This window comes from Malania oleifera, chromosome 2 (assembly GCF_029873635.1).
Source record: "Malania oleifera isolate guangnan ecotype guangnan chromosome 2, ASM2987363v1, whole genome shotgun sequence".
Taxonomy (NCBI): Eukaryota; Viridiplantae; Streptophyta; class Magnoliopsida; order Santalales; family Ximeniaceae; genus Malania; species Malania oleifera.
The window spans coordinates 119,094,260-119,164,352 of NC_080418.1; the positions used below are offsets into that span (position 1 = coordinate 119,094,260).

Below are 70,093 nucleotides of genomic sequence, written 5' to 3' on the forward strand. Positions count from 1 at the left end.
GTCGGTTTTTATTTCCATATGGTAGGACTAGACCTTAAATTAGTGATAGGTGGTATGAGGATATCTTAGTTAGATTAATGTAAGAATAGCATTATTAGGTTTGGATTCTCAGAATAATTTGGTATTATTACAGGATGGACCCTGGAGGTAGTAGTGCTCACGCTAGCGGGGATGATGTTGCAAGACCTTCTAGCATAGGTAGTGGGGATTCAGATGTTTTTTTGCACAACGTAACTCAGTAGGTTATGGGTGAGATTGCACTGAGCTCCAAGGAACAGGGAGGCACGTATGCAGCCCAGGGGTGTACGATAGAGAAGTTTACCAAGATGAACCCTCCAGCGTTTTTAGGAGGAGCTGATCCTATGGTTGTTGAGAACTGGATGCAGAAGATTGAGAAAGTACTAGCAGTGCTACACTGCACCAATGAGCAGAGGGTCCTTTATGCCACGTACAAATTGATAGACGAGGGCGAAAGATGGTGGACGACTATGAAATTATTGGAGGAGCAGAGACCCATACCAGTGACTATGACTTGGAGCTAGTTCAAGGAGGTATTTTTCGACAGACATTTTCCTGCTACTATCAAAAAGGCTAAAGTGCAAGAGTTTTTGAGTTTGACCCAGGGGCCGATGAAAGTTCAGTAGTATGCGGCAAAGTTCATCGAGCTGTCACGATTTGCTCCTTACATAGTACCAGACGAGGGTAAGAAGACAAGGATGTTTGAAAGGGGCTTGAGCCAGGACATCTATAAATAGGCAGCAGCAACTCTAAAGGTACAAGATTTTTATGAATTAGTAAACAAGGCTGCAATAGCAAAGGAGAGAAATCAGAGGGATGTGGGAACAATGAGCCTGAGAAAGAGGCCCACGCATCCGGGTTTTCAGGCGGGTTCCAACCGGGGCTCATGGAGAGGAGATCGGTACAGTAGTGGCCAGAGGCAGATGACGGGACATCGTGGTTTTTAGGGCAAGCAGATTTATCCCACCTGCCCCGGGTGTGTTCAGAGACATACGAGAGAATGTCATTTAGGAGAGAACGTTTGCTATCGGTGTGGGAGACCCGGCCATATGGCACAATCATGTCAGGGACCGGCGACCCACACACTAGCTCTCAGACCATTTCGAGGAGGTTATCAGGCACCCTGAGGAGGCCAGCAGAGGAACACAACTCAGGCGAGGGTTTATGCACTGACGCCGGGAGATGCTGAGGCTGTCGAAGACATTGTGAAAGGTATTCTTACTACTTTACCATATAAAGTTGTTGTCTTGTTTGACTCAGGTGCCACTCATTCTTTTGTGTCATCGGGATATGTTAAATTATTTGGGATTAAGGCACAATTGTTAGATATTGAGTTTTCAGTAGTCACACCGACTGGATCAGTGTTAAGGTGTAGGAGGGTACTTAAAAACTATTAAATGGGTATTCAGGAGAAAGTATTACCAATCGATCTTGTGGAATCAGACATGCAGGGGTTTGATGTGATATTGGGTATAGACTGGCTGGCAGCTAATTACACCAGCATTGATTGCCATAAAAAAAGAAGTGATTTTCAGACCCCTAGATTAGCAGGAATTCATATTTTTGGAATCCCGTGTGTACGCCTCGCCATAGTTAGTGTCAGCTATTTAGGTGAGGAGGCTGCTTCAGGGTGCTTGCTAGGGGTATGTTTCTTAAATAAAAGAGATGCCAAAAGAAGAATTGAAACATATTGTTATTTAAATAGTTAGAGAATTTCTAGATGTTTTTCCAGAGGAATTATCTAGTTTACCCCCAGATAGAGAGATTGAATTTTCTGTGGATTTACTACTAGGGTCAGCACTAATATCTAAAGAGCCCTACAGAATGACTCCAATTGAACTGAAAGAATTGAAAGACCAGTTGTAGAAGTTGTTGGATAAAGGATTTATTAGGCCTAGCGTGTCACCTTGGGGAGCACCAGTCCTACTCGTGAAGAAGAAAGATGGGACTATGAGAATGTGCATTGATTATAGAGAGATAAATAAAGTAACAGTCAAAAATAAATATCCACTTGTAATGACCTGACCCTTTATATGGACCCAGGTGTCACTCATTCATACAAAATACCTATACTTGTTCAAGATACATAGACAACCCGCCCTAAACAGGGACATACGGGTGTAACTCATACATAACAGGAATGTAAATGTTGCGGAAAAACATAAACATTCATCGGGATTTCTAATAGACGTATACCAGAGTTTACTGTTGTATCCTCAATACATTTATGCAGACTTAGAACATATCCTATTAATACATCCTCAAAAAGATATTCCAACTAAGTTCAATATACACATAAACCACTTACATATGCTACAATCAAAAACAATTCTCCAAGTCCCTTAAGAACCTAAGACCGACGTCCTGATGGACCTGAAAACAAAGGTTGTATAACGAGGTGAGACACTTCTTAGTAAGGAAGAAGGTGTTACAACAGTGTGTGACCACATACGCATATTTGAATAAAAACTCATATCTATATATAAAGCATTTCTTTACAATACTGTAATATACATAAGATTTATTTGCATGTTCTAGTATTTAAATCATGCATATGAATATTAGAACAACGACCAGCTTGTTATAACATGTTTTGCCTATTTACCCCGTGGCACGGGTTGTGCACAGATATCTCTAACAATGCCCTATTCATGCAAGCATTTGTCAAGCATCTAATACATAGTCCGACCGCCCCCATCTGGTTTATTATTTCACCAGTGGTTTCGTTACTCCTGTAAGTCGACTATTTATGTACCCACACTGATTTACATGTGTGGTTGCACTGTACCCTTCCATCTGAAGAATTCCATGCCATTAGGAGTATCTTTCACCTCCACTAATGAAGCTTTTTCAACTTCTCACACTGGAGTATCTTTCAACTCCTTTTACGGGAGTATCTTTCAACTCCTTTGGTAGCAAGTTGTAGTTCCATTTATCATATATACAACTTATGATGAAAACATAATAATTTGTGCAATTCTAGTATTTTCACAACTCATACAATCACATCATGTATAAACTGGAACACACCCTCTCGGTTTACCCTTTTTAGGTATGAATCTCGGTATATAACTGGCACCTGTTTTCCACATTTCAGTATAGCAAAATGGAACTCCAGTTCCCATATCTCATATATATATATATAGCATAGAAGGTTCATACATTTCCTTTTCAATATATATCACACAAGTTTAATCCAAAACCCGCTAAATGAGAAAAAAGTCAAGTAAACACCATTTAAATGGAAAAGTAAAGGATTCAAGCATCTCCTACTACAATATAAACGCAAATAGGCGATTTTTGTAAAGTTTGGAGATCATACGCCAAAATCCTCATTTTTACCAAAAACTGTAAAATCGTAAAACCAACATTTCTACTCGGTGAAATTTAGCAAATAAGTAGTTAAATTATACATAATAACATAAACTAACTTTTTAGCGGTTTAGTTTTTCCTAAAATATTGTTGTAATTAAATTCCCCTTACCTTAAACCTGATAATGAATACACGTATGGAACGGTCCAAACCAACAATTCGGGATCCTCGAAACCTAAAAATCACAAAATATAACTTCTTTGAAATCTAGACTACTATGTAACTGCTTAATCAAAAACGGAATTAGATCCTTACCTTAGTTTTTGGGAAGACCCAAAAATCTCCAAAACAACGATCCGATCAGCTAAAGTTGTAGAGTTTCCTCCTCTGATCCATGCAGGAACCTTCATTTTTGGAAATGGACGTCGAACGGCGAAGGATCTTAGAAAAAGAGAGAGAGAGAGAGAGAGAGAGAAAGAGAGAGAGAGAGAGAGAGAGAGAGAGAGAGCTTTTAGGAGCAACCTTAGTCCTTAAGCAACCAAAATGGATATTTATAGGGCTTTTGACTGAATCAAACTCGTCGACGAGGTGATGCCTTCATCGACGAATCCGCCACACAGCTCGTCGACGAGGCCATACCTTCGTCGCTGAGCCTAGTTTGGTCGACAAGGCCATACCTTCGTCGCTGAGCCTAGTTTGGATATTTTTACTGACCCGCTCAGTATTTGCTCATCGAAGAGGCTCTAAAATTTGTCAACGAGACACTGAAGGGACCTCGTCGACGAACGTGACACCTTTGTTGACGAGCCCTGCTTAAAACGGGTTTGGGTCTCTACAGTCTCCCCTCCTTATAAGAATTTCGTCTTCGAAATTTATTAACCATTGCTAAATATAATCTTATCTTATAATTCCATTTTACTGAAAAGTCGGCAACCACCCACAAAGTGGCTCCGGCTTAATTTACTACATACCCTCACATATGGCAGAGGAATACCGTAATTACAATAATATACTTTGAAAAATTACATACACATACAAGCTTTCCCAAAATCTAAACTACGTACTATAAAAATAATTGCGGGTACTTCTGGCGTATTTCGGACTCTAGCTCCCAAGAAGCTTCTTCCACTGCATGGTTATGCCATAATAGCTTTACTAACGGTATTTCCTTAGTCTGTAACTGATGAACCTTCCGATCCAATACCTGTACTGGTACCTCCTCATATGATAAAGCATCACTGATCTCTAGAGGCTCGTAACTCAGTACGTGTGATGGATTTGGTACGTACTTCCTCAGTACAGATACATGAAATACATCATGGACTCTGGATAGTGCTGGGGGTAAAGTCACTCGATAAGCAACCGAACCTATCTTTTCCAGGATCTTAAAAGGCCCGATACACTGAGGACTTAGCTTCCCCTTCTTTCCAAACCTCATCACCCCTTTCATCGGAGCGATCCTTAGGAATACCATATTTCCTACCTCAAATTCCAACTCTCGTCGATGAGTATCAGCATAACTCTTCTATCGACTCTGAGATGCCTTGATTCTTTCCCTGATCTGTTCGACCTTGGCAGAGGTCTTCTGAACCAGTTTCGGACCCAATATCTGCCGCTCACCTACCTGATCCCAAAACAAAGGAGATCAACACTGACGACCATATAGAGCCTCATAAGGTGCCATCTCAATGCTAGCCTGGTACTGTTGTTATACGCAAACTCAACAAACAGTAGATAATATATCCAACTATCACTGAAATCCAATACACAAGCCTGCAACATGTCTTCTAATGTCTGAATAGTCCTCTCAGATTGTCCATCCATCTGCAAGCGAAAAGACGTACTGAATGTCAGTTGTGATCCCAAGGCATCATGTAGACTCTTCCAAAAACGAGATGTAAAATGCGGATCTCGATTTGAAACAATAGAAACAAGAACACAGTGGAGTCTTACAATCTCCTGCACATATAACTCAACCAGCCTATTCAAAGAGTAGCTGACTCTAATTGGAATAAAATGTGCAGTCTTAGTCAATCGATCTACAATAACCCAAATAACATTCCCATGCACCGTCGCAGGTAAACCCGTCACAAAATCCATCAAGACGTTCTCCCACTTCCACTCAAGGATGCCAAGTGGCTGAAGTGGTCTTGCTGACCTCTGATGCTCCGCTTTGATCCGCTGACATGTTAGGCACTACTCTACAAAACGGGCAAACTCTCTTTTCATGTTGGACCGCCAGAAAGATTCCCTCAAATCCCGGTACATTTTTGTACTACCAGGATGTACAGTGTAGAGTGAACGGTGTGCCTTCTCCAGAATGACCCGTTTAATCATGGCATCATTCGGTATACAAACTCTGCCACGAAATCTCAATATCCCATTGCCAGAGATACTAAAATTTGGTTTCAACCCATTCTAAACTCCTTTCCTTACCTTAACTAACTCTGTATCCTTCTTTTGTGCAACGCGGATCCTCCCCTCGAGAGTCGGCTGTAACAACCTGCTTAATTAACTAGGTAATAATTTTTTTTTATATATACTATGATATTCTATATGCTCTTATACCATACTGGGGGAAAAACCCCATCATAAACCTAAGCAGCGAGAAGCATAAATCATATAGACATTATCATTTAAACATATATATATACAATACCACACAATACCAGAGTACTACATGTTTCCCAAAATATGTACATATATTTGTTCCCCAAAAATACCCTCAACTAGCTAAGGTTATACATAAACATTCCCAAAATATACTCACTCTCTGACAGGGCACTACAGAAGCCCCTTTATTTACGAGTCTGGTCTGCTCACCTACCTGGATCACCTAAAAAATAATATAACACCAGGATGAGCCAACGCTAAGTAAGACAAAATACGCTATTACTAGTGCGTGGCAAATGAGCTACTATATCATGAAATCTATTTTCAAATCAACATGTATAACTAAATATATAAACAAAGTATAAGTGATAAAATCCACCACCCTAGTCCCTATCGCTTAACATGACAGTATTGGAGTTTATTATTCAAAATACTTCTAGTATAAGTAAGTATGTGCCCTGTTTCTGCAAATCTATACATATTTAATAATAACTGAAAATGTTCCCTGTGGCTATCTGTGTGTCATGACTTACCCCCTCATGATAGGGTTGTGCGGCCCATAGGTGGGATTTACCCTAACTAGACAACCAGGAATAAATTACTATACTCCATCGGTCGATCTGCCGTCTTCAACCCATATCTGGATGGGGAGCCTGTCCTCTTCAGGGCCTAGGTGATCGACCTTACCACATATTATCTAAATAGGTGGTTACACACATAAAGTAACATAATATCTGTAGCAACGGTACCGTGCTCTATAGCTGCAAGTCCAACATAGTGTAATACTATATAATATATTTCTATATACAACTATCTGAATTACCATGATTCTGAAATAATCGTAATAATCATGATGCTGCATAATTGTACTGTAATTCAAACGTCGTAATACTGAGAACTGTATGATCATAACACTGAAACTGCATAATCATAATACTGAAACTGCATAATCATAATACTGATATTCGTGTAATCATGGTACTGAGATTCATAAAATCATGGTACTGAAATATCGTAAAATCAAAATACTGAAATATCGTAAAACATACATTTGTACTATGTTCGTATTCACAAGCCACACGATACTGTAATACATAATTTTCATCATTTAATAAACTGTATAATATTTTAAAAATACCTAGCATAACATATTTCTTTTACCTGACTACTAGAAAGCCCCTATGGAGTACTAGCCTAACTCCCGCAGGGCCTCCTACACAACACCCCGAAACCAACATATGCCAGAACATAATATCAGTATTTCTCTGCCTACATCATTTCTTATAACTACCATAACGTCAAAAATAGGCTAAAAAGTCTTACCCTGAATTTGGGATGAAATCCAACTTTGTTTCCCCAACGATCTACTCTGGCAGACTTGTAGAGAATTTCGCTAGGAGCGTCGTGGCGGCTTTGGATCGTCGATTCGGTGGCTGGCGGGGCCAGAATTGAAGAGAGAAGGGAGAGAGTCGTGGAGAGAGAGAGAGAGAGAAGAGAGGCGTGAAAAATTGATAAAAATTCGATTTTTAGCTATTTATAGGGTCAGATTCGTCAACGAGACACGTCACCTCGTCGATGAGTCCTTCATTAAATTCATCGACGAGACCTTATATTCGTTGACGAAATTCAGAGCAGCCCAAAACTGTCTCTCGGTATTTTCTCATCGACAAAGCCTTGTATTCATCGACAAATTTCCTTATGCATTCGTCGACGAAGCCCTGTATTCGTCGACGAGTCTTGGCAGTCCCTCGAATTTATTATATTCTCCAAAATGCAATGTCATCGACGAAGTCTACGGCCTCTTTTTGTTTCTATTTCTCTCTCTCTTATTATTTAAATACTATTATTTTTTTCGGGTCACTACATCAGCTGTATCACCAAGCTGGCAAGAACAACCTGATGATTTCCTTCCACCACCTCTAAGCTCAACCTTCCGAGATCCATACAGATCTGATGCTGAACCTTCACTGCCGAGACCGACGCATCAACGGACTTTCGACTCAAGGCATCTGCTACCACATTAGCCTTTTCTCGGTGATAGCTAATGATACAATTGTAGTCTTTTATCAACTCAAGCCATCTGCGTTGTCTCATGTTCAACTCTTTCTAGGTGAAAAAGTATTTAAGACTTTTATAATCGGTAAAAATCTCACACCTTTCACCGTATAGGTAGTGCCTCCAATTTTCAATGTAAACACTATAGCTGCTAATTCCATATCATGTATCGGGTAGTTCTTCTCGTATTCTTTGAGTTAACAAGAAGCGTAAGCAACTACTCTGCCTTGCTGCATTAGAACATAGCCAAGATCCTTTTTAGAGGCGTCACTGTAAATAACAAAGCCGCCAACTCCGGATGGAATAGTCAGAACTGGAGCGGCAACTAGTCGTTGTTTCAGCTCCTAGAAACTCAACTCACATTCATCAGTCCAATCGTACCTCACATTCTTCCTCGTGAGTCGCATCAAAGGACCTATTAAACTGAAGAATCCTTCTACGAACCGACGGTAGTAACCTGCAAGACTCAGAAAACTTCTGACCTCCTGAACATTCTTCGGTCTCGCCCAGTCCACTACTGCTTCAATCTTACTCGGGTCCACAAACACCCCTTCTTTAGACACCACGTGCCCTAGCAATGCAATCTGTTCAAGCCAGAAATCGCACTTCTTTAGTTTAGCATACAACCTTTTATCCCTAAGAATTTGTAATACCGGCCCCAAATAAACTTCATGCTCTGCAACACTCCTAGAATACACTAGGATATCATCGATAAATTCCACAACGAACAGGTCTAAATATTCGTGAAAGACCCTGTTCATCAGATCCATAAATGTTGCAGGTGCATTAGTCAAACCAAAAGGCATAACCATAAATTCGTAATGGCCATATCGAGTTCGAAATGCTGTCTTCGGGACATCCTCTACTTTCACCTTCAACTAGTGATACCCAGATCGTACATCGATCTTAGAGAAGATCTGCGTGCCCTGAAGCTGATCAAACAAATCATCGATCTTGGGTAACGGGTATTTATTCTTGACCGTCACTTTGTTAAGCTCTCTATAGTCGATGCACAGTCTTATCGACCCATCCTTCTTCTTCACAAATAACACCGGTGCTCTCCAAGGAGAAACACTGGGTCGAATATACCCCTTGTCAAGTAGCTCCTGAAGTTGTTCTTTCAACTCTCTCAATTCGGCTGGAGCCATACGATAAGGAGCTTTCGATATAGGCGTCGTACTTGGAGTTAACTCAATAGCAAATTTCACTTCACGGTCTAGAGGTAATCCTGGCAAGTCCTCTGGAAACATGTCAGGGAACTCGCGTACTATCGAAATCATCTCCAGTTTTCGCTTTTTTGTTGGTGTGTCTTTCAAAAATGCCAGATACCCTTGGCACCTTTTAAGGAGTAGCCTTCTAACTTGCATAGCAGAAAGGATCTGTGGTGCAGAACGCACACACGATCCTTGGAACTGGAATTCTTGCTTTCCTAGTGGTCTGAACAACACCTCCCTCATGTGGCAATCAATACTGGCATAACTGGCAAACAACTAGTTCATCCCTAAGATGATATCAAAGTCATACATGTCAAACACCACAAGATCAACTGGTAGAACCCTTCCTTGAATTTCAACCAGGAAGTCATGAACTATCTTACTACACCCGACCACAGATCCAGACGGTGTAGCCACCCCCAGTTCATAATCTAACAATTGTACCTCTAATCCACAAAATTTAACAAAACCTCGGGAAACAAAAGAATGTGTTGCCCTATAATCAAATAATACAACAGTTTCATGAGAAAGCATGTAAATGATACTTGTGACTACATCACCCGCGTTCTCAACGTTACTAGGAGTTAGAGAATACACCCTAGCCTGGGTCGTACCCCCTACTGACCACCACGCTGTGTTGGAGCATTCCCTATGTATGGCTGCTGCAAGGCTCCACTGTTTCCTTGCATACCACAGTCTCTCGCCTAGTTCCCTTGCTTACCACACCGCATACAAGCCCATGTAGACAACCAACACTACCTAGAGTGTCTCCTTCCATACAAAGGACAACGTTGAAAACGTGCGGTGTTCTGAGACATACTGTAACGATCTCAAAATTCTTATCTTTTATATATATATATATATATATATATATATATATATACAATAAACATTCCTATGCAGCAGAAACACAAATCATAAAACCATTTATACATAAACTGTACAATACCAGAATCCAGAATATACAGACTATAGTCGTACAAAAATGCCCTTCTATCGTCATCTACTAAAAAATATACCCAATTCTGTCAAAAACTCACCCTAAACCAGGGTGACCAAACACTCTCCCTATCCGCGAGCCTGATCTGCTCGCCTCACTAGCTCACTTGAAAAATGTTAGAGTAATGGGGTGAGTCGACACTCAGTAAGTGGAAATATGCTATCACTAGTGTGTGACAACTAAGTTAAGGATACTTTAAAAAATAATAACTGAACTGCAATGTAATAAATCATCTGTAAAACATATCTTTCTTTCACAATTTAAAACATATTGTATCGTCTGTTTTTCTACTATTCATACTGGTAATATCATACTATACTCATCATTTACTATATATATAACTGTGCTTTTATCCCTGGGACTCTGTACGTTATGATTTGACCCCTCATAACAGGGTTGTGCGGCCCGTAGGCGGGACTCTATCTGGCCGGCCCTCCAGATAAGTCATCATACTCTACACTACCTCAGCCCGGCCAAACTGCATCCTCTCCTAAGCTCGGGACTGGCTACTACCTCGTCAAATTGGCCCCCTTCAAACCAGTGTACTGGGGAGCTGCATACTCTCCGAGCACAGCTGACGGTACCCACATACCATCTGAGATATGTGGTTGCACTCTATCTGTATCTAGTAACGGTACCGTGCTCTGTAATCTGTATTAGTCTGTGTATCTTTCCTCAGGGATCCGATACTATATACATATATACATATATACTCTTTTACTGTTTTCATCATGTTTCTAATATTACCGTAACTCCTTCTTTCTGTACTGTAAATGCTGTAATATCTGTATATATAACATTCTGTATAAAACTGTGATACACATATTGATCTGAATAAATATGCATACAAGTATATGTATATATATATATATATATATATAAATATCTGTTCATGAAACTACTCGTATAAAAACTGTATATGCATGTAAATTTCTCTGTATATGTATATCCTTCTCTGTATAATATGTATAATCTCTCACTAAGATTGAGGCGTTACGTATCGCCGTCTCTAAAATCAGTATAGTATGATATATTATGATAACTGTATAAATTTCTTCATCTCATAAAAGTCTACTCAGGCAACACAAGCATTTAAACTCATATTCTAAAACAAATACTGTTTCAAACTCATATTCTGAAAATTATGTATAGTAAAATGGTGTAGTTATGCATCTATAAAATCTCTAATATTATTACAAAAACTCCTAGCATATCATATTTCCCTTACCTCAACTTTGAAAAGCCCTTATAAAAATCTGACTCTACACCCACAGGATTCCTAACTCAACATCCTGCAAACACAATGTCCCAAAACAAAACATCAGTATTTCTTAGTATACATCATTTCCTATAACTGCCAGAAAGTCAAAAACTCAATAAAAGATCTTACCCTGAATTTGGGATGAAATCCAATTTCGTTTTCTCGACGATCCGCTCCGACAAACTTGTAGAGAATTCCACTAGGAGCGTCGTGGTAGCTTCGGATCGTCGATCCGGCGACTGGTGGGGCCGAAAATGAAGAGAGAAGGGAGAGGGAGACGTAGAGAGAGAGAGAGAGGAGAGAGAGAGCTCGGTGAAAAATGATAAAAATCCTGGATTTCTACTATTTATAGGGTCAGGTTTGTTGACGAGACACGTCACCTCATCGACAAGCCCTTCACAAAATTTGTCGACAAGACCCTGTGTTCATCGACGAAATTCAGAGCGGCCCGAACTGTCTCTTGGTATTTTCTCGTCTACAAAGCCCTGTGTTCGTCAACGAAATTCTGAAGACCTTTGTCAACAAAATTCTGAAGACCTTCGTCGACGAAGCTTGACAATTTTCTTGAAATTATGATTATTTAATATTATCTCCAAAATGCAATGTTGTCGACGAAGCCTACTGCCTCCTTCTATTTTTGTATCTATTTTCTCTCCCTCTTATTATTAAAATGTTATTATTCTTCGGGTCACTACATATACCACCACTGTTCTTCTTCCAATTACCCTGCTTTTCCCCAGACGAAGAACTAGGAGGTGCCGGCCTCTTCTTCAGAACCTGGACCTTTGCATCCTCAAGCAAACACTCATCTGCCATGGTGGCTTTGTCAACCAACGTAGCAAAGTCTTGCAACTGCAAAATCATCGTCTACCTATGGATCTCCTTCATTAGACCCCTTTGAAACTTCCAGGCCTTTTTCACTTCATCCGGTATCATGAATAGAGCGAATCGGGATAGCTCCTAGAATTTGGCAGCGTACTGCTGCACTGTCAACGATCCCTGAGTGAGATTCATGAATTCTTCCATCTTCGCATTTCTGACCGTGGCCGAAAAATACCGTTCAAAGAATAACTCTTTGAACTGGGCCCATGTCAATGCTACGGGTATTGGTCGGAGTTCCTCCATCTTCTTTATAGAAACCCACCATCTCTCAGCCTCTGTTGCCAACTTGAACGTGGCAAAGGTGACCTTTTGATTCTTTGTGCAGTTCAAGACCCAGGATTTTCTTGATCTCTTGAATCCAATTCTCAGCACAAACTAGATCTGCACTTCCAACGAAAGCTAAAGGCTTCAATCTGGTGAACTGATCAATGGAGCAACCCATCTCAGTTGTAGAATGGTCCTGACCTCTATTCATTCGCACCACCTCAGCCATAAGCTACTGTGTGAAATCACGCAATACACTAGTGGAGTCATTGCCAGCCTTAGGGCCGGCACCCTCACTACTACTGCCTCCCACGTTGGCAGTAATATCCCTAGATTCAATCCTGAAAAACAATTGAGAAATCCATTAGAAGGATAATAACCTAAACATCAGCCAACACTATTATACTATAAATTCAATCCCCTAAATTCATATCCTCAATATTGATGTACTCCATTAATTAGACATCCCCATTCTAACTCAATTTTTGGCCTTCTACTTGGAAATAAAACCGTCAATGGATTGCCATGATTTTCTTGAACCTTTCAATTGATCCAAAAAAAATACAGAAGTCTATCAATGGATTTACGTCTCTAGGTATACAAAGCAAAACTCAAGGTCTTATCCATGTCCTATACTCTGGTATATTCTAGACTATCAAAACTAGCAAATCCAAAGTTCTACACATATCCCTAATCAGGTAGCATAAATCAAATCATACTTCTGACTAACTAAGGCTCTAATACCAACTGTAATGACCCGGTCCTTTATATGGACCCAAGTGTCACTCACTCATGCAAAATACCTGTACTTGTTCAAGATACATAGACAACTCGCCCAAAACAGGGACATACGAGTGTAACTCATACATAACAGGAATGTAAATGTTGTAGAAAAACATAAACATTCATCGGGATTTCTAATAGACATATACCTGAGTTTATTGTTGTATCCTCAATACATTTATACATACTTATAACATATCCTATTAATACATCCCCCAAAAGATATTCCAACTAAGTTCAATATACACATAAACCACTTATGTATGCTATAATCAAAAACAATTCTCCAAGTCCCTTAAGCAACTAGGACCGACGTCCTCATGGACCTGAAAACCAAGGTTGTATAACGGGGTGAGACACTTCTCAGTAAGGAAGAAGGTGTTACAACAGTGTGTGACCACATACGTGTATTTGAATAAAAACCCATATCTATATATAAAGCATTTCTTTACAATACTACAATATACATAAGATTTATTTGCACATTCTAGTATTTAAATCATGCATATGAATATTAGAACAACGGCCAGCTTGTTATAACATGTTTTGCCTATTTACCTCGTGGCACGCGTTGTACACAGATATCTCTAACAATGCCCTGTTCGTGTAGGCATTTGTCAAGCATCTAATATATAGTCTGACTACCTCCATCTAGTCTATTATTTCACCAGTGGTTTCATTACTCCTGCAAGCCGACTATTTACGTACCCACACTGATTTACATGTGTGGTTGCACTGTATCCTTCCAGCTGAAGAATTCCACGCCATTGGGAGTATCTTTCACCTCCATTAATGAAACTTTTTCAACTTCTCACACTGGAGTATCTTTCAACTCCTTTTACTGGAGTATCTTTCAACTCCTTTGGTAGCAAGTTGTGGTTTCATTTATCATATATACAACTTATGATGAAAACACAATAACCTGTGCAATTCCAGTATTTTCACAACTTATACAATCACTTTGGGTATAAACCAACACACACCCTCTCGGTTTACCCTTTTTAGGTATAAAGCTCTATATATAGCCGGCACCTGTTTTCCACATTTCAGTATAGCAAAATGGAACTCCAGTTCCCATATCTCATATATATATATATATATCATAGAAGGTTCATACATTTCCTTTTCAATATATATCACACAAGTTTAATCCAAAACTTGCTAAATGATAAAAAGTTCAGTAAACACCATTTAAATGGAAAAGTAAAGGATTCAAGCATCTTCTACTACAGTATAAATGCAAATAGGTGATTTTTGTAAAGTTTGGAGATCATACGCCAAAATCCTCGTTTTTACCAAAAACTGTAAAATCGTAAAACCGGTATTTCTACTAGGTGAAATTTAGCAAATAAGCATTTAAATTATACAAAATAGCATAAACAAACTTTTTAGCGGTTTAGTTTTTCTAAAAATTCTATTGTAATCAAATTCCCCTTACCTTAAACTTGATAATGAATACACGTACAGAACGGTCCAAACCGACAACCCGGGATCCTCAAAACCTAAAAACCATAGAATATAACTTCTCTGAAATCTAGACTACTATATAACCGCTTAATCAAAAATGGAATCAAATCCTTACCTTGATTTTTGGGAAAACCCGAAAATCTCTGAAACAACGATCCGATCCGCTAAAGTTGTAGAGTTTCCTCCTCTGATCCACATAGGAACCTTCGTTTTTGGAAACGGACGTCTAATGACGAAGAATCTTAGAGAGAGAGAGAGAGAGGAACCGCAGGTTAGAGACAAAGAGAGACAGAGAGAGAGCTTTTGGGAGCAACCTTAGCCCTTAAGAAACCAAAATGGATATTTATAGGGCTTTTGACTAAGTCAAACTCGTCGACGAGGTGGTGCCTTCATCGACGAATCCGCCACACAACTCGTCGACGAGGCCATACCTTCGTCGCCGAGCCTAGTCCGAATATTTTTACTGACCCGCTCGGTATTTGCTCGTCGACGAAGCTCTGAAATTCACCGACGAGACATTGAAGGGACCTCATCGACGAATGTGACACCTTCGTCGACGAGCCCTACTTAAAATGGGTTTGGGTCTCTACACCACTTCCTAGAATTGATGATTTATTTGATCAGCTTCAGGGGACCCAGGTCTATTCCAAGATTGATCTTCAGTCAGGATATCACCAGGTGAAAGTTAAAGCAAAAGACGTTTCAAAGATAGCTTTCTAAACCAGGTATGGGCATTACGAATTTTTGGTAATGTCATTCGAATTAATTAATGCACCGGTAGTATTTATAGATCTGATGAATCGAGTGTTCCATCAGTACCTGGACCAGTTTGTTGTAGTATTTATTGATGATATACTGGTCTACTCGAAGAGTTTTAAAGAACACGAGGATCATCTAAGGATGTTATTGCAAGTATTAAGGGAAAAGAAGTTATATGCTAAATTCAAGAAATGTGAATCCTGGCTAAGGCAGGTCACTTTTCTCGGGTGTGTGATTTCCAAGGACGACATATCAGTAGATCTAAGTAAAATAGAAGCAGTAGTGAATTTGGTAAGACCGGTGAATGTTTAGGAGATCAAAAGCTTCCTAGGTCTAGCAGGGTACGACCGGTGTTTTATGGATGGCTTTTCTAGATTATTGGGTCCACTGACATGACTCACAAGGAAAAATGTTAAATTTGAATGGACCGACAAGCATAATAAGAGCTTCCAAGAGTCGAAGTAATGGTTGGTCATTGCACCGGTGTTATCTATTCCATCGGGAGAGGATGGATTTGTTATATACAGTGATGCGTCCCAGAAGGGACTCGGGTGTGTTAATGTAGCATAGGAGGGTTATTACTTACGCTTCTCAGTAGCTTAAGGAGTATGAAAAGAACTACTCGGTACACGATTTAGAATTAGCTGTAGTGGTGTATGCTCTAAAGATCTGGAGGCATTATCTTTATGCTGGGAGATGTGAGATCTTCACTGATCATAAAAGTTTGAAGTATTTCTTCACCCAGAATTAATTGAATATGAGGCAGAGAAGATGTTTAGAGCTTATTAAAGATTATGATTATACTATCAGCTACCACCCAAGGAAAGCAAACGTGGTGGCTAATGCTCTGAGCCAGAAATCAGTGGGAGCAACGGTCACAGCAATCGAGATTCAACATCTGATTCAGATGGATGTGGAGAGGTTCGGTGTGAAGTTAGTAAATGATGATCACCAGACATTTATTTCCAACCTAGTGTTACAGCCTACCTTGTAGGAGAGGATTAAAACTACTCAGAGAAATGACGCGACATTGGTAGAACTGATTGATAAAGTGCAAGAAGAATAGGGGGAAGAGTTCGGTATTTCAGATGATGGAGCTCTAAGGTTCCATACCATGTTGTGCATACCTGCAGATGCAGAGATTAGGAAGGATATCCTAGATGAGGTAAACAAATCCCTTTACGCAGTGCATCCTGGAGGCATTAAAATGTATCAGGACCTCCGAGAGTCATTATGGTGGAGCGACATGAAGAGGGAGATAACTGAGTTTTTGGAGCAGTATTTGACGTGCTAGTAGGTAAAGGCTAAGCACCAAAGACCAACGGGATAATTGCAGCCACTCCACATCCCTGAATGGAAGTGGGATCAAATATCCATGGATTTCGTTACAAGATTACTATCAGTGCTACATGGACATAATGCCATTTGGGTGGTCGTAGACCGACTGACAAAGATTGCTCATTTTCTCCCTATTAAAGTCAACTACTCTATGAAAAACAAGCAGAGTTATACATTCAGGAGATAGTTCGGCCCCATGGTGTGCCAGTATCTATAGTTTCAGACCGAGACCCACGTTTCACATCACGATTTTGGAGGAGTTTGTAGGAAGCTTTGGGGTCTCAGTTATCATTCAGCATAACTTTTCATTCTTAGACTGATGGTCAGACAGAGAGGACGATCCAGCTACTTGAGATATGTTACGAGCATGTGTGCTGGATTTCAGGGGTAGTTGGACCCAATTTATACTGCTGGTCAAGTTCGCGTCTATTAACAACTACCAGGCTAGCATTGAGATGATCCTTACGAGGCATTATATGGTAGAAGGTACCATTCTCCATTATATTGGGATGAAATGGGCGAGAGGCGAGTTTTACGACTAGAGTTAGTGCAGCAGGCGTGCAATAAAGTCCAACTTATTAAAGATAGAATCAGTGCAGCTCAGGGTCGGTAGAAAAGCTACTCAGATACTAGCCGCCAGAAATAGGAGTTTGATGTGGGAGATCAGGTATTTTTTAGAGTAGCACCACTTAGAGGAGCTATAAGGTTTGGGAAGAAGGGTAAGTTGATCCCTAAGTTTATTGGCCCACTCGAGATACTTGAGAGAGTGGGTCTAGTCGCCTATAGGCTAGCTTTACCACCAACTTTATTCATGATTCATGACGTATTTCATGTTTCTATGCTGAGAAAATACGTCTCAAATCCTTCCCACGTGATCAGTTACAAAGAGATAGAACTTAGAGATACTTTAGCATATGAGGAAACACCGGTGCAAATTCTAGATAGGAAGGAACAGGAGTTACGCACCAAGAAAATTCCACTAGTAAAAGTCTTGTGGAGGAATCATGTAGTAGAGGAAGCGTCGTGGGAGCTTGAGGAGGAAATACGACAGAAGTACCCACATATGTTCAGTAGGGATCAGTATTAGTTAGGAAAAGGAAGGTAATAGTTCAGATAAAGACAATATTGTTTAATAAAGTTAGTATTGTTTAATAAAATCAGTATCGTTTATACAGTGCAGGGTAATTCATGTATAAGTTGTATTTTAAAGTATAAGATAGATGGAGTTTTTAGTTTTAGGAGAATTTTTTTATGTGTATATTTGTAATCTTCTATAACCATAAATGTAACCACGGTATTCCTCTGTCATAACTGAGGGTAATTAATAAAATAAGTAGTAATTTTTTCCCCAAAGGATGGTGTATAACACAGATAGCAAATTTCGAGGATGAAATTTTATGAGAGGAGAATGTAGAGACCCGAAAAATAATAGTAATTAAATAATAGAGAAAAAGGGAGATAAATGGGAGAAAAAGGAAATCCAAAAGGGACAAAAGCAGGGTTCGTTGACGAACCCCCTGGTTTCGTCAACGAACGCCCTTATCTAGTTCGTGGACGAGTTTTAGTGTCTCGTCGATGAAAAGATACTGAGAGGGGAAAATTTAGACCCTTTGGTTCGTCGACGAACTCATCATCTTCATTGACAAACTCCTTTCATTAGTTCATCGACGAGTCCACGTTTCTCGTCAACGAAACCACGTGGCCAGCCATTTATATATATATATATATATATATATATGCAAAAATCATATTTTGGGGAAAAATTTCAGTTGCTTTTCTCTTTCTCTCTCTACACTTCGGTTTTCCCTCCTTCTCTCTTCATTTCTTACTTTGATTCACCATGTTTCGACAATCAGAAGTTACTACAAAGATCCTGGGGTGATTCTCTACAACTTACCCGGAGCAGAATTTTGGTTTGAGAAGTTCAGGCACCATCCCAAAATCAGAGTAAGTGGATTATTTTAGGATCTATATAGTTAGTAGGCTTTTCTGAACCTAGATCTTGTGTTAGATGAAAATATACTGAAATTGAGTTGATTAAACTGGAGTGTTGTGATTTCAGGGTTTGGGTTTTCAAACACCACAGGTATAGGTTGAAGAACCCAGCAAGTGTTTTCTCAGGAACCTAGGTAAAGATAATAAATAATTTATAGTTTAGGAAAGTATGAATATGTGTGTTCAAGAAAAACGTGAATATGATAATTATTTTGGATATTTAGTTGAATGATAAGGATATATACATATGTGTATAATTTCAGGGTCTTGGAATCACGAACTCTGCAGGCATAAGTTAGAAAAAAAAATAGCAAACGAATTTTAGTTAGTCAGGTAAGGGAAATATGATATGTCAGTTAAATCATAAATTTTTATCAGAAAAGTGTAGTATATGTTTATGGGTTTTCAGAGTAAGAAAATATACAGTTTTACAGATTATAGTTAATGAGTTTTTTTTTTATTTGTGTGGCATGTGAAATATTAGTATAGTATAGAATTCTACTTAGCTTTTACAGAAATAAGATTATATAGTTTTATAGAATTATGATATGCAAATTATACATTTTTATTTACAGAGCTATGACTATTCAATGTTTTATAGAACTATGATATACATAGTTTATTCAGATATTACAATTTTATTTAGATATATAGTTTTCACAGTACCATGATATATAGATTACAAAACCATGATATACAGATATTACAGAACCATAACATACAATTATTATAGTTTATATAGATTAGTTTATTACAACATTATGGTTAATACAACTTTATAGAATCATGATTATTACAGTTGAATAGAATCATGGTAAACCAGTAAGATATATATAACAATATTATATAGTATCAGACCCTGATGGACCAAATTAAATTACAGAGCACGATATCGTAGCTATTACAGTATAGAGTGCAACCACATATCTTATATAGTGTGTGGATTTTATGAGTAGTCGATCGTGCCTTTGGAGAGATTGTAGGCTCCCCGGTAGTTCGGGTTGAGGTGGCTGATCTGATGATAGAGGTTTCCGTTAACTTATCCTAATAGGCCAACCAGTGTTAAGTCCCGCCTACGGGCCGCACAATCCTGTCATAAGGGGTCAAATCATGACATACAGTTATCCATCTTGGAAGTTTTCACAATTACGTATATTTATACAGATTTAAAAGAAATAGCAGATATACTTATAGATACTTAAAATATGATTAAATTGAAAGTTCAGAAATAGTTATTTTTCAAGCCACATAGTGTGAGTTATATCGTTTTTTATTTTACATGTAATCTCAGTTTTAGTTGATTAAAAGTATATTGTTCATGTAAACTCAATAGCCACACACTTGTAATAACATATTTCGTCTTACTGAGAGTTGTCTCATTTCAATAATTTAAACATTCCAGGTGAACTAGTTAGACAAGCAAGTCAGGCTCGGAGTTAGAGGAGATCTTGTACTGCCCTGTTTGTAGGGTAAGTGTGTGATGGAGGTGTATTTTGTGTAGATACTAGATGGTCTAGTAGTGAATACTGGAGGGATGTATATATATGTTTTGGGAAAATGCTGAATTCTAATATTGTAATTATGGTTATATGTTTTCATATTTTCCGCTGCATAGGTGTATTATCTTATGAACAGGGATTCCTTGGTGCCCACTTTAGGACCAAGATGCTATAATATATATTACAGGGATATCAGAGTAATATAGTTTACAACTGTTATATATATATAAATGGTATGAATTTTTGGGTCGTTACATGATTACTAGGTCCTCCCACATTTTTGTAGTCACACAAATAATAACCAAATTTGACTATTTAGTTAGTTGAGGTTAGTCCACAAATATACTAACCAAAGACAATAATGACTATGTGTCTATTGTTCATTAAACAATATACTATAAAATTACATTTACATATCTATGTGTATTATTATCATATTCAAATTAGTTTTCATGTGCCATTTAAGGCTCGTAAATTTAGGTGACTCTATCACCACATGACCGCTTGATTGTGTCTCATTTGCACTTATATTTGCTTTGAAAAAAAAAAAAATTAATAATCATCATTGAGCATATTTAAGCACCATAAAAATAGAATATCAAAACACTTTAACTCCGACAATTAAAGATAATAAATTTATGTGCCTTACAAAAATCACACAATCGTATAATTGGGGAAAAATAGATAATAATTTTTTTCCATATCTGTAGTGAAACAAAATAAAATATTAAAATATTATTTACTAGAAAAAATATAAAATAATAGTGTTGTTTATGTGTTCAATGTATAGTATAATAATTTTTAAAAAACAAGTGTGAATTTATTTTTTTTTAAGGTAGACAAGAAAGAATTTATTTTTCAAATATCCAAAGGCATCAACTTTGACGGGCACAACACAAGCCCAAGAAAAAAGGTGAAACGCAAAACTTGAGATTCATGTTTAAAACAAAAATTGTTACTTCAATCTAGACATGTGCAAAATGAAAATATAAAAAGAGAACTTTTCCATTACCAAGGTTGTGCTCAACCATCTTTCATTTAGTACATTCATTGAATATCACTTTCACAAAATCCACTTTTCCTTTTTTCTAGACTAGACAAAAAATCAAACTATCAATTTTACTTTGAAGCCATCTTTTCAAAAACTACATTACTAAAAATAAAAGCTCATTTTTATAATATCTACAGAAATTGACTCTCTCTCTCTCTCTCTCTCTCATGCATTGCATGATGCTAAAAATTAAAATGACAAATTTTTTTACTAGGGTTTCACTTCAGTCAAGAATTTGTTTGAGGAAGGATAAGGTAAATAAATAATAGGAAAGTTTGTTTTCTGCCATACTTTCTCTCTGCAACAAATACTAATAAAAATAAATTCTTGACCGAAGTGAGAGAGAGAGAGAGAGAGAGAGAGAGAGAGAGAGAGAGAGAGAGAGAGAGAGAGAGAGAGAGAGAGAGAGACTTTCACTTCGGTCAAGAATTTGTTTGAGGAAGGATAAGGTAAATAAATAATAGGAAAGTTTGTTTTCTACCATACTTTCTCTCTGCAACAAATACTAATAAAAATAAATTTTTGTTATAATATGATTACAATTTTTTAAAAAGACATGTTAATGACATGAAAAATTATTATTTTTATTAATTTAGCTGTTTTATATTTTATTTTATTTTTCTTAATAATCAAATATGAAATAGTGGATTCCTTCATATTTTTTTTTCAACTCCCAAATATTTTCTAAGTTCTTAACGAACTGTATTGAAATTCTTAGATTTCAATAAATTGATTAAATTTGTTGTTTAATTATTGCCATTAAAGTCTATTGTGGCATAAACTGTTACTTTTGGTGTTGGAAGAGCTTCTTTGCAGTAATTATTGGGCTTAATTCAAGCTATTAACTATCAATAATTTTACTTAAGGGATTAATATTTCCTTATCAAGTTTCCAGGTAAATGAGTGATTGGAAAAAAAAAAATTTCTAGGTTCAATTTCTAACAAGAATGTCTCTAAATTACCATATGTCGATTGTGATACTTCCATGAGTTTGGTAAGGACGTAAGGGTTTAAAGGACACAAGCCATCCCAAGTTTTCCATATGTATATATATATATATACATAAAATAATTTATTGTAAACTAGTACTTCGTATAACTCTAGCGCTAGTGGTTGTGTAATCTCCTCTCGTAATTTTATAGTTAAAAATTATATATTAATTATCCTCACGAGTATGGCATGGTGGAAAGACATCAGCACGTAAGAAAGAGTATCGGGAGTTCAATTCCAGGTAGATACACTCATGGAACCAGCAGTACCTATGGATGACGAGAGTTTACTCTGTGAATAGCGAGGACCGTTGATAGTGAGAGTTCGCTTTGTGAGTCAGCGGGGACCGTTAATGGTAATGGAGATGTGTCCCAGGGGTCAGGTTAGCCGAATGTCCAACTGATGCACGGAAGTCGTGTCTGCATGCGGACTTTGCCCTGATTAGCGAGACCTGGGGCGAAGGACGCTGATCCGTAGGTTTTGTGCCTCATTAGGGGGTCCGAAGGGCTCGTTAGTGGCTGAAGTTCCTATATAATCAAAATTTTTTTTTATTAATTTGTAAAATTACAAATAGCACAATATTAATTATTGTTTTAATTGTGGGGGAGTATAATTATGATAAAGTTGTGAAAATCAAGAATGTTCTTAAAATTATATGATTAATGGTAGCTATAATTGCTTGTAAGTTTGGGTCTTTACATAAGCTCTTGCTAATTAATTCTTAAATAATTAGTGAGAGTATTCTATCAACATATGATAATATTTATTAGAGAATTTTCTTATCTTACATTTGGAAGTATGGATTTTAAGTATTAAATATCATCTAAAATTGTATTTAAATTTCTTCCAAATATGCAAAAAATTCAAATCTAACGCTTAAAATCTATGCTCCTGATACTCTCTTACTAAATAGAAAGTGCATTCAAAACATGTTTTTTTTTTTTTTTTGCATTATCACATTGCTTACCGTTGATATTGACCTCCGACTCAACCTTATATTTTTATTTTTAAAATTCAACTACTACTAATTTTTGAAAGTTGGGTTTTGAATCATGTAGTCTATGACTCTTTCAATTAAATGTTCTTTGACATTTTAGTGGAAATTGATTTATTATTATATATAACAATTTATTTATTTTGAATTTATAATAATAGTATTTGTATTTAACAATATGGCCATAATGATTTCGTATTATACTTGGCTCAGCGTATAAAATAAAAGTATATATATTATAATATATAATATTTTATATTATGATATGTATGCATACCCTTGACTGTTGATTCATTATTCAATTTTAAAATTTTGAATAACTCAATCAAAATGGAACTTGATTCCACACCAAGAAGTCGAAATAAAAATGGACTAAAAGAATAATATTATTTTTGGTATTAAAAATTGATCATTCTAATTTTCTAATTCCAAATTTATGATTCATAGAATCAATTTTTGAACGAAAAAAATAAAATATAGAAAAAATTAACAAATTAAATCTAATTTTTGTCTCTATATTATAATTCCTTTTTATATTGGTCATCACTTTTTTTTTTAAAGAACTATCTAATTTCAAAGTCTAAAATTGTTAACGACAAGGCTATTACTTCGATCGGGTATTATCTGTATTGGCTCATTGACTCGAATAATTTTATTATATCGATGAGGTAATGTTTGCTTTTAAAAAATTAACTAAAGTTATATATTAAATATTTAAATATATTTAATTATTTTACTTTTAATTTTTTGCCCGTAAATTTAGAGTTTGAATCTTAAATTTAATATAAAACTATACAAACTTTCTTAAATTTTATACAAATTCAAATCAAACACCTAAAATTTATCTTGGAAACACAAAAACATAAATATTTATATTATTTTCTTTTCCAATTTTGGTGAGTGTAATTTTAACTTATTCTAATTGCTATTGTTTGAAATAAATAGTTACAATTTTGGGGAGTGATTAGTGAAGCGAAGAGGGGCAGTTTGGTGATTCGAGGAAAGTAGCAGCAAGCGAAGGAGGCTCCGTCGTCGTCTTCATTATCTCTCCTCCTGCACAAGGGAAGTACTGGACGCCGCAGGAAAGCTTATATTTATGGTGAAGGGGTAGGGCTTGAATTCCTGGGAACGAGAATGTCGCAGAACGGGAAATTGATGCCGAACCTCGACCAACAAAGCACCAAACTCCTCAACCTCACCGTCCTCCAGCGTATGGATCCCTTCGTCGAAGAAATCCTCATCACAGCAGCTCATGTTACCTTCTACGAATTCAACATCGACCTCAGCCAATGGGTACTCTCGCAGTCTCCCTCTTTCTCTCTGTATGTGTATTGGTATATTTGGTCTATGTTATTTATCACTGATGTATTTGCAGAGTCGGAAGGACGTCGAGGGTTCTCTCTTCGTTGTCAAAAGGTATTATTTCTTTTAAAATAATTGTTGTGGATTGAGATCCAGTGGTCTTGGTGCTTGTAAGTTTTGCACTTGGTGTGCGTTTTGGATGGTTTGGTTGGACTAGATCCGCTTTGTGGATTCGTTGGTAATTGTACTGTTTTGTTCAGGAACACACAGCCTCGGTTTCAGTTCATTGTGATGAACCGGCGCAATACAGGTTGATCATTTTCCCCTGCTGATTTACGTTCTTCTGTGTCACCTTTTTTATATTTTTTTGTGGCGTATACATGGTGTTAACTCTTGTCACTTTGTATATGATGTTAGCATGGAATTTTTTAGGTGTTTGGGGCAGGGGGGGGGGGGGGTTGTTTTTTATGCAACGGAGGGATCCTTCAGTTGATGTCAATAGACAATAATGTTATACCCATTGATGCCTGGCTCTGCCTGGGCTTCTGCATTGGTTTAATTTCCAATCATATTGTTCATCCTTTGGCTGGGCTGTACCTGATAAACTAATTTCTGGAGTTTCCTTGCTCTTTCTTTTTCTTCTTCTTCTTCTTCTTCTTTGATTTAGTAGCTTGCTTTGGGTGTTTGCAGTTTCATATATTTCCTTGTAATCAAAAGGCGACGAGTTGCATGATGTAGATATATAGGTCATTTATAGGCCAACCTGTATCTGATTGCTCCTTTTTCGGTTGAATGTATGTTTGCTATTTTGCAAATAATTGTGTATATGTTTTGTTTTTGGAGAATTTCTTGAGCCTTAAGACCTTTCAACATGCATTGAATGGTACTCGGTCATGACTAACATGCCCCAACAAGTTGCATGGGTCAAACATACTTTTTCAATAATTCAGACACGTGATCATAGAATTTTCCTTGGCTTAGTTTTAATCTTCTTTATATGAGTAGGTTGCATTAATTGGAAGTTATCAAATTTCCATGTAATTGGATGCATACATTAAGATGTACTGGTTCATGTATTTGGCATTCTGCCCCACATTACCAAAGCAAAAGAGAAGGATAGGCCCATGCCCCATATTAGGTTTTCACTATTCACAAACCAATATCTATGCATGTTTTATCTTTATCCAATCATATGTAATTAGTGGTTTTGATGTGTCGATATAATCAGACAACTTGGTGGAGAATCTCTTGGGGGATTTTGAGTATGAGGTCCAAGTGCCATATTTATTGTATCGGAATGCAGCCCAAGAAGTAAATGGTATTTGGTTCTACAATGCACGTGAGTGTGAAGAAGTTGCAAACTTATTTAGCAGGTAATTTCCCTTTTGTAGTTACAAGTGATGCAATTTTCTTGAATAAAGCATTCACCCTACATTTTTAATTGACACAAAGGGAGACTGATGTGGATATGTTAATAATAGCTTCAATATAAGCATGTATTTTTTTAATGGATTTATGTGATATTGCTTTCTTAGTGTCAATAGAGTTGGCCATTGAAAAGATGAGTTTTGGGGAATCTGTCCTTCAGAGAAATCATTCCATTGTTATAAAAAATTAATTGGGTACATGAGCTAAATCTTTTGGTGATGCGTGATTATGTTTTTGCATGATTGATGCTGGTAACCACCTCCACCACCACCACCAGACCTGTTCGGTTTTTGTATTAGCAATTTAGGATCAAAGGACGGACTCCCTGTAAGTTAAATAAGAATTGAAGGACAACTTGATAACCAATTTATACGGATATTTGTTTGTTATGGTGTCCTTGATGCTTGTTCTTCCAAAATTTTATCATCTAAACATCAGTTGCTTCTACAGAGTACAAGCATATACTTTTGATAAAATTTACAATATCCAAAAAAATAAGGAGCAGAGGATCCTTTTTTCTGAAAAATATATTTTGGACATCAGTCTTTTATGCCCTGGAAAAGATAATTTTTACCCATGTTCTTGTATATTTACTTGTTTTAGAAGAGAGCTATTTCACAATTGCAGATTGCGGTTTTGCATCTCTCTTGTTTTGATACAGCAACATGTAATTATGAATCAACTAGGTAGTCATTTTGGAAAAATCCATTTATTGTGGTGTGGATCCATTACAAATGTACACTATTTGGTTCAGTAGGCGAGAGTATTGCTTTTAGATCCTCCCACTCCTGCCCCCTCCCCTGCGGGTGACTAGAAGGGTTTAACTACCCTGAGGGACATGTAAAGCTTGAGTTTTTGGTATTTTTAATGACTTTTTTCAATGGAAAACGAGAATAAAAAAGAAAAAAAATAATGAAAGCTGAAGAAAATCATTGGGGTATTTTGTTGTCCAGCACTAAAAAGAAGTTGAGGACATTTTCATTTAGCATAGTGATGGCTAGATTCTGTTTTGCATTGGAAGTTTATGTCAAGTGTCAACTTTTAGGCATCAGGGATCAAGGGATGGATGATGTATGAGAATTGCCTGTGGGGTGTTGGGAAAATGATTTTGAAGGTTACAGTGATGACATCTTGGGTGGTTGATGTTTGTGCATTGGCAATGTGTTTCTGCTAAGGAAACATGCTGAGTCTTGGAGAGGAACAAAGTACAATTTGGGGTTAATGATTCAATTATCCCAAGAGATTGAGGACTTTTTTTCTTTTGTTATTAGTTGTAGTGTGGGTAGGAGTGTCTTTAGGAAATTTCTATGCAAGGTGAGGTTTCAATTTTTGATGAAAATCTGCCTCAGTATTTGATTTTTCTGTTTTATTTCTAAGAGTCACTGGTTGGTTCAACCATAGTTGGATCTTCACTATGGTGGTTTGCAATAAATCTTAGTGAATACAATAGAATTTATGGCCACACGAACTAGTGTTCTAGAAAGGCATAAATGAGGTGCTTCCTGAGGCGCACTTCAGGGTGAGGCAAATGGAAAAAGCCTAGAGGCATTGTTGTAAATGTGCATCTCCTCAAAGGCATTTAATATTAGGCTTAACCTTAACAGAAAAAAGCACCCTTTTATGCTTAGTTAGGAAGTAAAGATATATATGCATCTACCAGCTTCATATAATCATATCTTTTCCAGAACTTCATAGTCTGCCGGCCTTTGTCTTCTTGGATTACCTCTTTCCCACGTCAAGGATCTGTTCGGATTTTACCTGCTTCAAATCTTCTCTAAATCTTCAGTCCAGCAGCCTCCCTCTTCTCCAGCAATCTCCTCCCTCATTTCAGCAAGATGCAATGACTGAAAGATGATTTTTCTTGGATGATCTCTCACTTCAGCAAGTGTCAATTAGTTTTTTTCTTTTTGAATTTAATTTTTTGATGACACGTGGCTTTTTTTAACAAGCTTGAAAGGCAATCATAGGAGTGTAAGAATATTTATGCTCGTTGGATGAGCACTGGCTGACTGGCTGTGGCATTGTAATGCGTGGTTAAGAAGCCATGTACAGCTTGAACTGTGAGGACTTGCTTGGCTATTTGTGATTTGTGAGGGTTACAATTTATATAACAGATTTTATTTAATTATTTCAGTAAAATTCATATTATTTTAGAGAGAGTGTGTATTTCTTCAATCTTCATACTACAAATCTTCTCAAAATATTCATTCTTAAGCAGCCTCAGACAACTACATGAAGAACCTGATTTAGATATTTGACACATTACTTGCTTTAGGTCTTCTCTAAATATTCATACTCTGGCCTATCTCTTCTCCAACAGCCCCTCTCTCTTGATGAGCTGCAATGACTGAAGGATGATCTTTCTTGGATGATCTCTCCCTTTGATTACATTCGGAGGTTACATAAGGTAGGTAGGGAGGGATTTAGTGTGGCTTTTTGTAACCGGTTGGAAAGGCAAGTCTTAGGGATGTTCCTTTGAAAAATGATTCTTTTACTTGGGCAGAGACAAGCCCTGTCTCGCATTGATAGATTTCTTTTTGTTGATGCTTGGGAAGGCTTGTTCTTGAACATTGTGCAAGAGTTTTGGTTAGGCCTACTTTTGATCACTGCCCTGTTCTTTTGGATTCAAACCCAGTGTTGGGGTCCCACCCTTGTGAGAGTGTTCTGCAATGACTCACTGTCAGAATTACAACGGGGCAATTTAATTGGTGTGCGTCAGGAGTGGAGATCATCTTTGTGGGTGGGAGATAGTAAGTGTGGCTTAAGTGGGAGGGGGGATTGGGTCTTTGTAATTTGGTGTCCAGAATCATTTCATTGTTTGCGTGTTACTCTCTTTGGAATAAATAATTTGTAGTAATTTTGGACTTCAACAGAAGGGTGAGAAAATTGTGTAGTAGATTTATTATCCTTCTCTTTTTCAGTATATGGTTGGTAATGAGGAGAGAGTTCTGTTTTTAGAAGTTTATTCAATTTGAAGGTCCCTTTGGCACGTGTGATGTAGGACAAGAAGCTGGACCATATGGGTAAACCCTTGTTGGAGACTAATTCTTAAGAATTGGGTCAAGGGATTTTTGGGTTTAGTTTATAGATTATTTTGCGTTTAGTGTAATTAGTATAAGATTGTGTATTTGTGGGGTTTGTAATATTTTTGTATTTTAGGGACCTTTTTGTAATTTTATGTAGTTTTAGGGGTATATGTGTGATTTGTTGTGTTATTTTGGATTTTTTATAAATAATGCATGGTAGCCATGTAGGAGTTGGTTGTTGATGAATTTGATTTGAAAGTCGACATGTGATTCCCCTTTGTATCTCCTTCCTTCTCTCTTCCTTCTTCCATCTTCCCTCTTCTTCTTCTTCTTCCCCTCTCCTCTCCTCTCCTCTATCTCTCCCACATTCTCTCACGGCTGCAATCCATGATGCTGTCCTGCATCATGCTGTGTGTCCTCATATTTTTTGTTTATCTACAATACGCCGATTTTATTTTAAAAAAAATTGTGTTTTCTTTTCTTACAAGAGGATGGGTAGCTTTGAGATTTTCATCTTATGAAAAATTTAAAGAAGGGGAAAAGAGATGGCCTTGTTCTTTTGTTGAATACTTGAATCTGCTTGATTTTTTTCACTCACTTAGCGAAAGAGATTAAGAATATGGTTTTTCTAAATTCCTCTGGGTGGCTGATTTTCCTGGAGCTAATCCTCTTTGCTTCCTTTCTTTTATTTGGAAGGCTAAGGTTCCTTCAAAGACAAATGTTTTTACTTGGACTACGATCCTTGATAAAATCAACAGATTGCTTCAAAAGCAAAGGCCAAATAAGGCATGTCACTAGATACATCTGTCCTCTGCTTTTGGAGTGGGGAGACTCTGTTTTTACACTGTTCATTTGCCTGGTTTTTTTGGAATAATTTCTTTGGAATTCTTTGTGAGAAATGGGTTGTCCCTCATCATTAGATGCTTTGTGTTGTTAACTCTAGAAGTTTTAAAAGGGGGAATGAAACGAGAGCTTTGTGTTGATGCATTGTTGTTGCTGTCATTTGGTGTATTTTGTTAGAGAGAAATGCCAGCATTTTTAATGCATGATGCTACCTCTTGTTATTTGGTTGAGAGCGGAGTGGTTTTCCCCGTGTTGCTGTTGGGTTATGCAGATGGCTTTTAGAAATGTTTCTCTAGAAGACTTGCAGAGGGATCTGTGTGCTTTGCTCCAATAGAGTTCTACTATATTTTTTTTTCCCGCTTTGCATTTATTATTTCCATAGACTTGTTGAAGGAAACCTGTTCTTCATGTGATTTCCTTTCATTTGTTGTATTTCATTCCTTTTTTTTCCCAAATTTTTTTTAAAGTCAGGCATTATTTGAATCTCAATTTAATGGTGTTAAGATGCTTCTGAAAAAGCTAAAATCTACATGCCTCTTCAAAAATAACCGGGCACCAATCAAACCATGGGGTTTCCCATCTAACCAGTAATCCAGAATTGTAGGATGCTGGAAACAGGATGGTTACCAAAAAGGAAAGGAAAATATTCTTCGGCATATTTTAAGGCCTAATATCTGTAACCATACCAATTGTAGGCATTGAGATATTTCTTTGACTTCCAAATCATTTGGGCTAGCAAAAAAAATGAGCTTGAGATCCTTACCTCTTTTGGGCCTAATGGCTCGAGTCCAGAAGGATTTTAAAAAAAAAATATTTTATAAAGGAGTTCATGAATATTGGAGATTTTAGGTCCCAAAACCTGTATGCCTCTCAACTGTGGTTCCCCTTCGAAATTAGTTTCCTTTGGCATAGTTACATAAGGTGATTAGAAGTAGACTTGCAGGAGAACAGGTTGGCTGCTAAAACTGGTTTGTAGAGCTACTCGTGGAGAGTCCTTGGAGGTTTATTTTGCATATTTCTTTGCTTTTTCATCAGACATAAAGTGAGTGATAGTTTTTGTGCTTTTGGGACAATGTGTGCAAATGAATGATGTTTCTCATTTTATCCTTTTCCATTGTTGTTTTGGCTCCCCCCTTTCTTCTTTCATGATTACATGATTGTTGAAGGGGAATTTGTATCATGGTACTCAAGCTATTGGAGGAATCTTTATGACTAGGAGGCTGGTTGGCTTTTTTTCTGCTTATTTTTCTGGATGCTTTTTGCCCTTCTTTTAGGAGACCCTAAGTTATGGATTTTGGATGAATCTAGGACTTCTTGTGGTAAATCTTTTCTTTTTCTCTTGTTAATTGCATTTGGAAAACTAAAGTGCTTTCCAAGGTTAAGGATTTTATTTTGTTAGCAGTCCTTAATAGTGTTATGCACCAACAATCTCTTTATCCCTGAATGTCCATTTATGTGTTGTGTTCTGATATTGAGTGGCTGCTTGGAACTTGTGGAACAGATTTTTTGGTTTATTTGGATAGACTTAGGTTTTTCTGAACTCAGTAGAGGCTTTCTTGCTTAATTCTTCCATTTTAGAAGGGTTAAGGATGCTAACAGATTCTGGAAGTTTTGCTGTTTTTGAGGCATTTGGTTGGAAAGGAGTGCACCCATTTTCAATTTATGGCCTTTGACTTTATCATTCCTTTTGGGATAGAATAAGTTTGTATTTCTTTGGGTGGCGGTTGTTTTAAGGGGACTTGCATTTCAGATTTTCATCGAGTTTGACAGGCACTGTTGATTTGATGATGCCCTTTTCCTCCCCTCCTTTGTAACTTTTTCCTTATCTTATTTTAGGAGGCTATCTTGTCCTCTACTCTGCAACTCTTTTCTGCCTTAATGAATTTCTTCTTTATTAAAAATAAAGTGGACCTTTACTTCAATAGTGTAGGATATGTGCACCTTTCATTGGTTTGACACTTTTTAATTGCTAATTTCTTTTATAATATTCTCTTACAATCATGCTTGCTGGTACCCATTTTGTCATTTCTATTTTGCTGTAAAATTGTGCATCATATATCTTGTTTCAGGAAATGTATTTCCTATTTTAATACACTGAACTGTTCCTTAAACCCAGTTGAAGCCATTTTCACATAGTTTCTTGATGATTTCCTGTGGAATAGAACCTTTAAAATAATCATCGTGTTTGCCTGCCTTTTATTACTTTTATGTATTTAAGGCTAACTTTTTACGTCTGAAAATAGTCACAAAGGATCTGACATCTGCCCTTTTTTTTACGTGGCATATTCTAGGATACTTAATGCATACTCCAAGGTGCCACCAAAGTCAAAGGTTACTTCAACAAAAAGGTAATGTAAAATTGTATTCAAGATTAGAAAGCAAAGTGCTGTATTTAAAACCTGGAAGTTTGTTGTGTTAGATTAGTCTCTACCCTTGCTTTGCATCATTTAGAAATATTAATATTTCTCCCTTTTTTGTTGCCTTTTTGGCAATAATATGTGATATTTAAATTTGTGCCGATTAATATTTTTAATTCTGAGGATTAATGAATTGCAGAGTGGAAGTAATGAATAACAAATTAGAAAATAATTAGTTGTAGAACCAATGGAATGGTTTTTTGGGTTTTGATGGGTTGATCAAAAGTCACCATGTTGAGGTCACTGATCTGCAAAAAAGCATGTAAAAAATAGGCGCTATTTTGATTCTTGGGAGGTTTAGGCTTAATTTTCCTAGGTTTGCACCTCCTCATGGTGTGTAGGACTCCTGAGGGAACATGTCCATGCATTTTAAGGTTTACCTTTTTGATACATATTAGTAATTATCTTGTTCCCTATAACTTATTTTTCCAAAAAAACCAGAATCTTAAAATGAGGAAAAAAGCTAGTTACCTAGGTAACAAATTCATGAATTTATAGCATACCAAGAAACAAGCTGTCCTATGGGCAACTGTTCTATTGTTTCCTCTAGAATCTGAATTCACATGCAGTATTAGAACAACTGCATTCTCATACAAAATCAATTAATTATGAACCTAATTGTATGCTAAGTGCAAGTAAGGTTCTGACCTTTTGGGTCTAAATTTCTTATGAGTTTGAGGAAAAAATATATTACGTATCTTATTTAAATTTTGCAGCAGGAAGGGCAGGAGATTTATCATTCCACTAACTTTTAATTACCCATTTTTATATCTTGATGGGCAATTATCATAATATGGAAAGTGAAGATAAAACAAGAAAAAATCACTTTTGTTTGTTGCCTGATTGCCTCCAGTGGGGAGATTTGTGAAAATAAAATGAGAAGTGGAAATGCATATTGCAGAATATTTTAGATGCCATAGTTAGAAAGGTGGAGGAATTAATTGATCTCCTGGCAATCAGCACATTGTCAAGCATTGGATGGGATATTTTGATACCTCAAGATCTTATATAGACCTGACAAAATGGATAAAAAACCTGTTAAACTGATTCTTATCTAATCTATGATCCACGGTTCCGCACATTAATGCATTGCAATTGGCTCATCCGATTATCTGCCTAATTTGCCACAAATTATCTGATCCAATCTGCTTTGCTAGGTCTATGGTGGAAGCTATGATGTGAAGAATAAAAGCAATACAATTGATTATAGAGACTTTCATGTTTAAAGTTAGAGGAAGATTCATTAGTCAACTTATTTAAGAATTAATTTTGAGAATAGTTATGCTTTTTATGTTTAAATTTATATTTAAAATTACATTTTGATTTGCAGGTTTTTGTCAATATTTGAGAATTAAATTTTAAGAATAGTTATGTTTTTCTATTTAAATTTAGATGGTGGTTGCATAACTATAGTTCTAAGAATAGCTATGTTTTCTATTTAGTAAATATTTTACAGTTTACCAATTTATAAATTCAAACATGCACAACTTCAATTATTGTGTTACAAAATAAATTACAATTATTCTTAGGAATGATGGATTATCCACCAACCACGATGGATCATTTGATCCGAACCACCACTTAATTGAGTAGGATATGGATTGTGATATAGTCTTCCTACTTTGTGATGATTATCCGTTCCGTTACGATTATCCAATCTGCTTTGCCAGGTCTACTTGTATATATATTAAATGCAGTGATGTGGCCTAAGGCATTGAATTGACCTTTTATTGGCTTACAAATATTAGTATTGATGGCTAAACTGATATGCATTACTATTCCAAACACAATTTCACATTGAATAGTAAGTCTGCCTCTTTAGTCTTCATCCATAAATTAACATTCACCATGGTCTTAAATTTCCCTGAAATTGTTGAAATTTTTGCTTTCTATCACGGTGATAGAAATTAGAGGCGCGAGGCGAGCCGAGGCGCAAAGGGTCTTTGAAGCCGAGGAGCCGTGGCGCGAGGCGCGAGGCGAAGGCGCGCGCCTCATGAAGGTGAGGCGCACAATTATTAAAATTGTGTAAAATATCTATTTGGGGTAATTTATATATGAACATATGAATATATATGAACATATGTAAAATATGGCCTCTTTGCTTCCAACAATCTCCCTGTTCAAAAATCAAGGAATGAAGCCATTAAAATATTAAAATAAACAATATATACACTATAGAAAGTAGTTCTAAAAATAAGTTCTTACTTGCAACATAGTTTGACGCATTGTCAGTTACTACTTGAATCACATTTGATTCTCTAATTTCCTCCACCATCTCATCAAGTAATCTATACATTCTATCTGCATTCTTGACAATATTAGAAGCATCAATAGACTTGATGAATACTGATCCCCTTGGAGAGTTCACTAAAAAGTTGATTATGTCCTTATTAGCAACCGAATCTCTCCAACCATCAGACATAATTGAGCAGCCATATTTTGTCCATTCCTCCTTATGGACCTTTAACAACTCTTTCATTCGACAAACTTCCTCTTTTAGGTAAGGAACTCTCACTTCATGATAGCTAAGTGGCTTTATTCCAGGACCATATTGTCCAATCGATTTAAGTGCCACTGCAAAGTTGCTCAAACGTACAACATTAAATGGTATCCCAGCATCATACATCCACCTAGCAAAATCTCCCATTGCCTTTTTTCTTAGTTCTTTCTTGCATGCTTCATTTATTGATGTTTGCTTCATCTTCCCTTCTTTCCTAGCTTGAACAACTTTCTTTGGATCGGGAGTGAAAAACAAGTCTATAGGCCCCTTCTGTTTTGGTTTCTTCAAGTTGGATTGGTATGATCTTTTACTTCCATCACTAGTAAGCATTCTCTTGCCACGAATGTCAATTTCTTGAACTTCATCTTCTTCATCTTCACCGTAATGATCTATATCATCAAAGTCGGGCAATAACTCATTTCCTCCTTTTCCAAATCTTTCTTCAACATATACTCTTTAATCTCCTCACGTACATGAGTAGGGCACTTAGAGCATTCTTTCACATTTCGAAATCCTCCAACAATGTGTTGTTTTACCCGAAATAGTCCTCCCCTTGTGACTTTACCACAAAAATTGCAAGTTAAATTATTTCTATTTTTTTGATCCTCCATATGTGCATACTTCCATGCGGGATCTTTCTTTGCCGAGGCCTCACATCCAGAACTAGAATCCGTCTAAGATTTTAGACTTGGTATCCCGTATCCTAACTGAAAAAACAATGCATCATATATTTAAAATTTAAGACTTACATAATGCATTTCCAAAAAAATTAAAAAACAGCAGTTAATTTCAATAAAAAGAATAAATATTATGTATTAGTTATAATTTATAAACTTACATTAATTAAACTAAATATTATAAATTAAAAAACAGTAGCTAAATTTCTGTAAAAAAAATAAATATTATGTATTAGTTATAATTTATAAGCTTACATTAATTAAACTTAATATTATAAATTAAAAAACAGTAGCTAAATTTCTGTAAAAAAAATAAATATTATGTATTAGCTTACATTAATTAACCAAATATTTAATTTATAAGCTTACATATAAAGAAGAAGAAGAAGAAGAAGAAGAAGAAAAAGAGCAGGCAGCAGTCCGCAGTCAGCAGCACGCAGCAGCATGCAGCAGGAAGAAGAAGAAGAAGAAGAAGAAGAGAAGCAGCAGGCAGCAGGACGCAAGTAGCAGCAGCAGCAGAAGAAGAAGAAGAAGAGAAGCAGCAGGCAACAGGATGCAAGCAGAAGTAGAAGAAGATGAAGACTTACAAAGGTTCGAAGGCTTAAAGACGATCTCCAGCTGGTTCGAAATGTTGAAGGCGACGTGACGAACTCACGTCGTGCTCGAAGGCAGTCAGACGAACTCACGACTGCTTCGAAGGCAGGCAGACGAACTCACGAGGGCTCCGGCTGGTTCGAAACGAAGTCGCGCAGGTCGTGCTTCTTCAAAATGTCGAAGATGAACTCATGATCCTGGTCGAAGCTCGAAGACGAAGTCGCGAAGGCCTCCGGCTGGTTCAAAGGCTCGCAAACGAGGCTTCGAAGGGTTGAAAGGGGCTAGGGCTCTGTTCGTGTGAGGGATACGAGTTTGGTGGGCTATTTCTCTCCTTTAAATGGCTTAAAAATACACAAGGCGCGCCTCACTGCGCCTCGTCTCGCCTAGGGTCGCCTCTTGCAGGTCGCCTCGCCCCACTTGGTATGAGGCGGCAGCCTCTTCGCCTCACTGCGCCTTGCGCCTAGGAGGCGCGCTTTTAACTACTATGTATCACCATCGAAATTGAAATGGCAGTCCATTTTATTCTCACAAAATTTCCATTGAAATTTTTACTTATCATCCAAATTTATTGAAATCTTGAATTTCTGGCAAATTTTGTTCAAATTTTAACGTTCGGATGAAATTCTCTTGAAATTCAAAACTCAAAGTGTGTCTCTTTTTTCTTAATTGAAACTGAAGATTATTCAGGAGCTTTTGAAATTATATGAAGAAATTAAACTTTGATATTAGCATCAATATTTTATTTGATAATTTATGTCTAAATTATCTTTATTTGTATAATAATAAATACTCTTTAACTAATTTATGGATTTCATTTATAATAATTGAGTATATTATAAAAATTGAACATGTTTAATATGATTATTTTATTACAACTACTGCACCCTTAAACAGGCATATCATTGATGTATTTAATTTTGTATTTTTTTAGTTCTAAAACTTGCATTATTATGTGTTAACCATTTCTAAAGTTACGTTAAGAGATTTCCATGCTTTACTACTAATTTTGTTTTTTTTTTTTTAAAAATCAAAATTTTATTTAAATTTTTTGTGTTTTTAAAGCTTTGAAGTTTTAGCTGAAATTGAAATTTAAGGCCATGACAGTCATTAATCTTATGCCTGAGGTTTGGCAAATATATTTTGTGGAGGCCATGACTCATTTTATCTGTTGGTATTACTTCCACTCAGTTATGTATGTTTCTTTCTTGAACAGGGTCCTTGTTACCGAGGACCTGTATCCTAATAGTTTTTGTATGTTAGTATATGGAAACACCTAATTTCCCACATATTTTCAGTTTGTTCCTTCAATTAAGTTTGCAAATTGTTGTGCCAGTAATCAAAATTTTGCATTACAATCCGCTGAGCGTGCCTCTTAGTTTTCATGGGTTGTCTTAACTGATTAAATCAGCATGTGTTTATGAACATTATGTCTACCTCATTGATGCGTCTCTTCATTATTTGTTTTTCATTTTTTCTCCTTTTGATGTTTGGGTTCAACCAAGGTCTTAAATTTTGATTTCTACTAAAATATCAAAGCTCCAAATTAGTAGTAAAGCATAGAATTCTTTTATGATACTTAAAAAATGGTTAATACTTAATAGACATAACAATGTAAGTTTTAGGACTAAAATATTTACAAATTAAATACCTCTATGTTGTGTATGAGGTGCAATAGTTGTGATATAATATATGTATTAAACATATTAGGTTAATATAAATGAAGCTCATAAATCAATTAAATATTATTAATTATATAAATAAAGATAATTTAGACACTAATGGTTAAAAAAATGTTGTTGAAAGTTTAATTTTTCATGTAATTTCAAAAGCCGTTGTAATAATCTTTTTTTGAATAAAAATGAAAGCTAAATTAAGAGAGAAATTTCACTTTGAGTCTAAATCTCACTTTTGAATTCTAAGGAAATTTCATTCTACATTTAAAATTTTAGACGAGTTCCGCTAAAATTTTGAGATTTTGATAAATTTAGGATGATTAGTTGAAATTTCGATGGAAATTATGCAAGATGGGAATCAACTGCCATTTCAATTTTGAGGATGATGGAAAGCAGAAATTTGATGGATATTTCGATAATTTCGTGGATATTTAAGACCATAGTTCAACATCTTGGTTCTCATATGTAATCCCCTAAATTGCCTGATTAGGGTTCTTTTTATTTAGGGACAGGTGTACTATCCAGGATTTTCTAATTAACTTACCTTAAGGTACAAATATATTTATGTTGGAGACTTGGAGTGCATGTTACATCATTGTAACTTAGATCCAAAATCTAATTCTATATTTCCATTCACATTCCATTTTAGTTTTGTTAAATATTTTCTTTGGTAGTTAACTTGTTATTCAGTGTAAAAGTAGTCATTCATCAATAGTTGTGCTACAGTATAAACATTTGTCAAATGTCTAGAATTATGTTCTAATTATTTTATATTGCAGTGAGTTCGAGGAACTGGAAGCAGTCCCAACCATGGCAGTGATGGATGGTCCTTTGGAGCCTTCGTCAACAACTGCCTCGAATGTTACAGATGGTCCAGATGATCCTTCCTTTATGAACTTCTTCAATGTATGTACTTCTAATAAAAAAACTTTACAATGTCTTTCCATCGTGGTAGGGATTTTACCATAGCACTTTAATTTTAGAATGCAGCCATCTTATAGTTAAAACTTTTCATCATGCTGGACGATTTTATATTGCTTTTGCTGAGTTTCCAATTTCTTATTGAATAATCTTGAGTAAATAAATAAATAGATTGTAAAGTAACTTGGTGATTTTAGCTTGGTTTATTATTATTATTTTAAAACTTCCTTGAGGATACATGTGTGTGTGTGCATGGGGAAAGCACTCAATGTGCAAGACTCCCACAGTCTAGTGACAGTGGATACAGTCTTCTGTGGACTGCAGTTGGAGAAACTGTTTCCCTGATTTGGACTTGCAATCTCCATGTATGTTAGTGCAGGCTCGTCCTCATGTGTGCGTGTGCACTGGTGGCTTTTCCCCCCTTTCCCTGTGAGTGTAGTGAATATGCATGTTTTCTTGAATGTTCTGATGTTGAAATTCCTTTTTATGACCCTTAAGAAATTATCATTTTTGCACAATCAATGTTAAGCACCAGGAGTTGAACTCTATCTCATGTATCTTTGTATATCTCATGAAACAATGACTTTACCCTGTGTGACATTGTAGAATCTTATTCTCGTGTTCTTGACATTTCTTGCCATGATAACATGATAAATAGGAAACAAGAAAATCATGCAATGTACATATGTGCAGTTGGATCAGTGCTGCTCCACTAGTTGTGCAAACCAAAAGATGTTGGGGAGGTTAAGTTAAATGTTCATGTGCTTTTACAAACATTGTTGCTAGGTGATGTTGAAGAGTTTTTACATTATCATTGATCATAAAAGCTGTTGGTATTTGGTGTGTGAGCAATGAGAATTTGGAGAGTTTTGAGGAATACAAATGTTGCTCCTAATTCTCAAAGATTGATGAAATAAAAAGTCTGTCTTTCTTGATCAGATAACCATCTTTTGGACATACATGCTGCTTTGGATTTTTTAGATTTTTTTTTCTCCTACATGAAGCTGCCTTTGTATTTGAGTCAACGCCTACTTTTTGCCCTCTAGTGAATCTTTACCTTTGTGTATCGAAAGATACTTAGAAGTTTACAGGAATGTGACCAAAATAACAAGTACATTTGTAGATGCTAATTTATATTGAAGCAAGGGCAAGGCAGGCCTTTTCTTTTTTAGGTTAATAGAGAGGCCCAGAGCTAGGCAACAAAGTATCCCTTCCCCAACTCTGCAACAACTAAGAACCCAACAATCTCATTCCCCACCCCACCAAACAAAAAAGACCGCTAAAAATCCCATCTCAAGATGTGAACATGGGACTATCTAAGACAGAAATCCTAATTTCAAACCATTGAACTGCCTTTAGGGTCCCTCTTGTTCTTCATTTAATTGAATTTTGAAGGAGGACCAAAGTTGTACACTGAAAAGACATTGAAAAAGTGGGCAAAATAATTTTCTTCTTAATTTTTTTCCCACTTAGAGATTAGATTGAGAACACATTATCTCTGGAGGATTTGGCAAAGGAAAGGACAGGATAGCTTTGAGGAGGTGCACACCATTATCGTTTTATGGCTATTATTTGGTGTGCTTGGTTGGAGAGAAACACTAGATCTTCAAAGATGTGGCTAATATTAACAATTCGCTTTGGAGTAGAGTGATCTATCTTGTGTCACTTTCGGTGTTGGCAATTGATTTCTTTTGACATGTTTATTTGGAAGGCTTGCAGTGGGATTGGTTGGCTATGCTTCATTGAGTTGTCTTCTGTTTTTATGTGATTTTGTGGCTGGTTTCTTCTTGCAAAGGAGGATTTCTTATCCTCCCTGTTTTATTTTTCCTTTTTTCTCTTTTCGTTGTATATTCTCTCCTCTTCTAATACAATTCTTTGTTTATCAAATCTAGATATTTGGGCGTCCGACCCACTAACCAATTGTTTCTATAATTCTGTCCACCTTGTATAGAATGGATTGTGGTCTTATGCATATACATTTGTTTGTTTGCTTGTTTTGTTATTTTTTTTAGAGAAAAAGAAGAAATATTATTAGAAGAGAAAGAATGTACATTAAAAAAGGAGCATAATAAATCCTTCTGAGGAACAAAAAAAAATCACAATAAAAATAATATACCCTTCTAATCACGCTGTAAATCCAAAAAGCCTATCCCCTTAAAACATCAATCTGCAAAAGCACATTCCTCTCCAACTAAATACCCCACAAAATGGCAAATCTTGTGCTTCAACAACTCCAAATCAAATAACCCCTTGCGCGTATACATTTGTTGGTTTATGCTTTGTGCTATTTCAACTATGTAAATGAGAGGTGCTTGTTATACAAGTGTTAAGAGATAAGTAGTAACATCATGTTGTTTTTGTAAGCCTGGTAGCAGCAGATAGTGAATAAACCAACTGATTTTTCTTTAAAATATACAGTACCCTAGTGGGGACCATCATTAGGGGCATATGAAAAAATATCTAATGCAGTTTCTCTTTTGGAAAGTCCCCTGGAAAAAGAAAGTATTGATTTCAGAAAATATTTTCTTTAGAAAATATTATTATTTATCGGTAAACAGGATTTGTATTCAAAAGGGCACCGAGGAGGTGCCAGACCCAAATACAAATGGTCATTTGCAATACAATAACTAAAAAATATTAATCATATTAGTTAGTTCTAAGTTCTAACCCTCAAAATCTTTGCTATTTCTTTCATTCCACACAAACCAATAAACAGAGAGATGGATCTGGTTGATTGCTTTGTTTTTTCCCCTCTTTCCTCCTCAGTTTTAATTCCGGAGCAATCCCATGGTTCCTTAAAAACTGAACTATTGTTCTTTGATATTCAAAAATTTCTGCTTCTGTCTCCTTTACAAATGAAGTTAAATCCCATGCATGCATTTGCCATTTTTTTTATGAAAGAATCTTGTGTTTTAAGCTCTAGATTAGGATGCATATAGATTGCTTCCTTCCCAATCCCATGCTAACTCTTTTCTTAACTCTGTTATTCTTCCATTAACCTTCCTGGGCAGTCCCTCTACTGGTTTGTATTCTAGCAGATCTTTCTCCCCTAAGAGGTTTTTGTCCTAGCAACATTACCAGAAGTCTCCTTGACCCATTTTTTGCTCTCATGCTCAAGCCTTTTCAGTTTGCTTACCACAACAAAGCTAGGATGGTCCTCCACCTGAAAGCTACTCCACCATTCAATGACTTGACTCACAAAACCCTCTGCTTTGAGTTGCATAGTCTTGAGCTGAAACAGGGTTGGAACATACTTAACCAATCTCTTATCCAACAAAATAGGATGGTGATCATATGTGGGTGTTTGGCATCAGATTTTTGTCACTGTTGGAAAGTGCTCCTCCAATCCATCATCGCCAGAAATCTATCAATTCTTGAAAGTGAGGGCTGATTCCTAAAGTTTCACTCAGGTAACCTGGCAGCAAAGAGAGGTTGATCAGTGACTGCGCAAAACTACCTAAATTTTAGCGAACAAGCTGTTCTGTTACTTTTTGATAAGTAATAAGTTTATTGATATCAAAATGAACACCAAATACACAAGGAGTGTACATGGGGTAAACAAATCAAAAACAGAAATTACAAGAATCTAGTAACTCAAAACCAGAAGAAAATGATTGGTTTTGCAAAGCAGCCAACCAATCCATCAAAGTTGTAAAGAAAAATAGCTTCAGGTCTGAAATGGATCTTTCCTTATCTTCAAAACACTACTATTTCTCTCCCTCCAAGGACACCACAATATACAATGAGGAACTATCAACCAAATAAACCCATTTCGATAACGACCAAATCTGCCTTGCCAACATGCTAAAGTCCCACTACAGATTGTGGCATAACCCAGCTCACTCCAAACAAATCCAACACCATAACCCATGAGTCCATTGCAACCGGACAATGAATAAAAAGATGATCAACCGTATCATTATTACACTTGCACATGTAGCACCAATCCAATATCCAAACCTTTCTTTTTCGTAAATTGTCAATCGTTAAGCATTTCCCTAAAACAGCAGTCCAAACGAAAAAGCTACTCTAGATGGAATTTTCTGTTTCCAAATACTTTTCCAAGGAAAGCCACAATCATTGGAGCCCATTAAAATACCATAATAACCTTTAACCAAGAAACCCTCTATCAGATTTCCAGCACATCTTATCCTCACTGAACCCCTTTACCGATGCACCATATATGGTATCCATAAAACCAGTCAAGGCTTCTAATTCCCGAAGATGCATACCCCTAAAGAAACTTACATCCCAAAACAAGACTCCATTATCAAACTTCATAAGCTCAGCCACGCTAGCTTCTTTATCTCGGAAAAATCTATACAAATCAGGATAGCTGACTGCAAGAGACGTCTCACCACACCAATGGTCTTGCCAAAATTTCACCTTAGACCCATTTCCAATATCGTATAGAACGTGGCCAGAAAAAGAAGGCCATCCCCGACTAATATTTTTCCACAAGCCAACACCATGTGGACCATTAACAGGCCTAGTACACCAACCACCCCATTCACAGCCGTATTTCACCTCTATCACTTGCCTCCAAAAAGCAGCCTTCTCCATCCCAAATCTCCATAACCACTTCCCAAGCAAAGCTTCATTAAACTGTCTTACTTTATCCCAAACCACCCGAAGAAATGGGAGAGCAAACAGTATCCCATTTAACCAAATGGAATTTTGGTTCATCACCAATGCCACCCCACAAAAAATTCCTTTGAAATTTCTCAATACGGTTAGCCCCAGCAGCAGGAATAGGAAATAAAGCTAGAAAGTAAGTGGGTAAATTAGATAGAGTGCTTTTAATTAACACAACTCTATTTCCCTTAGGTAAGTACAAACGCTTCCACCCTGTTAACTTTCTTTCTATCTTCTCCAAAATTGGATTCCATATTGTCTTATCCTTGAATTTGGCTCCCAAAGGAAGACCCAAATATTTCATAGGAAGATTACCTTGTTTACAGCCAAGGACGTGCAAGAATATATCAAAATTAAACACCGTACCAGCAGGAACCAACTCTGACTTGCCCAAATTTATCTTTAAATCAGGGACCGCCTCAAACCACATAAGAATCACACAGAGAAACAAAATCTGATCCAGTTCAGCGTCACAAAAAATTAGAGTATCGTCTGCAAAGAGAAGATGAGACACCACCAAAGCTCTTCCCTCTATACGCCCCACACCAAAGCCTGACATGTGACCATCATGGACAACTTTATCCAACATTCTCCCCAGGGCTTCCATAACCAAGACAAACAACAGAGGAGACAAATGGGTCACCTTGTCTTAACCCCCTAGAGCTCTCAAAAAACCCACAAGGAGTCCCATTTATCAGAATGGAGAAACGAACTGTAGATATACAAAAGAAAATCCACCGCCTCCATTTGGCAGAGAACCCACTCTGTTCTAGTAACTTCATAAGAAAACCCCAATTTACATGATCAAAAGCCTTCTCAACATCTAATTTGCAAAGTAGCCCTGGCGCCCTAGTTTTCAATCTACTATCAAGGCATTCATTAGCAATAAGTACTGGGTCAAGAATCTGCCTGTTTCTCACAAAAGCATTCTGTGAAGTTGAAATTATGTCTTCCATAACTGTGCGAAGTCTGGTGGCTAAGACCTTAGCAATGATCTTATAAACCCCCCCAACAAGACTAATAGGGTGAAAATCCTTTACTTCAATTGCTTCATTTTTTTTTAGGAATGAGAGTGATGAAAGTAGCATTCAGGCTTTTCTCAAACTGGCCTTTAGCAAAAAAAATGATGGAACACAGCCATAAGGTCAGGTTTGAGAATCCCTCAGCAAGCTTGGAAGAAACCCATTGTAAATCCATCTGGTCTAGGTGATTTATCACCATGAAAATTTTTTATGACATAAAAAATTTCCGCCTCAAATGGTCTATCTGGCCAATCTGCATTATCACCAGATATTCTTGGAAATATGAAGACTTCTGGGAATGATCGACTAACTTTTTGCTCAGAGTATAAATTCATGAAAAATTGAGTGATGTAATCAGCAATTATACCTTGATCGGAAGACAAGGCACCATCAACCACAAGGCTCTCAATACTATTGTTTCTTCTATTAGAATTAGCCATTCTATGGAAAGGTATTTGCATCCCCCTCCTTCAAATGTAACACCCTAGACTTCTGCCTCCAACTAATCTCTTCTAAAAGAGTGAGCTTTTCAATATTGGTGCGGAGAGTAGCTTGTTCTAACTTTTCCTCAGCTGTTAAAGGTTGAGTTTCGTCTCTAACATCCAAGTCATTCAATTTGTTCCAAAGTTGCTGTATCTTAACAGTGACATTCCCAAATTCCTCCTCATTCCACTTTTTTAAATCCAACTTCAATGCTGCCAATTTCTTAGCTAGTATGAAACTAGGATTTCCTTGGAATGAATAGGATGCCCACCACTCATTCACTTTATCAACAAAGTTCTCCACCCTCAACCACATATTTTCAAAGCAAAGAGGAGTTCTACCTCACTTCCTCCTGTCCTTTCGTGTAAAGGATTTTCCATTCCCCTGGCCCATAAATATCTAAATAGATCCACTCCAGATTAATATCGTTACCCTTCAACAGTGTTTACCCCTCATTCAATCTCCATATCACAATGACACCTCGACGCTAGGCCTCCAGCTGCTCTTTCTGGTCCCCAGATGCTCCTACCGATTGATCATCAATCCTCTCTCATTTTGTTTCTTGAAGTGAAACAAATTAAATCCCCTCACTTTTTTATAGAATACTTGACAAGCCTCTTTTGTTCATCATTTAAGCATCTCACATTCCATGAAATCAATTAAAGAGGCTTCATTGGCATACCATGAAATTCCTACCTCCACTCTTATCACAGTTGACATAGAACCAGTGTTTAAAAATGTATACAGTTGACAACTTGGTGAAGTAACCAGTTAGACTGGGGTATCATTAATGTTATAATAACAAAATTTATACACACATGTAAGTAAATTTGAGTGACAAATAATTAAATAGTGACATGGTACCAATTTTGTGCCAAACTTCCTATTATTTTAAAAATATTCTTGCAAGTGTGAGCAGTTTTTGAGTAGTTTTGGATGAGAAAATTTGCAAAAATGAAAGAAAAGTTTCCTTTAGATTTATTAACTTATCTACTCTCCATTTATAAAATTTTATTTTAATTATGAATATTTGAAAGTAGGGCTTCTAAAAAATAATTTAAGAAATGAAGGCAAATCTGATATTATCTATGTCCTTTAATTATAATATATATGTTTTGGAACCTTTGTATTAGCTATATTTCTTTATATATTTGGTAAAAAAAAAAAAAAAAAAAGGAGCCCGGTGCACAGAGCTCCCGTGTATGCGGGGGTCTGGCGAAGGGGCGGACCACAATGGGTCTATAGTATGCAACCTTACCTTGCATTTCTGCAAGAGGCTGTTTCCACACCTCGAACCTGTGACCTCAAGGTCACACGGCGACAACCTCACTGTTGCGGCTCAAAACACCATCTAGCTTGTTGTCAAGCCTTGGGCTAACAAACTGGAGGATTCTAGGTCGAAAACCCCTTTGATTCCTATTAATTCAAATATTTTTTGAGTGGTGGCTTAGCCTAGATGGTTCACTAGGTTTGACCCAACTAAAACCTAGTTGCCCAACTTTTGCTGGGTTGACCCTCATTTGAGCAATTTTCTGGTTTGTCATACCAGTGAGATGATGGGTCTGAGTCCTACCCAATCCACTTTTAAAGATCATCATAGAACTCCAATTGTCCCTGTCTTCTGCCTCCCATGCTGCATTCTTCCTCTTTTCTTTTTCATTTATGGGCCATTTGGTTCACAGATTTTTTCAACATTTTCAGGAATCATGCCCATAACATCCCATTCTCACCTTTCTGAGGATGACGGACTCCCACAAAACATGGAATGACATTTCCATCCTTCCCCATGGGCATATTTTATGGAAATCCCATTCTCCTGGGCATTTTATTTTAAGATTAAATTTCTCCTGCAATTGATGATTTGACATTAATGGCCGTACAATATAATGTTATTACACACTATTATTATAATACTAAAACAGAAAGCAATAAAAAAAAAGAAGTAATATTATTATTATTATTATTATAGATAATACTGCCCCTACGATTTTGTTTGATTGGATTGTTATGCTGGATTTTTTGTTATTTACAGTTGAAATTTTAGGACATGGGTTTAATTTGGTACATATTTGAGCATGATTTTTTGTTCACATTGTTCATAAACAAGCAAGGGTATAATGGTAATATTCTTGAAATGATTGTTAGGATTCACGTGTTGAACCAGGCATGGGCATTTTGTTTAAATTGCTGGGAATCTTATGACACAAACTAACAAAAAGTATTTCCATGAGGCATGCATTCCATTCCCTGGAATTAGATTCCTAGGAATGTTATTACAAGGGAACACTTTTATCCGGAAAACAAAATAGCAGCTTGAAAATATTTGCTTTGGGGATTTTTCTGTCAATTTGAAAAATCAATGGAAAATTTGAATTCCTTTCCAAATATTTTTAAAAACCAAGGTTTCAGCACTTCTATAACCATGACATCACAAGTGGTTCTAATCCCTATCAGACACTGGATCATAACCCTTATGTGAGTCGGGTGATAGGAACAAGAATTATGGGCTAACTACGAAGGAATTAAGAAGCATTTTTTCCTTTTGTTGTGAGGTTTTTTTTTTTTGTGCCTCGAGCATCTTCACCCCCCCCTCCCCCCTAACCTTGAACTTGGATTTTTAAAAAAGTGGTTAGTCGTTACCTTGATTCTTATGCATTTGGGTGTTCTAAAAATGTGTGGCAGTTAACATATCAATGATATTTATTTATTTTCAGTAGGGTGATACATCATACACACACATACATGGGGAGGGTACTGGGGAAGTGCAAGGGCAGAGTCAATGTAGATGAGAGTATAGAAGACAAAGTGGCAAAGTGGCAAACAAACGCTCTCCAAAGGGTTTGTCGACATTTCTTTGATATGACGGCTTTGTACCATGACAAAATCTTCTTCCATATGTTTTGCAGGCTGCTGCAACTATTGGGAATGCTGCAAACGCAACAATTAGTGGACAACCATATCAGTCTTCTGCAACAATGCCCCCAACCTCCCGTATGATTGGTGTTGCTCCTCCAACAATGCCAATTCTGCAAGTGTCATCTTCGTCGCTCCCAACATCTACTTCAATGCCATTGCTCGATACTCCTGAATCCGGTGGAACTAGCAACCAAACAGCTAATCTTGTGAAGCCGTCTTCATTTTTTGGCCCCCCTTCTTCTTCTGCTTTGGTGATGTCACCAGCTTCTTCATCCATGCCTACTGCTCCTCCGCTTCATCCACCCATGAATATGCAACGGCCATATGGTGCTCCACTGCTTCAACCATTTCCACCACCCACTCCTCCGCCATCTCTTACCCCTGCTCCTGTTCCTCCAAGCTATGGGCCTGTCATCAGCAGGGACAAAGTCCGTGATGCACTTCTGATTCTTGTTCAGGTATGTTTCCTCTAATTTTCATAATTATACAGCTGTGCACTGAGTGATGCTTGGATTGAATACTATTAACAAGTTGAATGACTGATCTACATTGTTCTAAGTAAACCCCCTAAATAACCCTGCCTTAATAGTACAAATGCCTTTTTGTTTGTTGGGTAGCTGAATACATGTGCATCCAAAGACCACATTTACAATTGAAATTTTCCTTTTTATTGACACACATGGAAAAATTGTGTTGGACATAATGGATGGCACACTCCAGACATAAATGGGTAGCCAAAATTTTTATTTTTGACCCTTGTTACTGCAATTTCAAGCATGGTTAACATGTTTTATCAGCGGGTTTGAATTGCAGCTGACATGTGAGGACATGTTTGTTTCTTTTTAAAAAGAGGAAAAAGAGCACAGACATGCATGCATACACGCACACATTCTGGTTTTTGAAGATTTATATTGTCTAGTAATTGTTGATCCTGACTAGAGTTAAAGTTATGAAAAATTGAGCCTGTCACTCAGCTTGTAGTCATTTACATCATAGAATTCAACTGAAATAAATTTGCTAGACGAACCACTTCAAATGCATATCATTAAATGTAGTGAGGTTTTATAAAATTATGAAAAGTATGGCCATTTCTTGAGGCAAAACTAGGGAAAAAAGAGGAAAAAAAGCACAGACATGCATGCATACATGCACACATTCTGGTTTTTGAAGATTTATATTGTCTAGTAATTGTTGATCCTGACTAGAGTTAAAGTTATGACAAATTGAGCCTGTCACTCAGCTTGTAGTCATTTACATCATAGAATTCAACTGAAATAAATTTTCTAGATGAACCACTTCAAATGCAATGAACTAATTAAAAGTATGTAGGCTCTAGAATGTTGAGGCACATAATCTAGAAGAAGAATGTTCCTTGGCTAGTTTAATATTGTGCATCAATATACCTAGAAAAAATATATCTTTAGTTTTACTTAGTTTTATGATTCTCTACTTTTTGGTTTTTATTAGGAAAATTTTTGTAGGATGGCACATAGTTTTACCAAAAAACGCTAATAACCTAGTGATATGTGGATCCATAAATGTTCCAAAGCATGGTGTTTGGGACACACTAAATGTATTGGATGTGGATCTAAGTTTATAAACATTATTTACATTTGTCAAGAGAAACCACCCATTGCAGCCATTGTTAATTGTTGGCTTTTGTTGACATCAAGGACCTGTTTGGGCTGCTAAGGTTTGGTGATCATTTTAAAATCAAAACAATTTTTGAAAACGGAGTTGCCACTTTATTTTATTTTGAAAAGGAAAAATAAAAAAAAGCCTTTGAAGAGAGTAGGTTGGGGAGTACAATTGTGCATAGGGAAGGTAACATTTGTAATCCCCACTTTTGAGAATTTAAAGAGTTAGCACTTTAAAACACTTATTCCATCAAATGATTGTCATGCTTACCTATTTTTTGTGTGTGTGTGTGTGTGTGTGTACATCTTATTAGAAATGATTTTTGAAAGAATTAACTCTTGAAAAGACTTTCATAGGATTTATATAAAAGCCCTACTACTTTAGGTCAAATCAAAAACAAAAAGAACAATACACCTATCAAATACATGCATGTCAAACAAGTGAGAAATTAAATGAGATTTGAGTTTTTTTGTTTGTTATGGCTGAATTTACAAAGTAGATTGCCTGCATATCCTTAAAAGAGGAATCAAGTCATTTGTAATTTGAAAAACAATTTGATCTTTGAAGAAGATATCAAACAACATGAATTTGCATGATTTTGGTTTATTTGGGGAGGAAAACCATATCCCGATTGAAATCTCTTGAAGTATCTAGGGGTGTAATTGGTTTATTACGGTTCGGTTATGGGATGGGCCAAATTGAAAATTGAACCAAACCTTGCGGTTTTTAATATTCCCAAACTGAAATCAAAATCGAACTGAATTTATTATCCCTTGGAGAACTGAACATTCGGTGGTTCGGTTTTGGTTTTTTTTTATTTTTAACCAATTTCTAAATATTCAGCAATTGCTTTTCACAAGCGTTGTTGAGAATCTATTGGGCATTATGATTTCTAAATAGGAAATGGACCAATCATGTACTAACATACTAATTAAGTAATTATATTAATTTATATATATAATTTAAATTTAAATCGATTTTTTTTTCAGTTTTTCGGTTTGGTTATTGTTGAAATGTGGAAAAGAAAGCTGAATATTCCACTAACTTATGGAAAATATTACATTCCCTCTAAATAGATGATAATTCTCTTCTAATTACTAGGGATTTTTACAACCTACTGAAAATAGAATATCCTATTTAAAATGGAAAGTAGTAAAATAAGAAAGACTATCTACAGAATCGGGTAACATGCTACCCAAATCCCATAGGATCATGGAACCAAAAGTTGATTTGTTAGCTGTAAATCTCCTAAAGATCAGCCTCTAAAGGCTGATAGATATTTAATAATTCTACACTCCCCCTCAAGTTGGGCTGTAAATATTGATTAGGCTCAGCTTGGAACTCAGTTCATCAAAATTCTTTCTTGGCAGAGCCTTGGTAAGGATATCGGCTGTTTGGAGACATGTAGGCACATACAACATCTTGATTATTCCTTCCTCTATTTTTTCTTTTATGAAATGTAGATCAATCTCTAAGTGTTTTGTTCTATCATGATGCACTGGGTTCTTTGCAATGTAGATGGTTGACTAATTGTCACAGAACATCTTCATGGATTCTTCACCTGAAATCTTTAATTCCTTCAGAAGCCTTCTTAGCCATGTTCCTTCATAGATGTCGTGTGTCATTGCCCTGAATTCAGCTTCTACACTGTTTCTTGACACAACTGATTGCTTCTTACTCTGCCATGTAACTAGGTTTCCCCACACATATGCGCAGTAGCCATAAGTTGACCTTTGATCATGTATTAATCCTGCCCAATTTGCATCATTGAATACTTCAATATCTCTTCTTTGACTCTTTCTCAAAAAATAATCCTTTACCCGGTGTTAGCTTCAGATATCGTAGGATTCTATGAATTACCTCCATATGTTATTCATTGGGATTGTTCATGAATTGACTCACCATACTAATAGAGAAGCCAATATTAGGTCAGGTGTGAGAAAAATATATAAGTTTTCAACTATCTGCCTTTATCCACTAGTGCATTGTGTTCCTTGGCTCCTAGTTTGGTTGTTGAATCTATAGGAGTATCTGCTGGCTTGCATCCGAGCATCCTAGTCTCTTTCAAAAGATCTAGAACATATTTCCTTTGGGAGACAAAGATTCCCTTCCGTGACCTTGCCACTTCCATGCCTAGGAAGTATTGGAGATTCCCAAGGTCCTTGATTTCGAATTCTTTAGTTAGAAGATTTTTGAGACTGCTCATTTCCTCCTCATAATCTCCTGTTAGAATGATGTCGTCCACATATAAAATGAGGATAGAAATTTTTCCTTCTGGAGAGTATTTAACAAATAGTGTATGATCTGATTGACATTGAGAATAGCCATACCTCTTGACTACCTTTGTAAATCTCTCGAATCAGGCTCTTGGAGATTTCTTGAGCCCATATAATGATCTTCTGAGTTTGCAAACTTCGTTGTGTGTAGCTTGTGTCGTGAATTTAGGAGGAGTTTCCATGTAGACTTCTTCAGCTAAGTCTCCATTGAGGAAGGCATTCTTGACATCTAGTTGGTGAAGAGGCCGATCTAAATTTGCTGCTAAAGATAAGAGGACCCGCACTATATTTAACTTGGCTATAGGGGCGAATGTCTCCTCGTAGTCGATTCCATATGATTGAGTGAATCCCTTTGTTACCAGCCTAGGTTTGAATCGGTTAACACTTCCATCTTCATTGTATTTCACAGTGAATTTCCATTTGCAACCTACTGGACGTTTTCCAGTTGGTAATTCTGTGATCTCCCATGTTCCATTCTGTTCTAGTGCACTGATTTCTTCCTAGACAGTAGACTTCCATTCAGGTGTACCGAGAGCGTCTTGTATGTTATTAGGAACTTGGATTTTGTTGAGGTTTGCAACAAAAGTTCTAAAATTCGATGACAGCCCTTGATATGACACAAAAGTGTATATCGAGTGTTTTGTGCATGATCTCACACCTTTTCTCACAGCAATTGCACAATCACTGTCATCATTACTCATTATGGGAAGTCTCGGAATTAGAGTTATCTGGTGGATTTTCACTTGATCTAGGGCTCGGATTAGACTCTTGAATTTGCTCAAGGAATGCTTCTTGTTCTATCTCCTTTTGGTTCCTTCTCCTCCATGAATAGGTAATCAACTCATCATTTTTTGTTGGTTGAATAGTGTCCAGAAGCTGATGTTTCACGGGAGATTCTAAGAAGGGATGTGAAGGAGAAATGGAGTCAGTAGTTGGAATAGATTTAGAGATTTGTGATAGGTGAGAAAGGCCAGAATCAGAAGAAGGGTGAGATTACTCTTCAATATCCCAAAGCTGGAATTCCTTTGTAATCTCCCCCTGAATTTGAGATTTGGGGTTATATGGTTGTTGCTTAAAAAAAGTTGACATCCATGGAGTGATAATATCTTTTAGTAGCTGGTGAATAGCATTTATAACCCTTTTAGTTTGGAGAGTACCTGAGAAAAATGCGTTTAAGGGCTCTAGGATCAATTTTAGCTCGGTATTGACTATGAACATGAACAAAAGCTGAGCACCCGAATACTTTGAAGGGAATAGTGGAGATGAGTCGAGTATTGGGAAAGGACTGAAGTAGAGTTTGACATGGAGTTTGGAATTTAAGAGCGCGAGAGGGCATCCTCTTTATGAGGTATGCTTTAGTGAGAATGGCTTGACCCCAAAAGTGTTTCGGTACATGTGTAGAGAACATGAGGGAGCGGGCAACATCTAGTAGGTTTCAGTTTTTTCTTTTGGCAATTCCATTTTGTTGAGGAGTGTTGACATAGGAACTTTGGTGTATTATACCTCGACTCAAGAGATAATCACCAAGAATGGATTTGAAATATTATTTGCCATTATCAGTTTTCACAGTCTATTTTTTCTTGGAATTGTGTTCGGATCATGGTGTTAAAATTTTTGAAAATCTAACCTGCCTCTGACTTTTCTTTCACAAGGAATATCTAGGTAAGTCTAGTGTGATCATCTATAAAAGACATAAACCAGCAAGATCCGGTAATAAACCATCACTATGAATCATTGAAAAGGGTTGGGATGCTTTGTAGGGTCGATTGGGATAAGAGTTGCGAACATGTTTTGAAAATTGACACATCTCACACTGAAAATCATTTGGATTTTTATTATTGAATAATGAAGGAAAGAGTTCTTGAGATACAAGAAATTTGATGTCCTAACCTATATTGTCACAACATAATTGCACTATCATTATTAGAACGAATGACAGAAAAATAACTTTGACTTCTAGACACTAAACAATCGGATTTGTGAGTTGTTTCTTGAGGAGGATCATTAACCTCGAGAAGATAGAGCCCCAAACACATCTTAGCACTTCCAATTGTCTTCCCCGAATCCAAGACCTGAAATTTGCACATATTTGGGAAAAATTTAGTAACACAATTGAGATCCCGAGTGAGTTTACTAATAGACAGTAAATTGCAATCCAAATTTGGCACTATAGAACTGAGTTGAGTGTTAGGTTCTCTGAAATTTTTACAAAACCTGTACCAGCCACCTTTGAGAGTAAACCATTTGCTATCTTGACTGTTGAATTTTCATAACAGGGACTATAAGTAGAAAAAAATTTCCTATCTTTGGTCGTATGGTCCAGTGCTCCTGAGCCTATAATCCATGGACCTAGCTTCTCCTTTTAAACATAAAGAGCACCTAAAAAATTACCTTTGTGTGCCAAAGAACCGGTGCCAACCACAGTAGTAGGGCATGCTGAAGTTTGGCTGGACATTTTGTGCAATAATTCTAGTTGCTTCTTGCTTGGTTGGGCTGCAACTCCTGAGAGATAATCATCCTTTCCCTTTCCGCATATAAACATCATCACGGAATGGGACCATTGGAGATAGTTATTCCCATTAAGTTTGTGTCCTGTGATGGGCATGAGGCTGCTATCTTAACTGCTGCTGTTGCCTGAGACCATGGCTTCCTGAATGGTGGTGATGTCTGAGACTGAAGAGGTGGAGTTGTGTCTCCCAGTGGCCATACTGTATTTGGTCATATGGGAAGATTAGGGTTCAGAGGATGCTTTGATACCATGTTGAAATGTGGAAAAGAAAACTAAATATTCAACTAACTTATGAAAAAGATTACATTCCCTTTAAATAGATGATAATTCTCATGTAATTACCAGGGATATTTTCAACCTACTGAAAATAGAATATCCTATTTAAAATGGAAAACAGTAAAATAGGAAAGGCTATCCACATAATCGGGTACCATTCTACCCAAATCCCCTAGGATTGTGGAGCCAAAAATAGCTAACAAAACAACTAATTTGTTAGCTGTAAATCTCCTAAAGATCAGCCTCTAATAAAGGTTGATAGATATCTAATAATCTACAGTTATATTTTGGAAACCGAAACTGAAATCGAAAATTTATATTTTCTAAGACCGAAATAAAAACCGAATATCGAAAAACTGAACCGCTTGTGATTTCTGTCTGATTTCGGTTCGGTTTTCGATTTTTTTTGTAATTTTTGTATTCCCATGGAAATATCTTTCAGAAAATAGGTTTTTTAATTAAGTCAATAGCCAAATCATGAATGGTCCATTAACAAGTTAAATTTTCTAAAAAATATATTAGGTTTATTTTGAAGGAAAAACCACAAAAATCATTGCAAAGTGTGAATTTTTTAGGAGAACCACAAACTTGCCTTGACTGTCAGAAAAATGTTGAAGAACACCCAAACACTGCTTCATGGATGTATAACCCCAAACAATTTGAAAAGTTTACAAAAACATTGATGTCTTTGAGGTGAAAAGATTGGAAAACATGCAAATGTCACTTCATGTATGTATGGCCTCAAATGATTTGAAAAATTCCCTAACATCATGAAAATTCAGAAGAAAAAATTCCCTAATATCATCCAAAGGTACTTTACCATGTTTAGAGACATTAACATACTTGGAATCATCAAACAAATTAAGAGAGAATGCAAAATATGCACTCTTGAGAATTGACCGTTGACCACCTGTAGCCAATGACAGAATGACTACATTTTCAAAAAGAAAAGAGGCTGGTCAACCGCCTGGAGTGGTCGGTTGACCGCCTGAAGAAGATTTTTAATGCACATGTATGATTTTGACATTCTAACATGCCTCTTTTGATGCAATCATGAAAGAAACATGTTTTATGATCCCTAGCATGCATTTTTAACATAAGAAGGAGGAGAAACCATGAAGTATGAATCATGACATTCAAGAAAACCTAAACATGAAATAAATAAAGGGTTTGACATTGACCTTTTTGAAGAAGAACCTTCTGTAGATCAAGTGAAAGACTCCTCACTTTGAATTTCACCTCCGAAGTCCTCTTCTAGAGAATATATGTGTAATTTCTCTTCTTTCTTTCATTCAAATAAAGACCCTCTTGCAATTCATCTATTCCTTTTGAAAATCCTCACTTTCCCCCCATTTTAATCTGTCCTAAAGTCTTCTCAGAAATGTCTTTTTATGGACCTTCAAAGAAGAGAGGGAAAACCATTTTCGAATTCAAATTTGAAAATAACTACAAATAACCACCACCAATTAGTTGCCTATGTCAGAGGTTGACATGTGACATTAATGGTCTGCAGCCAATCACGTGGACACATCAAAGAATTTAAATTTGTTGCAGGCCGGTCGACTGCCTTCAGGGGCCGGTCGACTGCTTGAAGATTCTGGCCTACGGTTAGTATGGAGGGCCAGCCGACTGCCCTAAGAGGTTGGTTGAGCCCAGTACAATTTTGCTTTTTCTCTTTATTTTTCATGAATTTTTGCATCCTAAGTTGGGTTGATATTTATTTGGTAAAAAATGACTATTGACTGTTAATGGTAATTCACAAAGTACCTATATCTACAATTGTGGCGATAGGGGCATGATCTGGTAACATGCCAATTTGGCCTCTATTAATAACTGAAAGGGTGCACTAAAAAATGCGGGAAATGCTTAGAAAGCATGCATTATTTGTGGTGTGCGACTCTGTTTCTACTTGCAAAGCCATGCCCCTTATTTTTTTTTTACTAGGATTGCATCTCTCAACATTCGTCTGGGATTTGAAATGTGCTCGAGACAACATTATTTGATTACAAAAACATAATGAAAGAGCTGGCTTAACCTTAATACTAGAAATCAAAATGTTTATGGATGTTTATATTAAAACTCGTGTGGGATATGTTTTGGATATTTGGGCGAAAGACACTGATCTTCTCTAAGATTTGACAAAAAAATAATGACCTCTCTCCCGAGGTTTTAAAATTTTCAGGAATCTCCCTTGAGGTTTCAAGAATTCTAAGGACCTTCCTAGAGGTTTTTCAAAAAGACAAACCTCTTATATTTTTGCAAAAAAGACAAGTTTTTTGAGGAGAGGTTTGTCTTTTTGGTAAATGTCAAGGGAGGTTTGTGACATTTTTTAAAATTTCAGGGGAAGTCCCCGTCTCTTTGTCAAACCTCAGTAGAGGTGTCTTCTGTCGTAAATATTTTCAATTAGTTAATATAACCTCTTCTGAGGAGTCAGGAGTAAAAAGTATACAGGATAACCAAAAATCAAAATTTTTTATTTTTATTTTTTTGGCTACTGGCTGGTAAATAAACATACCTTAAAATATGTTTTTTTCCCCGTTGATTAATGCATCTTGCTTTCCAGTTTTGATCACTTCTTGGTTGGCTTATTGGAATTGGCAGTTGAGCAGCTTTAAACCAACATTCTTGCATTATATTCTAATATTTGCACATATCGTTTATTAATCAAGTAGAAATATTTTCTCAGCTCTGTGCACATATAATCAAATAAATCTCCTTAGCTGCTTTTATATTTTATTATTGTGTTTCTGATTTGCTGCTGTATGTGTTATAGGACGATCAGTTCATTGACGTGGTATATCGAGCACTGCTAAATGCGCATCACTCATGACCAGTTTGAGGGGCAGTACAATACTCTTGAAGGAATTTGTCTATTGTGTAGTAATTTAGGGAAAAAAAAAAAAAACAAAAAGAAACTGCGTGGCAGACCCATTTTGTATAGCATTCTTCTTTGATGTGGGGAGCGCTCTCCTTAAATATATAATTATTCTGGTTTTGGTCTGTTCCTGTGGCTGATAAATGGATATTGCAATTGAAATGTCATTGGTGTAAGCTAAGACAACTTCAAATTTGCAAAATTGAGTTGTAACAAGTGATGTTGATGATATGCCCATTCAGAAGTCCATGCTTTGGAGTTCATTATGTGAAAAAATATATGTTTCCATGAGAAATAGCCAGCATGAACTGATTAGCAGTGTTGTGGATATTGCATTTTTCTGAACAGCGATAATAGCAAGTTCCTCTTATTTATTCTCTTTATCAGTATAATTTGTCTGAAAGATGCGTGCAGGGTACTCTCTCTCTCTCTCTCTCTCTCTCTCTCTCTCTAAAAACCATATATATTATGGTGTCCTAGCTAGTGTGCTGCATTTGAGAGCATATGTCATCCTGTGATTTCATTCATGTTTTAGGAACTTAAAAATGGGATTTGCTATACTAAATTGAAAGTTCACATTATACCTATCTAGATGCATGGAAATGGATTGAATCATTTATGAATTATTTACTCATTTATGACCCATTTATATAAAATATTTGACTCATTAATGATCCGTAGCCTATACATTGGTCAACTTATTTACTCATTTAATTTGCTAGGATTCTCAACAATTCAGCAACATGTGTAACCGTTGATGGTTTTCTCTCGCAAAACAGCCGAACCAATCGTCGAAAGGTATAGAAATTGTAAACGGTTTGCTAGAAAATTACACAATTTTCTTCATAAATTGCATCATTCCGTACATATTCAAACAAAATTGTCCATGCATGATTATAAAATTATGTTTTTATTCCAAATTATAGTATTAATTGTGTAATTGTATTGTATAATTTTAAATGATAGGTGTAACTAATAATATAATTACATATTTATATAATTACAATTACATAATTATGTACATGCATCTATGTTAAATAGTTTGGAAAATTGAATTGATCCAATTACATACATATTCAAACTGAATTGTCCATATACAAAATTGTGCATATAGATTTTCAAAATAATAACATTAATTATATAATTATATTAGCAGTTTAATTTCAAATGATATATGTAGTTAATGCTATAATTATAATAATTTATATGATTACGGACATATATAAATAAAATGCATTATTTAATTAGTACATGCATGCATATTAGGTGGTTTGAATAATTGAACCAAGAAATTATGTATATTTATAACGGTGTAATTACATATATATATATATATATATATATATTCGAATTGAATTGCCTAGAATTACAAAATTAGGTATGTAAATTTTTAAATTATAGTGTTAATTATGTAGATTTTTAAATTATAGTGTTAATTATGTAATTCCCATAAAAAGTGGTATCACTTTAGCTAGGTCTTGTATTTTTATTTTTTATTTTTGTTTATTGAAGGCCTATACTAGATTCCGCATATGATTAGAGGACTTATCTCCATCGTGCATTTGTTCTTAGACTTCTTAAGAGTTGAATCTCGAACTTCTAGTACTGAATTATTAAAATTTACCTAGTGTAATATTTAAAAAAAAATTAATTAGATCCTACTAATATCATTAGATGAGACCAAACCAAATTTGAATAACAATAAAATGCAAAACATTTACAAAATAGTAAAAATCCCCTTTTTAGTTGTTTTTAATTCTCATATAAATGAATTATCTTTGTTTTGAACATTCCTAATAAAACTTGGTATCTCACCTTTTAAGTGTTCCAAAGGAGTCCAACTCCTGACCTTTCCAACCAAATGAAAGAATAAAAAAATTACTTAACTTTGTGCTACACTAACAACAAAATTTAATAAATTTAATTCTAAATTTTTTGTTCAAGCATATAATAAGAAAAAGACTTTACATCTATTAAAAAACCATACACTTGATTATACAATTCCTCTAAATTTTTTAAAGTAATACACACCGGTATTCTATCTATCATGGATAACAAAGGTCAACAACCATTAAATAACAAATAGAATAGTTATAATTTTCCAATGATCTAATCACCCTAGTCAATTATATGCCTTGCCAACCTTAGAGTGTAGGGTTACTACACTCTGACTTTCTTCTATGACTTTCTTGCTACAAGTTGAGGCTTTCCAACATCAAGTCTTTGCTCGTTCATGAGTAATGAAGTTACATGAATTTTCGGCGAACATCCTTGGACGGTTCAATTCATACCCAAAAAAATAAGATGAAAATAAATTTTTTGTGCGATGCAACTTAAAAATGATTTGAAAAGTGGAGAACAAACGTACCCCACCTCCTCAGTGATAGGTGAAAAGTGGGATAAAGAGTTGGTTTACATTGTCATCCAAGATTTGTACAAAGTGTTGATCATAAGATCAAGTTATTGAGTGGATGAACTTATAAGGCATTATATTTTAATGGCAAAACCTAAGTTGGCGATACTATAAAAGTAGCTTGATGAACTGTTGGAAGCCAGTTTTATACAACCTTCTAAAGCAGCATTGGAGAAGATGTTCCATAGGCTAAAGGAAAGCCATGTATATGTGAAGAAAGAGAAATGCTTCTTTTCTTATGAACATATCAATTTCCTTAGCCACATGACTTTGGATGGACAAGGAGAAGGTGATCCAAGTGTAGAGGGTTCCAATAACTATGTATGAATTTGATTCCTTTATTGGATCTCCCCCTATTACTACCAAAAGAATGTTAAAGGGACCCCCTATTACTACCAAAAGAATGTTAAAGGGACTGGAAAAGGCTTGCTCCATTAACAAAGTTGTTGAAAAAGGATCAGAAGTGGAACTATAATCCCTTTGAAATACGCTAGGATGATTTCAACTTTGCTTTTAGACTTTGGTGGTGTCTTATTATATGGAAGTCTTGCCCATGATAGTTGGAAGCCTACTAAAGCTAAAAAGAAGTATTTGGATGGACAAAGAGATGGTGATCCAAGTCTAGAGAGTGCTAATGATAACTATGAAAGAATTTGATTCCTCTATCGGCACTCCCCCTACTAGTACCGAAAAAATGTCAAAGGGACTCGAAAAGGGTTGCTCCATCAACAAAATTATTGAAAAAGAATCGTAGGTGGAACTATAATCCCTTTGAAATACACTAGGATTCATTCAACTCTGCTTTTAGACTTTAGTGGTGTCTTATTATATGAGTTTTTCCCATGATAGTTGGAAGCCTAGTGAAGTCGAACGAAAGTTTATAACTCAATGTAAAGAATTATTAGTAGGTTATCCAATATTACCTTCAACTATGGTGACACTACCTACTTGGGTCAAAGTTCATTATGAAAATGAATAATTTTGTTGATAGTCACTTCTTTACATAATACATCCCCATGATAGGCTCATTAGCAAGTGTTAGCCTAACATGACTTTTGAATCTTATTTTGATGATAATAAATCAAGGTAATTTAACATGTTGTGGTTTAAGTGATGATGTTTCAAGAAATCAAGCATATGAAATTACAAAAGTTCAAGCATTATAAATTCAAGTTCAAGCATAAGAGTCCAAGATCACAAGTATTATGAAAGATTGCATTCCAAAGCCAAGTGATCAAAAGAAAGCTCAAAATGTCAAAGATAGACAAACCTTATGAAAGCTTAAAAAATATTGAAGCTCAAGGACATGATGGACCCAAAGCAAGACATACATGAAGACTTCAAGTTTAACATTCAACAAAATTTTCCTTATATGTTGAGACGCATAAAGCTTGAGCTTTATTAAAAAAATAAATCTACTTCAAGTTTAGAAAGTTTTAAAGTCTTAAGGAAGTCTTGTGTAAGTACTTCAATTAAATGTCAATATGAATGCTTTGAAGCTCATTAGGGTTATTTATTGACTTAAGTTTTGAAGTTTTAGATACTACTTTAAGCTTTATGTGTCTCAACATACATGAAGGCTTCAAGTTTAGAAAGTTTTAAAGTCTTAAGGAAGTCTTGTGTAAGTACTTCAATTAAATGTCAATATGAATGCTTTGAAGCTCATTAGGGTTAATTATTGACTTAGAGACCATATTTTGAAAACCCCGGAAAATACCTTCCAAAGTATCAAAACAAATTGGCAAGAGTTTTTGGAAACAAGTTTTAAAAAACAGGTTTTTAACTGCCTAGATGACTAACCCTTGATTGGTCAAGCGACTGACATATATGCTGAATTAAAATTGGGAAACAGAATAGGTCCAGTCGACTGACCCCTGTGAGTCCAAGCGACTGACCCTATACTGACTTTGATATTACTCTAAATTTCAGAGTCTAGGCGACTGACCCCAATGAGTCCAGTCGACTAAACTTCGTAATGGCTATTTTAAAATAGCGTTTAAAAGTTTCCAAATTATGTTGTTTGTGCCCCAAACTTTGTCAAAACTTGGGAAACACTCCAAGTAACTTGGGCAACACGAAAATATGACTTTTTAACTCTATAAATTCATGATTTCATAAATGAAATCAAACCAAGAATTCAAATCTTCAATCAAGCTTATAATTCTCATACTCTTCAAAAAGTCTTCTTGTTCACATACTTGCGGAAGTTTTTTGAGACTTGCTGAATTATTTTTCACTGATCTTTTAGCATAAATTTTGAGTTTGATCGATCAAAAGAAAGATCCTGGTGATATATTCTTTGAGCTTCAATTCTATTCTTCATTGATATATAAATTGAAGTATTCTTAGTTGTGCTATAACTTGTACTAATATACTTTTTTTGAGAGTGATTCTTGTACACAAGAAGTTTTCTTGTTTTCTTGACAGTTCAGGATTGTTGAATCGTTGGTTTACCGAACATGGGGTATTGCTTGGAGAGGAAGGCTCTATCCTATTGAATGAGTGTTGTAAAGGTTTGCTCCGCCCGTAAAGGAGTGGTATAGTGGAATCCTTAGGTGTGTTGCCTAAGGCAAGGACGCAAGGGATATAGTCAAACCTCGCAAAAACTTGGTGTCATTCTATTCCATACTCTTTTTAAATTTAAGCACTTATAAAATATGTGGTTGTGTACTTAATTTGCTTAATATTAATTTGTCTTTGGGAATTGCGGAAACCATAAGGGAGTTCTTTTGGTTGATCAATACATATGGCAGAAACCGTAAGGGAGTACATTGATTGATTAACACCCAAGACTCATTAATTCGTTGACATATTCAAAAGCTGAATCTTGGAAGCGCTGCTGCAATTCATACATTATTTAATTGATTAACTTGTGGATTGTGTTGGCTTATTGATTGATTGGATTGATTCATTTATTGGGTCTTAATTTAAGTTTCTGTAAGATCAAATTGATATACTCTTTCATAAAGATTTAAAATTAATTTTATTCTCAGCTGATATTGAAATTGAAATTCAAACCATCCTTGTGTGATAGCTAAATATACAATAAGTTGGGAAAAGAATTTATAAAAAGAATTCAAATAAACTTTTAAAACCCAATTCACCCCCCTCTTAGGACTACACCTTACTTTTCAATTGGTATCATAGCAAGGTTGTAGCAAATATTAACCTAGAAGCTACACAAAGATCTTTATGACACACCTAGGTTTATCTCCTTTTGCTGAGGGTCAATCCTCAACTAGACCTCCTATTTTCTGCGGTGTTAACTACACCTTTTGGAAACAAAGAATGAGAATATATTTACAAACTATGGATTGCAAAACATGGAAAGTTGTCACACAAGGTGACCTTGTTCCCACTAAAACCATAGATAATAAAGAAATACCCAAAGAGGAAAAAGAAATGACCTACAATGACCATAAAATGTTGCAAGTAAATTCAAGTGCTATGAACGCATTATATTGTACCTTTGACATAAATGAATTCAATAGGGTCATGACATGTAAATCAGCTAAAGAAATATAGGACAAATTAGAGGTAACCTATGAAGGAACCGTTGATGTTAGAAATAGTAGAATCGACATGCACAAGTGAGTATGAGGCCTTTAGGATGAACCTGGATGAAACCATCACTAGTATGTATACTAGGTTCTCTCATATAATAAACTTTCTCAATGCCTTAGGGAAAAACTACTCTACATATGAGATGATCCAAAAAATCCTTAGAGGTCTTCCACCCATTTGGGAACCTAAAGCCACAACAATTAAAGAAGGAAGAAATCTCAAGAATGCTTCCCTAGATGAATTAATTGGATCACTTCTCACCTATGAGATAGCAATGAATGAAAGGAATGCTGAAAATAAAAACAAGAAATCTATAGCCCTTAAGGCTGCAAAAGAAAGCTCTAGTGAAGAAAAGGAAGATGAAAATGAATTAGATGATGATGAGATAGTGCTACTCACTAGGAGACTTGGAAAGTTCTTTAAAAGAAATAGGAAATTTGATAGAAAGTTTAGAGGTTCAAAATCTGAGAAAGGAGAAACAACTAAAAAGGAAACTAAGAATGAACCTCCTACATGTTACAATTGTAAAAAAGTTGGACATATTAAACATGATTGTCCACAACTGAAGAAAGAAAAGAAGAAGAAAAAGAAAGCAATGAAAGCTACATGGGATGATACAAGATCAAGTGAATCGGAGAACGAATCAAGTGAACAAGAAATGACAAACATATGCTTCATGGCTCATAATGTTGAGGTAAACTCCTACTATAGTTCATCTGAAGAATCCAGTGATGAGTCATGTAGTGATTCATGTGATAGTATGCCTTCATACAAAGAAATCCAAGCTGAATTATTTGCCTTGCACAATAGGTTCATAAAAGTAACTAAAAGAAACATTGCCTTGAAAAAACAAAATGAAAAGCTAAAGAATCAAGTAGAAACTTCAATATCTACTGAAAAAGAAAAAGACTCACACATTGATGATCTTATGAAGAAAATAAATGAGATGTCTTAAGATTTAGTTAACTTACAAGAGAATGGTGAAAGCAAGAAGGACCTAGAAATAAGTAATCTTAGAAGTAAAATTGAGGATAAGGATAAAAGCATCTACAATTTTACAAAAGGTAAAGAGAACTTTGAAAAGTTGATTGGAACCCAAAGAATGCCATTAGACAAAGAAGGAATTGGATACAATAGTATTGAGAACAAAAAGAAAAGGAATCTATCATGGGATACTTTGTAAAGGAATCAAAACATTATGCAAGCACATCTTCCACAAATATCTATGAACACACTACGCGCTTCTTGTGTAAGAAAAAGGGACATATAAAATTTGAATGCCCATTTAAAAGAAAAAATGTTAAAGTCAAGAAAGTATGGAAAGTCAAAGAAAATAAATCTGAAATAAAAAAAACCTAAGAAGGTTTGGGTACCTAAAAGTAACACATTGAACCATTCTTGTAGGTTTACTTTAGGACAACCCCATCAAAAGACAAATGGTACTTGGATAGCGTATGTTCTAGGCACATGACCGGGGATAAATCCAAGTTCACCACACTAAAGCTAAAAGATGGTGGATACGTCACATTCAGAGACAATGCCAAAGGCAAAATCATTGGGATTGGTAAAATAGGTGAAGAACCTTCTCTCACCATTGATGATGTGTTATTGGTAGATGGATTAAAGCATAACCTATTGAGCATAAGCCAATTGAGTGACAAAGGCTTTGATATAATTTTTAAACAAGAAAAATGTATTGTTGAAAATAGAGAAAAACATAATATTCTATTCACTTCCTATAGAGTTAATAATGTATATTGTATAAACTTCGAAAATCTAAAATCTCAAAATACCATATGCTTAGCAGCCATGAATGAAACAAGTTGGCTATGTCATAGAAGACTAGGACACACTAGTATGGACTTACTTTCAAAACTAGTCAAGAAGAACTTAGTTATAGGACTACCTAGCACAAAGTTTGTTAAGGATAAAATGTGTGATGCTTGTCAATTAGGAAAACAAACTAAGTCCAACTTTAAGAAGAAGAAACACATTTCCACTAGTAGACCCTTAGAGCTTATTCACTTAAACTTATTTGGTCCCTTTAGGACACAAAGTATAGGAGGAAAGCAATACGCTTTCGTCATCGTTGATGACTACTCCAGGTTTACCTGGGTACTCTTCCTAGCCTCAAAGATGAAGCATGTAATATGTTGATAAACTTGTGTAAAAGACTTCAAAATGAAAAAGGCTATGGTATTCTAAATATTAGAAATGATTAAGAAAGAGAATTCAATAATAAAGATGTTGAAAAATTTTGCAATGAACATGGAATTAGACATAACTTTTCAGCACCTATAAATCCACAACAAAATGGAGTTTTGAAAGAAAGATTAAATCCCTTCAAGAAATGGCTAGGACTATGTTAAATGAACACAAACTACCTAAGTACTTTTGAGCTGAAGCAGTTAATACCGCATGCTATGTAATGAATAGAGTTTCCATTAGATCAAGTTTAAATAAAACTCCCTATGAATTATGGAAAGGAAGAAGGCCTAACATATTTGGATGTAAGTGTTTTGTGCTTAATGATATGACTTAGGGAAATTTGATGTCAAATCAGATGAAGGTATCTTTTTAGGGTATGCATCAAATAGTAAAGTCTTTCGAATTTATAATAAGAGAACTCTCACAATCATTGAATCAATCCATGTAACCTTTGATGAAGTTAATCCTTTTACAAAAGCAACTGAGATTGAAGAAAAAGATGATGCTTCACAAAAACTAGAAGATTTAGAAATCACAAAAGTTAAAGAAGAGAAACATGAAGAAACTCCAAATGATGATCCTATAGAAAAACTTGAGTTATACAAAGAATGGAAATTTGCAAGAAATCATCCTAAAGATCAAATCATTGGAGAAGAGTATGTACTAGATTATCATTGAAAAACTTATGTAACCACTATGCATTTCTATCCCAAGAAGAACCTAAGAACATTGAAGAAGCCTTGAATGATGATTCTTGGATAATAGCTATGCAAGAAGAGTTAAATCAATTTGAAAAAAATAGAGCATGGAAATTCGTTCCTAGACCCAATGACCACTCAATAATTGGAACAAGATGGGTATTTAAGAATAAAAAGGATGAAAATGGCATAGTAATAAGAAATAAGGCAAGACTTGTAGCTCAAGGATATTGTAGAGACTCGAAAACTATGGTAATTAAATAATAAAGAAAGGAGAGAAAATGAATTTTTAAAAGGGAACATATAGGGTCTAGTCGACGAATGCAAGGCGCTCGTCGACAAGCATCCTTCTTGGGCTCGTCAATGGGGATATTTGTCTCGTCGACGTGAAGTTATTGAGAGGGCCATTTTCAGGGTTTGAATCTCGTGGATGAGGAGTAGGCGTTCATCGACGAGACTACCGCTTGGACTCGTCAATGAGGACACGTGGCTTATCGACGAGGCCATGTGCACAACACTTTATATAAAGCCCAAAAACGAATTTTTAACAAAAGAAATTCATTTTTACAATTTCTCTCCCTCTCTCTCTCTCTCTCTCTCTCTCTCTCTCTCTCTCTCTCTCTCTCTCTCTCTCTCTCTCTCTCTCTTTTTCTACGTATTCTCTCACTTCTCTCTAAGATTCCGGCTCCATCTCTCCTCGATTCGATGATCAGAAGCTACCACAGTGATCTTGGGGAGATTCTCTACAACATAGTGGGAGCGAAATGTTGATTTGAGAAGTTTGGGAAACATCCCAAAAATAGGGTAAGTGGATTATTTGAGTATTTCTAGTATTACCAAGTTCATTTGAGTTTGGATTTTGTATTATATGAGAATATGTTGGGGTTTTGTGAAATAAAATCAGGATATTATATTTTCAGGAATAGGGTGTTTTAGGGACCCTGCAAGAGTGGGTCGAGGACCCCAGTGGATATCTTTTCAGAAGTCCAGGTAAATAATGAATAGTATATAATTTTTGAAGATGGAAAAATGAATAATATTTTAGGGATTTAGTTGATTGACATGATATATATATATATATATATATATATATATATATATGTATAATATTTTCAGGGTTATGGAATTATAAATGCTAGAAGTGTAATTTAGAACGTTAGTAGGCGAGCTTAATTACGAGGTAAGGGGAATATGTTATGCTAGGAGATTTTAGTATGATTTTAGTATAAAATATACATTTTACCAGATTATTATTTAGATTATAAAATAATAGTATAATAGAAAACACAGATTTCAGAGCATGTGAATCTAATTATTTAAATTGTGCGGCATGAGCTCATAACAGTTTAGCACAGTATTTATGCAGTTACAAATACCATGTTTTACAACATATTAGTAGAAAATATCATGAGATATATATGTTTTATAGAATGATGAATTTTCAGTATATATACAGATAGAAATTATATAGTATATTCAGAAATATGATTTACAGTACATGTACAGAAACATATATTTTCAGCAATTTCAGAATACCATGATTTCAGAACCATAACACCCTGATACTTAAATATTTAGACAAATATTCGGTTATACAGATATTAAATATTCAGTTAAATATTTAGATTTTCAGATTATTCAGATCAGTTTCACAGTATTATGGTTATTTCAAAATCATGGTAAAACAGTAATATAGATATATCAGTTATATATATAGTATCAGACCCTGATGGACCAGATTCAATCAGCAGAGCATGGTACCGTAGCTATTTTCAGTTCAGAGTGCAACCACATAACTCAGATAGTATGTGGATATCAGCAGTCGATCGTGCCTATGTTGTGGACAGGCTCTTCGTCAGTTAGGGTTGAGGAGGCCGATCTAACTTTCGGAGTTCAGTTGACTTATCCTGGTCGGCCAGCCAGTGATAGGTCCCGCCTTCGGGCCGCACAACCCTGTCATGAGAGGTTAAATCATGACTTTCAATTATCTATCTAGGGAATTTTTCTCAGTTATTATATATATATATATATATATATATATATATTTAGATTTATAGAAATCGTAGACATACCTATGAATATTAGAAGTATTATGAGTAAAAAATTCAGACAAACAGTTTATGATAAGTAACATAGGTATGAGCTATATTGTACATTATCTATACGTGTTTTCTCGGATTTAGTTATTTATGGTATTTCTAAATCAGATTTTACAAATATGTAAACTCACTTGCCACACACTAGAAATGGCATATTTCATCTTATTGACCTTTTGTCTCATCCTAGTGATTTAACATTTTTCAGGTGATCCAACTAGGCGAGCATATCAGGCTCGCAGATAGAGGGGACTATAGTACTGCCCTGTCTGTTGGATGAGTATTTTAGGCAATCATTTTTTAGTAGTCCCTAGATTCAGATGAGAGTATTTTTAAAATGGTTATGTTGTATATTTTGGGAAGAATTATGACACTCTGGTATTGTATATATTTATATGATTGTATGTATTATACTTATCACTGCTTAGGTAGTTTATTGGGTTTTAGATTCCATGGTCCCTATCTGGTCCATAATGATGGTCTGGTTTTATTAGAAGATATCAGAGTAGATATATTTTACAGTTATATATATATATATATATATATATATATATATATATATATATATGGCATGTAAAATTTGGTCGTTACAATTTGGTATTAGAGCCTAGGTTGTTAGGTTCTATAGACTTTAGAGTGCAGCGGAAGCAATACCAGAGTATAGGAAAGGATTTGAGGTTTTGTTCTCTAGTCTGGGTACATGATTTCTGTGGTGGTTTTTGTGTCTTTCCTCATGTGACAATTTCAGAAAAGCCATAGCAAACTATTGTCGGGTCGTGTGTCTAGGTTACAGGATTTGATTTTGAATTAAGATAAGGGAGGATAGTTAATTGTGAATATGAAAATTCAATTAGATGAAATAAATTAGATCTGTACGGGAGATAGGGTCCTTAAATGGTATTCTTTGTCTTTTCAGGATGGACCCAGGGAGTAGTGGTACGAATACTAGTGGCGATGGAGTGGGACCTTCCTATATAGGAGGCGGAGATACTAAGGTGGTATTGCACAGCGTCACCCAGCAGGTGATGACTGAGATGGCTAGGAGCTCAGGGGACCGTAGCTGCACGATTAAGCAATTTACGAAGATGAAACCCCCATCTTTTTCTAAAGGAGTTGACCCGATTGTGGCTGAAAATTGGGTCTAGGACATTGAGGAGACATTATCAGTACTTCCATGTATAGACGAACAGAAGGTAGTATTTACGACATTCAAACTAGCAGGAGAGGAAAAACGCTGGTGGAGATCAGCGCGATTGATTGAGGAGCAGAGACCAGATCCTGTGCCAGTGACATAGAGTCGATTTAAGGAGCTGTTCTTTGAGCGATATTTCCCTGCTATCATTCGGAACGCAAAGGCAGCAGAACTCATGCACTTAGCTTAGGGGCAGATGACAATATCATAGTACGCAGCTCGATTTATTAAGTTATCTCAATTTGCCCCACATTTGGCACTAGATGAGGAGAAGAAGGCGAGAAAGTTTGAAGAAGGCCTGAGGTAGAACTTGTTTGAGCAGGTTATCGAGTTTTGGGCTCAGATATTCACAGAGGTTGTTGATAGGGCTGCAGTTATTGAGAGTGGCATGCAGAGAGACATTGTAGCTCAGAGT

At 36.0% G+C, this 70,093-nt stretch overlaps 1 protein-coding gene across 1 annotated transcript; it reads left to right on the plus strand.

The window, feature by feature from the left end:
* The first annotated feature begins 24,450 nt into the window (after window positions 1-24,450).
* On the plus strand, window positions 24,451-57,571 carry LOC131149816 (mRNA-decapping enzyme-like protein). The gene is made up of 8 exons (XM_058100580.1): window positions 24,451-24,789; window positions 24,872-24,912; window positions 25,059-25,108; window positions 26,027-26,171; window positions 32,387-32,443; window positions 38,736-38,862; window positions 47,924-48,391; window positions 57,406-57,571. The coding sequence occupies exons 1-8, from the start codon at window positions 24,631-24,633 to the stop codon at window positions 57,460-57,462; spliced, it is 1,104 nt and encodes a 367-aa protein (XP_057956563.1). The 5' UTR covers window positions 24,451-24,630; the 3' UTR covers window positions 57,463-57,571.
* The last annotated feature ends 12,522 nt before the right edge of the window (window positions 57,572-70,093 follow it).

Excerpts from the sequence above, each read along its gene's own strand:
- LOC131149816 (XM_058100580.1), top strand. The coding sequence starts at position 24,631 with ATGTCGCAGAACGGGAAATTGATGCCGAACCTCGACCAACAAAGCACC. Across the intron at positions 24,913-25,058 it reads TCTCTCTTCGTTGTCAAAAG|GAACACACAGCCTCGGTTTC; the intron begins GTATTATTTCTT and ends TGTTTTGTTCAG. Across the intron at positions 38,863-47,923 it reads CCTTTATGAACTTCTTCAAT|GCTGCTGCAACTATTGGGAA; the intron begins GTATGTACTTCT and ends TATGTTTTGCAG.